The following is a 72089-nucleotide window of genomic DNA, read 5'->3' on the forward strand; positions in this document are numbered from 1 at the left end:
CACGAGCCTACTCATGTATCAACCTTACGGTATATCAAGGTTATATCAAGGGCGGCAGTGTAGCATAGTGGTTAAGGAGCAGGACTCCAGGACTTGGAGCACCGGTTCGATCCCCGCTGGGACACTGCTGCTGTACCCTTGGGCAAGGTACTTAACCCACAATTGCCTCAGTAAATATCCAGCTGTATAAATGGATAACATTGTAAAGAACTGTAACCTATGTAAGTCGCTTTGGATAAAAGCGTCTGCTAAATGAATAAATGTAAATGTAAATGTAAATCAAGAGGCCCAAACAACGCTAACGTTTCTAAAAATAATCGAACCTGTCCTAATACAGCAGTCTTATAGCGACATCTAGTGGACAATAAAATACACTGCCCTACATATACATTTCAATTACCCTCAATATTTAAAACAGTTTACCTTTTTTCCTCTGATTATCAACTAAGACACTTATCGTGTTTTTGTTTTGTTTTGTTGAATGTTTTGTCTAATTGTGTCTATATTGTATTATTGTCGTTGAGGACCCCCTCAAAAACGAGATGGTAAATCTCAAGGGGTTATTTCTAATAAAAAAATTTCCAAGTTTCAAAAGAAAAGGTGACTGATTTTTCTCTGTGCTGGCACATAAGCTCGACAGTACAATCACAGAAAGTGCCAGAATGCCAACCTCTGGTCTAATTTCATCTTCACTTTGCCCCTTAAATGTGTCCATCTGCTGATTTTACAACTGCATGTACTTGCCATCTGTTATTTTACCATTGTCTGTTTTATTTCTTATTGTGTTCTCTTTTTTCTCTGTGCCATCTGCTGTTGTAAATTCAGTTTTTTCACCAGAAAGAACTTTGACATGCATGAAAAGTGTTTCATAAATAAAGTTATTATTATTATTACATATCTGGGAGTGACAGCACTCTGGAATCACATAACCAGTTTCAGTCTGTGCTGAGGAATGGTCTATCATCATGCTAACAGGGTATGACTGCACAGCCCAGTGACCCAAAACAACCCCTGGAAAGTGCATCGGATGTCAGTTCAAAAGCATGGTCTCGAAATGGCTGCAAAAGCCTCAGCATTCGTGTCCACAATGCAGGAATTCCAGTCAAGTAAAAACAGCATGTGGAAGAAACTGTTGCACAAAAAACTTTATAGCCAGCCAGGAAAATTAAGATAAGATAACACTTTATAGCCAGCAGGAAAATTAAGATAACACTTTATTGATCCCCAGGCGGGGAAATTTTGGTATTAACAGCAGCAGAAAGACAGGCGAAGTACAGATAAACATACACCATAAATATAATATACTATAATGTATAATATAGTAGTAAACAATAAAAAAAAACAAACGAGCAAACAACTGTACATGTAGTGCAAAGAGATACGATAGTTACAGTGCTCTCAGTGCTGAGTATAGCCAGTGCTGTGTAACAGACCTGATAGATGATGAACTTCATAAAATGTGTGTCTAGTCTCAAACAAAATCTTTTGTTTTTGGATTTTTGGTTTCTTGGGTGTGCAGAAATAAACCTTTTAGACCAAATTTTGTCAAATAATTTTTTTTATCGATCAATAGCAGTCAATTTCCTGTTGAAGAAAAACTAGATCGGAAACTGGAAAAAAATTAACAGTCCTTTGAGTTCTTTTAGGCAGCACTGACTTTCCAATTGTCCTCTGAAACTGGACTTTGTGTCCCTGTTAACTCAACTTTTAATCGACAATTTAAAAATTAAAGTAATTTGTCATATAGAAATCGGTATTTCCCTTTATCCTCTTGGGAGAAGGGCGGGCAGGTTTTGGGCATACCACCTGTCCACCAAGTGGCGGTGGTCTGATGACGTCGAATGCATTTCTCTTGCACCTCGATGCGCTTTGGAAGAAACGAGCACTTTACGTAGTTTGGTAGGTCAGAGTCGGGTAGAATGTTCCGCTAAACTGAACAACATACAAGCAGAGTTAAAGTGCTCTCCTGGAAGCTCGTATGTCAGCTGTTTATATTAACCGGAAGGAGATGGTCTTGGTCGAACGAAGTAAGACGGGAAAAAGGAGAGAAAGAAAATAACTGTTTTCCATTACCGTCCACCTGTCGACGAAAAAGAGAGGATCGTTGGAGTACCGTGCAGAGTATTTACGCACGTATAAGCGTAAGAGTCCATTGTGGTCGCAACTCAAAGAGAAACGTCGATACCCAAAAGTTTTTCTTTTTCACGTCTCCCCAACTGTGACAAATTCTGACAATTTACCGCACCACCTGTCCCGAAAAATACCACCAAAGGTAAGTCAAAGAATGTGCAACTGCAGCGAAGTAGTTACAGTATCGAATACACAGTAAAGGCTGGTCGCTAAATGGGAGAAGGAATGATCGAATCGTTTGTTATGACTCTTAGTTTTTAGTAGTTATTAACAAATAAAAGAAGTTAATGTGGCATCCTGTTAGTGGTAATTGTGATAACGGCTTTAAAATGTTTAGTCTTTGTAAAACTGTTGTTCATAAATATATTTTCTCAGTAACAGTTACCCATAACCACAAAAGTCGTGTTATTTGTTATTTATTGTATTATATCCATAAATTTGTAATTAATTTGAATTATTTCTCCTCATTTGTGTTTGCTAGTTGCCCTATTTGACAGATGTGCTCAAAACAACTTGCTTTGCACTTTGGTTTATTTAACTTGTTTAACCCATCTTTGCCCACACCTGTGGTTATTTTACATTTTTATATCTTTTTGACTTTAACAGGTTTATAACATCAACAGGCCAAACAACATTTCAATTATTGGACAAGATTTTCAGTGAAGTTGAGCCTTAAGTTCTTTGTTATTTGAGAGATGACAGAGAAAAAACATGGTGAGTGATCCATGATCCATGTGCATTCTAGAGTGGGCTTTTTAAAATATCTTTCAGGTATCAGATAGATGAGTCAGATGTTAAAGATTAATAGAAGCAGTTGCAGCATACCTGATGTATCATGTATTACGTGTGTTCTCTTGTCTGAGGACAGGGATTTTTTGTGGAATATCTATGGACTGTTGTAGGAAGCTAATATATCCATGTGTACACTTATCTAGCATTCCTCAGATTCAGATGAAGTGGTTGGATGTACAATTAAAGGAACCTTTGCTGTTCAGAGAAAGCTAAGTCTTGTTTACCCCCAAATTACCCAATAGTATTAGCTTTATCAAATATAAATAATTTTTATTTATTTGCAATTAATTTGATCTGCTGATGGTTATAAATTGTGGGTAAATGGTAATCGTAGGGAGTACAATTCTGTTGAGCAGAAATAGTATTTCTGTGGGCTGTGACTAGGATCAGATTTTTAAACTGATGAGACCCATAAGGATCTGTAAAATTTAATAATAATTAAAATGCAGTTTTACAGTGGCTCTGGGGTTCATTCAGCCTGAGTAATAACATAACTAATTTCCCTTAGGAAGACAGAGATATGATTCTATGTTTGAAACATACTGCCCTGTGGATCATAGCTATACATACTTTATCTTGACATTGCAGTTTAAAGCAGGTTTTACTATTGGTTTTACCTTATGTTATCTCCTTTGCAAAATAAATTTTTGAGTTCTTCTAGACAACGTCTTGATTTCCATGTCAAATTGTGACTTTCTTTCAGGTTACAGTGTGTTTTGGTTTTCAAAATAGGGGTGTTCCAGTTAAGGGGTTCTGTTTTGGGGCTTTTTTTGGGTATTTCATAGACACAAGGGTAGAGGGCATCAGGTCAGGCTCAGGTCAACAATCCTGGTAAATAAATGTAGCTACACTGTAAAGCCAGCCAACTCCAACAAGTTAGTCTAACTGGGGAAAGGCTGCTGGTTATTCTAGGTGATAGTTAAACATGTAAGTTATTGTAATTAAGTTGCATTTTAAGGTATTATTGTGCACCAAAACATATCTTTTCACCCACCTGGGATGTGTGACTCTTTGGGAAGCTCAGGAGGCGGATCCTATTGGCAGAAGTTGACATTAGATATGTAGCCCCTTACAATGGGACAAACCTGCCATTGTTTCTTCTGAGCAATATTTTAATTCAAGATACTTTTTTCAAAGTAGACAGTTTGCTAACTCACTGACTGACAACATTTAACAGCTTAATATATGAACATTGCCAGCCAGCAAACATAGCCAGTGTGTTCCTGCCTATTAGATAGCAAGCCTGCTAGCAGGGGAAGGTTTGCTGTTTGCCTTTGGTCTAGCTGGTTAGTGAGACATGCAAGAATGGTTGGATGGCTGTGATGTGTGAATGTGTAGTGGAGTTTGATTATGAAGTGGTTTTGGGGTCACAGAAGGTGGGACAGTAGGCTGAAGCAGCAGTAAGTTTCTGGACAAGCAGCAGTAGCTGGCTGGCTAGTAACTAGTCATGATGGGGGCAATCAGAACAACAGCATCACTGGTTGTTTGCTGTAGACTGAAAACCTGCTTCCTTATACTGCACCTTGGCCCTATAAACCCAAATGCTGCCCTCACAGAGATCTAACATCCTTAATGTCATAATGTCAGAGGCTCTGGCTTGCTGCTTCACCTGCTGATTAGTATATTTACAGCATTTTATTTTATACTTTCACTGAAGCACTTGTGTATAGTAGTAGGGAGACAGTAGTATTGTAACAACACGACTTCAGTTGTGTTCAGTTATACTATATTTATATATACTATATTTGTATACGCACAGGCTAAGAGCATCCGCTGGGAGCATGCACATGGCTAAAATGTTTGTTAATTGAGGGCTAGAGTTTTAAAATAAAAAGAAGTTGAATTACTTAGGTAATGGGCTTATTTTTAAATGTTTGTTCTGACACAATGAAGAAATGAAAATGCCCAGCTTGCAATGTAAGTGGATTCTGGAGAGACTAGCAAAGTCTTGGTCACACCCTGAGTGTGGATTTTTGTGTCTGTTGATAGTTGTTAGTTGGTTATTTTAGCTTCAGTGACAAAGCTAAGATTTTGTTTATACAGTTGAAGACAAACCATTGGGTAATGTTACTTTTAGAGAAATCCATCTTTACAAAAAAGTGGGCTAGTGCAACCTAAGCCTGGAGTTTTCCCTGGCCTGTTTTCTTACATGTGTTTTAGTTCTCCAGTTCCAGCAGGTCGATGTATCCTCACTTTCAAGCCACTTGTTGAACAATTATCCCATTGCTGTGCTGCGGTCACCTCAGCTGCTCATTTCATTACTCCAAATTATGCAGAGAGGCATGAAGACAGCCAGTGATGTTCATGTCCATTGATACTGTCACATGTCAGTCAGTCTTCTTTAGCAGATAACACAGCCATAAATTAAAATCAAGACCATGTATACATGTTCAATGAAAAGTTATGCATTCCGAATGGCTCATTGTATCTTTTTCTGTTTGGACAGCCTTTAAAACCTTTGACAGTGGCAACAAGTTTGTCAGTTTTGGGCGGAATATTGGCATGTATATAATGTAAGCCCCACTATGTAAGCATTACAAGAAAAATTACCAGTAAAAGAATGAAAGAATTACCAGTAAAATGCATTCAACTTAAAGAGATGCCCAAGCAGTTTCAAAGCTACTGGAGGAATACTGATTTATTTGTTCAGGAAAGTTAAAAAATAATTCTTACAGAAAACAATAGCCCTGGCATGTTTCATATACAGAGAACTAATTAAATAAGCCCTGTATACACTGTCAGTAGGAATATGTACATAAAGAGTTATTGTAAATAACATAGAAATTTTGACTAAAATTATCTCTCATGTGTTTTCTTTCACCTGTGGCCCTCTATGACTGTACTTTTCAATCAGGGTCAGATCTTGTAATTTTATTTTAATAAGTGAGCATGATATATTTTTTATGTATTTATGAGTGTGAGGTAGTGATCATGGAATTGATAGTCAAGGTGATGGCTGTAAATTATTGTGTTCCTCCAAATGATCTCCTTAAAATTTGCAAGACTGTTTATAGTTTCATCCCCTGTAGAGCTACACTGCAGACCGATGAACATTGATGCATCTCATGTGTTTTTCTGTCACATGAGATGCTGTTGATCAGATTCATGATTTTTTTCAGTTTCATTATTATGCCACTAGTTTTTTTTTCCCCATAATTGGTGTAAAGAATGAAGATAGATTATGTATGGTTATTTCAAATATTTCAGGTAATAGCAACATTGTTTGATCGTTGCTATTTAACAGTGTCATTTCATGCTGAGATGCTCTCATGTGGTCAGCATTGTCATTCATTGTGTGAGAATATGTCACAGTTAACCAAGGCATGTATTGCTGATTAATCTGGCACAGGTCAGTCAATTAAACATAATGTAATTGGACTCACCTCTGCAGAGTGTAATGAGTACTCACCTCAGCAGAGTGTAATGAGTACTCACCACTGTAAAGTCACATGTCAAAATTTTCTAAGATGAGTGAACCCTGTTAATTTAAACTTACATTCCTAGATTTGTCACCATTGTATTTCAAGTTAACATGAAGTAATATTCTTCTAATAGCAGCAGTAGTTTGGTTTCTTCCCTGATCTAATGGTATGAGGAGACTGTCTGAACAGAATGATCATATATGAATTCTCTTTTGGGTGGGGGGTGGGGGACTGAGTGGGCCAAATTGGCCCTCGGACATGGCTTCTCAAGAAGCTAATTTGTCTTTCAGTGAATCTCAGGTTTGTCTCAGTGCAGCTCCAGTAAAACAATAGGACCGTTTGTTCTGCGGTAGCCGACTCCAGGAACACTGGTGCATGCAGGGGCACCACATGGCTTCTGGGAATTATCTGCTATTGAGCGAAAGGTGAGCTGGAAATGGCCAAAGGAAGACAGCAGCTGAAAAGGTCCGGCTCCATAAATATTCTGCCAGTTTCTCCCTCCCATGTTGTTACGCATAAGGGCCCTCAGGAGGAACAAAAACACATTAATCAGGGTTCCTGTTGGTGAGGGTGTGATTGTGGCTAGTATGTTTAGTAAAAATGTCTTTTCCTCAGATCAGCCGTTTTGACTCATTCCTCAGGAGAGCTTGCATTATGCTCTGGGATCAGTCCTTTTTCATCCTAAACTGATGTTCACACTCTAGCCCCTCATGTCTTAGCCTTTAATGTTGCTCTGTGCTCTTTAGGGTTGTACTATTGATGTTGCTCACCTATAATGTATGGAGAGTGTTCAGAGTGTGATCCAAACTGTTTTCAGTTTTTATGAATATACAAATTGTGTTTTTAAGAACTGACATGCCTTTGCAGTGAAGGAGGTATCAAAAGCTGAAAAGGACTCAGAATGTTTGGCCATACCTGTTTTTAGAATTACAGCTTTTCTGGCATATGATCTTGATATTATTGGTCATTCCTTTTGCTTGAAACAAGTCCAGCATGCTACATGAAGTATTATGCATGTTAATGGTTTTAGGCATGTCTGAAAAATAAAGAATCTGGAAATTCTTTATATTGCTTGTGTCACTGAAAAAGAACTTGTATTCTAAGCTTTTGTTCTATGTTCTGCTGAAAGGATACTCTGGTTCATTGGGTTAGGATTACTCTTTAATGTGGGTTTGTTGTGGAGGACACTTCATCAATATGAATAGGGAGTAAGGTAAGATGTATAAACTCCTGATTTGTGCTCAACAGCTTTTGGTCTAATGGAGAAAAAGTGATCCCTACCAGCACCCCTCCCCCCATGCTCCCTGTATTGTTCAGTTACCCCTTCCAGCCTGGTACTGACCCCAGAAAAGGGGCGGGGGGGTGTCTTTTTTCACTCTTCACATTTCCAGACAGGTGATTAGAGGCATAATAAGTCATTCCTGTTTCCTCTGCTGGTCGGCACCCACTGGCTGCTGGATGGCCCCGGCTTCCTCTGTGAATTCCAGTCGCCGTGTTGGCAGCCTGCATCAGAATGCTGCTTCTTTCTTTTGCAGTGTGAAATGAGATGTAGAGATGTTTTTATGATAATGATTAGACATGTTCGTTTTCATTTTTGGAGTTCGCTTTCTTGAGTAAAGTGATAAGGATAGCTTTAGAAATATATCTGTAAATTATTTGAAATCATACAAAACAAAGAGGAGGTCAGCTTTAATTTGTTTTAATAAAGGTAGATAATGTGCTGCTATTGCCAGTGAAAAGACCTATCCTGGCCCTTTAGACATACAGCTTGTTTGTTTGCACACGGTCACGGGTTAGGTGGCACGGTCTCTGTAACGGTCCCAGACAGCCGGCCTGTGTTTCCCAGCTCGGACGGGCTCCTGGGTTAATGTTCAAACTGAGTTCCACTGTGGAACAGCCGTTTCATTAAGTTCAACAAGCAGCTGGCATGGTATGTCTCCCACAGCTTGTGTGACTGAGGATGTCTGTGCAACTGTGGGTGTACACTTCTATATGTGTTCAGCTATGAGTACATACAGCTTTCAGTACCCATTAAAGAGTCCACACTATCATTGGTTTTGTCCTGTAAATGAATGAGTGAATTCATATTTCTACCTGCTATTGTAGTTCTGTCCTTCTGCAGATACAGGTTGCAGAGGTCTTTCTGTACAGTCAGTTAAGTGGCTTAGACAGTAAATGTGTTTATTTCAAGAGCAGTTTGAACCCTTGGCAGGGGTTTGAAAGCAGCCGTATCATTTGCAGACACTGACAGGGAGCCCTCACTGATGCTGGGTAGGTTGGCCAGGGTCCCCTTGTCGCTCCACTCTCAACACCCTGGGATTCAAGTGGATGTGTATTGGTTTCTCAGATATCATCAGGAGGATGTGCCTATCCTCCAGTGGTGTTTGCCCCGGTGTACCGTGGGACTTGTAGTATGAACAATAGTCATGGTGGGTATGCGTGTGTATGGAAGGATTGCACATGCTTTGCCCCACTCTTCACACTGTACACAACCCATTGCAGCTTACCATTTCATAGCTTAGGTTAACATCTGGGTAGAAATCCTATGACGTCAAGATTTAGAATTCACTGGCACATTCACTGTCAGTAAAGATCCGCCGATTTTGATCTGGTCAGGTTGATTTTAAGTGTTGATGAAATTGTGGGTGGGATGGGAGTTGAGAAATTAGTGTAACTTACGGTTGTTTTGTTCCTTCATCAATGTGTGATCTAAAATAGAAAAGATAGCTATTGCTCCTCCTTTTGCTTGGTTATTTTGAATTTTTAAATGGAAGAAAACTTGCTAAGGAAAAGGTGTTTATGAAACACAATGTTTTATATTTTGTCCAACATCTGCTGAGCCTGTTATAGAACAATATATTTACTCCCAACAGCGAGGATTTCTGAAGCTGCCTGCTTATCCATACCGCTCTGGTTATTCTTTGGGACAAAATGAGTTTGTGGAGGCTGAAGATGGCAGTGAAATCACCAAAGTTTGCTTTAGCTCTGTGGAAAATTGACAGACTTTGAACTATTGATCTGGCTCATTTGCTACCTACACAGTCCTGAGGGGACAGGGTCCTGCCATTGACTGTCTGATTTCACAGATCATTCTATCAGTGAATTAGTGCTTCCCCCCAACTGGTGTAAATGCTCCCATGAAAAGGTGACAGGAAGTCATGGTTGTTAGGGTCTGATGTGTACGTTGCTCTTTCCTATAGGAAATCCTGGGATGGTGTTCCTGACCCCCTGCCGACTGGCGGCCATCTTTCTGACTGTGCTGCTCCTCGGGGGGATTGGAGTGGCTGCCTGGGCTGTGGGTAAGTAGCCTAAACATAGATAGACAGTAATGTTAATATCCTTCCATGAATTTATGATGTCTGCAGGTGAATTGTTGGATAAAATCTATTGCAAATTTAGATTTTAATTAAGAAATTTAGATTACACATTTAGATGTGTAAACGGTGTTAATGTACTGTCTCCACACAACAATATCCAGAGCTTTGGTTAGACAGTGCTCCAAAGCTACATGATCTGAATGGTCTCACAGCAGGAAGAGGCAGGAGGGTGACACTGAGGGAATGCTGGGAGCCCATCAGAATCATCACGATCAGCATCCTCACTGCCCGCTGAAAATGCAGTGCAGTGCGTTTACTGTGACATCACAGTAAACAAATTCAGTGCAAAGCAAAGTTAATGACAGAGTTGATTAAGGATCATTTAAGTGGAATAATCACCTAGTTTGTTCGTACCGTGGAAAAGAGGGAGAGTTAGAAGCATCTCTGCTGAATTCTTAAAGCCCTGTGTGCAAGCACAAGTTTAAAGCTAGAAGTGGCCAAACTCGGAATGAGTTTGCAGTGGTAGGGTATGGAATCATTAAAATGGAACCGGCTGTTGGATAAACTTTTGTATTTATTTGGATGCAGTGCTTTGTTTCACATTTCACATTCAAGGTGTTGAAATGTTGTATTTTTCCCTTAGTAACATTTCTGAGCAAGGCAGAAGACACAGGATTATATGAGGGTAAGTGAATATGATGTTTTGTGTCTTGTTTACTTTGTACTCGTCGTTAGATAATTGTAGGCTCAAGTATATTGGCATATTGGAGGGCACTGAGAGATATCCCTCAGACATGTTGGTTCCCTCTGTACTCCCCCAGTCCAGGTTAAGTCTGCTAATCTCCTGCTCAGTGTGTTCGACCACACCCTAGGCAGGTGGAGGTATGTCTGTTCCTCCAGCTCCAACCAGATTCTGGCCAGCATCAGCTGCGAGGAGATGGGATTTGTCAGGTAAAACCCAAAGTAGCACCAGAATACAGCAGCAAAACACATACCGACACACAGCACTGACACACCGCACTGACCCCCAGCAATAATACACACACAGCACTGGCACACCGCAGCACTGACCCCCAGCAATAATACACACACAGCACTGACACACCGCAGCACTGACCCCCAGCAATAATACACACACAGCACTGATACACCGCAGCACTGACCCCCAGCAATAATACACACACAGCACTGGCACACCGCAGCACTGACCCCCAGCAATAATACACACACAGCACTGACACACCGCACTGACCCCCAGCAATAATACACACACAGCACTGGCACACCGCAGCACTGACCCCCAGCAATAATACACACACAGCACTGACACACCGCAGCACTGACCCCCAGCAATAATACACACACAGCACTGATACACCGCAGCACTGACCCCCAGCAATAATACACACACAGCACTGGCACACCGCAGCACTGACCCCCAGCAATAATACACACACAGCACTGGCACACCGCAGCACTGACCCCCAGCAATAATACACACACAGCACTGGCACACCGCAGCACTGACCCCCAGCAATAATACACACACAGCACTGACACGCCGCAGCACTGACCCCCAGCAATAATACACACACAGCACTGACACACCGCAGCACTGACCCCCAGCAATAATACACACACAGCACTGATACACCGCAGCAATGATCCTCAGTAATAATACACACACAGCACTGACACACTGCAGCAATGATCCTCAGTAATAATACACACACAGCACTGACACACCGCAACAATGACCCTCAGTAATAATACACACACAGCACTGACACACAGCACCAGTATAACACTGACACACAACACTCGCATATACCAGCACCAATGTATAGCACTAACACAAAACGTCAACATAGGACAGCACCGACATAGCACTGATACATAGCAGCGACACAGTAGCATGTGTTTGTTACGATAGTGTGTGGTTTTGTGAATTGTTCTTTGTTTTACCCTTTGTTAGTGCCTTATAATGGAGAAATTTCTCCATTGCAAGGCATTAACAAAGACTGTTGGATTGTCTGATGAGATCAGACAAATTATAGTATTGTAAATTGTAGTGAGTGGCGAACCGTGCCTATCAGAACTGGGCCTTCTGTACCTCACTAATGAATAATATGGGGTGTCCCTGGCCGTTTTTCTGCTTTAGGCAAAATATAATTTTACTGCTCCATCTTTGAAAATTGCATTGTTCTACTTACGCATATATACATACACACACACACACCATCGGACATCACAGAGGCAGTCACTTTATGTGTGATCTGATATAGGCAACATTGCCAATATGGTCGTATTTCCAAGTTCACTACTAGTTAGCAATTATTCAACAAGTGTATGGGAACAAAATACAACTAGTTCAACGAGATGCAAGACTGTAGCAAAAGCAGCAATAAAAATTCAGTTTCACTCACCAATGATGTTCGCTTGAAGACGAAATCCATCCTCCTGTCCTTTTGGATGAATTTCTCAATAACCCGGTCATAAAACTGATCGTTGCCTCAACCCTTTCACACGTACAATCACACTGATGTGATTTGCGGTTTAGTGTGTATGCTAAAAACGGTGTGATTAGACCACGACATCGGAAAAATTCTAGCTAATTTTATCTTTGAGGAAACAGTGATTTAACATTAAAAAATGTAGCAAATGCGGTGGTGAAAACTATGAGAGGCTTAATAATACTAAAGAAAACATAACAAACCATGTAACATAACATGCGCGCTACATAGCATAAAGTAAGTTACGTGCGAAAGGGTTAAGATGACCTGCTGTGTTTTGGTGTTTTTGTGTAGCCTTAGTTAAACAGCTAAGATTCACGCACCCTTGTCGGTCCCAAACAACAAGCACTCCCAGCAGTAGAGCCTCTTGTGTCGAACTGAGCCTGTAAGCCAAGTGTATCACTCCCAGTTGCTAGCCTGAAAATGGCGAACATAGCCTGCTTTTGCAGATTGATTGAGCTCAAGATGTTCGTGAACGGTCTTGAAAAGGGCACTGATAATAAATCCGCGACACTATCATCTCCACCTGCTGCGTCAATATCATCTCCACCTGTTGCCATTTTCAACGTGGGCTATCAATCGCTAGTTAGCACTAAGCTAGGTCTCGTGTCTGAGACTCTGAGTGAGTGAGCAGGTCTTCTAGAATACCCTGGAGCTGTGGGAAAATCTGAAAGAATATGTTCATTGGCTACAAATCCAAATATGATGGGTTGATCAAATAGTCCAAATGTACGCTCTCATTCCGTTTAATGGTCAGGGCATTCTATCAAGGATATAGAATACCCTGGATGGAGGATATTCTCCTCAGAGACTCCATAGAAAAATATCTGATTGGTTGCATTTTTTCCAACACAAAACCACTCAAATGCACAGTGCAAGGACAGAAAACACCAGAAACAAGTCAGCGTAACACTGCAATATTACAGATAAGCTACACGAGATGTTTTTTATTTATTTTATTTAAATTAATTCTATAAATTTTATTTATAGAATTAATCAGATATGTTTTTTATTTTTTCATTTGGGGATTCCAGGGCCTTCTCTGAATACCTTGAAGGCCCTGACAATTCGCCACTGATTGTAGTAAATCTCCATCTCTTGTGCAGGGCACTGAACTATTCTGTGTCCACAATTCCTGATGGCAGCAAGGACGCTGAGGATTTCTTCTGTGTGGATGCCAAGGAGTTAGTGTTTGGGAAGAAGATAAAGGAGTTCCTCTCTCCCTGGTAGGCTGTTTGACTGGAATTGTATGCAGTTTAATAAAAAGATGTGGTCTGGTAGAGGGGATGTCATTGATTGGAGCCTGCTGTCAATATTCGTCACAGTAGGCCGACTTCTAGAGACTGCACCTTGGCTCCCCCACCCAAGCATGAAGTCTCATTCCTTTTTTGTGTAGTTTTACAGCAGAGTAAATTGAAGTTTTACTGTAGGGCAAATTTTACGTTTTCTGTTAGGTGTGATGCGGTGCAAAAAGTAATATGGCTTCCATTGCACTTGTGCACTAGTTATCTTAGCACTGTTAGGGGCTGACATATGTTTCAATACTAACAGGAGTGCCATATTTTATGCCACTTTATTAGATGTGCTTGAACTCACTCCTAGGGAATCACTCTGGATAAGAGTGTTTTTGAAAATATAAAATGAAAGGTTTTCACAACTTATGGTGCATTGGAACCCTTGTTCTGTGCCTGTCTGGATTGCCTTTGGTTGTCCACTTTTCTCCACGTTAAACTTCATGTAGTAACAGGAGCAGTGGACCAGCATCCACTGGTTAGTGAAGATTTTTTTTCTCCTACTTTGCTCTACAGCTCATGTGAAAGTGGAGAGGTACTGAAAGTGCTCTGTCAAGGTGAGTTGAATAGAGATTATTTGCTCAGCCAATGGTTCAGTGCTTCCGCTTGTTCACCCCCCTCTCTCTCTTTGTCCCCTCCCATCTCTCCCTGTCCCCTCCCATCTCTCCCTGTCCCCTCCCATCTCTCTCCCTGTCTCCTCCCATCTCTCTCCCTGTCCCCTCCCATCTCTCTCCCTGTCCCCTCCCATCTCTCTCTGTCCCCTCCCATCTCTCCCTGTCCCCTCCCATCTCTCTCCCTGTCCCCTCCCATCTCCCTCTCTGTCCCCTCCCATCTCCCTCTCTGTCCCCTCCCATCTCCCTCTCTGTCCCCTCCCATCTCTCTCTGTCTCCTCCCATTTCTCTCCCTGTCCCCTCCCATCTCTCTCCCTGTCTCCTCCCATCTCTCTCCCTGTCCCCTCCCATCCCTCTCTGTCCCCTCCCATCTCTCTCTGTCTCCTCCCATCTCTCTGTCTCCTCCCATCTCTCTCTCTGTCTCCTCCCATCTCTCTCTGTCCCCTCCCATCTCTCCCTGTCCCTTCCCATCTCTCTCTGTCTCCTCCCATCTCTCTCTCTGTCCCCTCCCATCTCTCCCTGTCCCTTCCCATCTCTCTCTCTGTCTCCTCCCATCTCTCTCTGTCCCCTCCCATCTCTCCCTGTCCCTTCCCATCTCTCTCCCTGTCTCCTCCCATCTCTCTGTCTCCTCCCATCTCTCTGTCTCCTCTCATCTCTCTCTCTGTCCCTTCCCATCTCTCTCTGTCCCTTCCCATCTCTCTCTGTCTCCTCCCATCTCTCTGTCTCCTCCCATCTCTCTCTGTCTCCTCCCATCTCTCCCTGTCCCTTCCCATCTCTCTCTGTCTCCTCCCATCTCTCTGTCTCCTCTCATCTCTCTCTCTGTCCCTTCCCATCTCTCTCTGTCCCTTCCCATCTCTCTCTGTCTCCTCCCATCTCTCTGTCTCCTCCCATCTCTCTCTGTCTCCTCCCATCTCTCTCTGTCCCCTCCCATCTCTCCCTGTCCCTTCCCATCTCTCTCTGTCTCCTCTCATCTCTCTCTCTGTCCCTTCCCATCTCTCTCTGTCCCTTCCCATCTCTCTCTGTCTCCTCCCATCTCTCTGTCTCCTCCCATCTCTCTCTGTCCCCTCCCACCTCTCTCTGTCTCCTCCCATCTCTCTCTGTCCCCTCCCATCTCTCTCTCTGTCCCCTCCCATCTCTCTCTCTGTCCCCTCCCATCTCTCTCTCTGTCTCCTCCCATCTCTCTCTGTCCCCTCCCATCTCTCTCTGTCTCCTCCCATCTCTCTGTCTCCTCCCATCTCTCCCTGTCCCCTCCCATCTCTCTCTGTCTCCTCCCATCTCTCCCTGTCCCCTCCCATCTCTCTCTCTGTCTCCTCCCATCTCTCCCTGTCCCCTCCCATTTCTCTCTCTGTCCCCTCCCATTTCTCTCTCTGTCTCCTCCCATCTCTCCCTGTCCCCTCCCATCTCTCTCTGTCCCCTCCCATCTCTCTCTGTCCCCTCCCATCTCTCTCTGTCCCCTCCCATCTCTCTCTGTCTCCTCCCATCTCTCTCTGTCCCTTCCCATCTCTCTCCCTGTCCCCTCCCATCTTTCTCTGTCTCCTCCCATCTCTCCCTGTCCCTTCCCATCTCTCTCTGTCTCCTCCCATCTCTCTGTCTCCTCCCATCTCTCTCTCTGTCTCCTTCCATCTCTCTCTGTCCCTTCCCATCTCTCTCCCTGTCCCCTCCCATCTCTCTCTCTGTCTCCTCCCATCTCTCCCTGTCCCCTCCCATCTCTCTCTCTGTCCCTTCCCATCTCTCCCTGTCTCCTCCCATCTCTCCCTGTCCCCTCCCATCTCTCTCTCTGTCTCCTCCCATCTCTCCCTGTCCCCTCCCATCTCTCTCTCTGTCTCCTCCCATCTCTCTCTGTCCCTTCCCATCTCTCTCCCTGTCCCCTACCTGTCCTCCTCCCATCTCTCTCTGTCCCCTCAGTGTTTCTCCCTGTCACTCTGCTCCCTGTCATTCTCCCTCTCTCAGTGCAATAACCATTTCTTTGCTACTTTTCTTCCTTGGCTGTCCCTGCAGACTGTGGGCGTCGCAGTCTGACGGAGGACAGAATCGTGGGGGGCGAGGAGTCCAGGCTTGGTCGCTGGCCGTGGCAGGTCAGTCTGCAGTACGATGGAGCGCATCAGTGTGGCGGCTCCATCATCTCAGACCGCTGGATCGTCAGTGCTGCCCACTGCTTCCCTGAGTGAGTTTCCTCATAAAGAATCAGGAATGTTATTTCAAACCTTCAAACAAAGCAGAGGACTGATATGATTCTTGCAATGAAGAGAAATTGAATTTGCATTCTTAGGAATGCAGTTGTCTCATTATCAATACAGAAACTCACTCACTATACTGTATGAATGTCCTGCTCCAGGAGATACCATCATCTGAGTCGCTGGCGGGTGCTCCTGGGGTCCATTTACAGAACAGCCACTCACAAAAGCGTGCATGTGGCTGAAGTTAGGACTGTAGTCTTCCACAGCAGCTACCTGCCCTTTGTGGACCCCAACATCGATGACAACAGCCGTGACATTGCCATCCTGGCCCTCACCACCCCGCTGCAGTTCACAGGTGAGTCAGCCCTGCTGGGAGGTAGAAGTGCAAAAATCCTCACCGATGTGACTAGCAGCAACACTAATAGGGCAGCAGTGTGACATAGTGGTAAGAAGCAGGGCTCATAACCCGGAGGAGCAGGGCTCGTAACCCAAAGGAGCAGGGCTCGTAACCCGGAGGAGCAGGGCTCGTAACCCGGAGGAGCAGGGCTCGTAACCCGGAGGAGCAGGGCTCGTAACCCGGAGGTGCAGGGCCTGTAACCCAAAGGAGCAGGGCTCGTAACCCGGAGGAGCAGGGCTCGTAACCCGGAGGAGCAGGGCTCGTAACCCGGAGGAGCAGGGCTCGTAACCCGGAGGTGCAGGGCCTGTAACCCGGAGGAACAGGGCTCGTAGTATAAATGTAAAGCATGTAAAAATAGTAAGTGGTGTAAGTGGGTCTGGATAACAGTGTCTGTTAAACAAAAAATATAAACGTCAGTGCCATTTACTTCAGGTGTTGTTACAGCTGCTCTCCACACAGTGGCACTAATGCTGTAACAATACTAAAGCCGTAGATTACAACATCTTGGCTTTTTACAGGATGCTAGCTGCTAGCAGTTAATTTGAACACAAATTAAGATAACACAGATAACACAGTCCTAATAAAATACCACAGAAGAAATATATATCTCTAGATACTTCTGTAGAAAAGTGTTCACAGAGTAAGCCTGCCTAATTTCTTGAGGTAATGTGTTCCATATTTTCAGTACATAAAAACAGAAAGCCACCTTCCTACTTTTTTACTTTTGAACTTTGAACCTTAAAACCTTAAACATTAGAACCTAATCTGCAAATTCAGCTGGGGCATAAGCATCCCCAGATTCACACCTAAGTCTTGCAGCATCCTAGACAACTGTGCTGCTTACATTGTATTATACTATAGAGCTTTCCAGCTCAGAGCCTGATCCTAATTCTTAAACTCAATGGAATATTGAAACCTTCAAGACTAAAGTGTTTCCTGGCAAGTTTATGGTAAAAATAATGTGATTTGTGTTATGCAAGGGTTTGGGCCATTACCCCAAATAACAGAGAGGTGAGTGTATGCTGAGTGTGAGCATTATTAGCGTAACTATGGACTCTAACATTATCAACATATTTGCATTATTGCTGTTTATCTTATTCATTATTGTTGTATGAACTTTTCATAATTTGAGAAAGTGGGAAATTGAGCTCTGTGTAAATGTCAGGCGGCTAAAAAGTTACTGTAAATTTCTTGAGCTTTGATGGTGCTCTCTCTGTTTCCATTCCTGCTATCGCTGCAGTCAAATGCTGTCAAATAATTCAAAAACCTTTTAAAAGTGAATGTAAATGATAGGTAACTGCACCTGAATTGTGAGGATTCGGGAGCTAGAACGGAAGAGCAGTGACCCCTTCAGTCTCTGCATGAGGCGCATTCTCTCTTCCTGTCAAGCAGACTACATCCAGCCCGTGTGCCTGCCCACCTACGGCCAGCGGCTGGTGGAGGGGAAGATGGGCACAGTGACGGGGTGGGGGAACACCGAATACTACGGTGAGCAGGCTCACATGTGAATACATGCAGTAAATGGAAACAATGAAGATCATGTAGTGAATTATTAAAGAGAGGACAGAAGTAATGTTGATCTACAGTCTAACAAAGGAACCATAATGTTAACGCACCTGCCTCAGGCCAGCCTCCCGATGTGCTGCAAGAAGCAAATGTTCCCATCATCAGTGATGCTGTCTGCAATGCCCCTGAATACTACGACAACCAGATCACCACCAGCATGTTCTGTGCAGGGTATGAGAAAGGAGGCATTGATGCGTGCCAGGTAAATCACATCACCCTGATACTGCTCTAGTTTCATTGCTCAAAGAACAGTCTTCCTCCATGGCTGATGCGGACTGTTTCTCCTGTGTCTCACGGCTGTGTGTGTCTGCATGTCTCAGGGGGACAGCGGGGGTCCATTTGTGTCGGAGGACACGCTGTCGAAGGCCCGGCGCTACCGGCTGCTGGGTGTGGTCAGCTGGGGCACTGGCTGTGCCATGGCCCGGAAGCCGGGGGTGTACACCAAGGTGTCCCGCTTCCTGCCCTGGATCAGCGCCGCCATGCGGGTGAGCAGGACCACACCCCAACACTGTCTCACCGCACGTCTGTCCTGCTCCAGTTACAGCTACAGAGAAAACAGAAAATCAGACTCAGCATAAAGTTACAGTTTGTGAGCGCCAAATGTAAATGTTTTGTTTGGATACCAGATATGGAAAATAATACCTGAAACTTCTGAAAGTGAAATAAGGGCCTCATGGTCACTGCTGAATCTCCATTTTCTCAGTAGCAAAATTTAGTTTCACGGTCAAATACGAATGTTGGTGGAAGGACACCAAACCACCCTGCAGCTTTCAGGAGCTGATTTTGAAAAACCCAGTGGCCACTATAGATGGACGTAGTAATCTACAACACTACCTCTCTGATCTCCTCTCTCTCTGTCCTCCACAGTCCTTTGAGAATGTTCCAGGTGTACACAAAATGTCCCGCACATGAAGACCTGACGGCCCCTTTGCTGCCACAGGGATGTGACAGAAAGGCCTCTTTGCTTTCATCCCCCGGAGCCGAGACATCCTGCATCTCCCCTGTGAGGCTCAATGCACTTAGAGGGATCTGCCAGGGGAAACATGCACATTATACCACAATGATTTTTTACACAAAAAGAAACATTTAGGTTTCTGTTAACTGCCAACCTGTTCTGATGTACATGTCTCACTGCCAATAGCATTTTTTTTAATCAACAGAACTTCTTAAATATTTTATTCTGTGTTCTTTTTAAGGATGTAGCAGTTGCAGATTGGGGAATGAATATGTCCTATTTTATTGTTAGTGGTTTCTGAAATGAGACCCCAGCTGTGTGCTGGTTTGGTCCTTTTCAGAGTTTAGGCCTTGCTCTCACTCACACTGATTTTATGTGGAACGTAAAACTGTACAGTAACAAACTCTATAGAAAGGAAACAGAATTTCCTATGATATTTGGTGCATAATCAAACAGTTATTTGTAATTTGGGGCAGAATTTGGACTAGCAGGCTTCAGTCTGGCAACATGGAAAGGCAGAACTGGTACAAAGAATGAGATGGTAAGGAAAGACTTGCTGAAAGTCCATGGTGTCTTAATTCCTTATGGTATTTTAAATAGATGTATTCTGCATTAAATCTAATCATCTATAAGATGACAGTGTTATTAACATGATATGCACCTGTGCATTAATATTGAATTATTTCATGTAAAGTTTTGAAAATACAAAAACAGCTTCTACAGATCTTTGAGGAAGTAGCAAAAGAGAGACACTCATCTAACAGTCAGTCTAACCACAAAGCACTTTAGTGACAGCTTCCAATAATAAAAATAAAAAAGGGTGGTATGTTTGTATTAGTGAACAGTAAACTTATAATGCTGTGTAACAGAAAGCAAGGTTTTCGTCAGCCTCACAGCCTGGGTTGTGTCAGCAGACAGTGATGTGTCTCTGCCATGGGGCCAACAGCTCACCAGCTGCACTTGGCTCAGCTTCTGCAAGTGTGCAAACAGACTAGTGTACAATCATGATTCCAAATTTGGTAAAGAAGGGGAAGAAACATAATGGAGAACGGAAAATGAATATTCATATTATTGTTTAAATTCAAGGACAAAATGCATTGTGGCCACACTGACTGTAGGACTTAGGCCTCATAGAGTTTCCAGCAGGACATTGATGGGATGTACAGCAAAAATGAGTGCAAATCAAAATAACATTTTATTAACACTGTGCTACACTTGGCTTCATGAGCCATAATACAGCACCACCCTGTAAACACAAAGCTCTGCCCCAGAAAGGCAGCAGGTATGGATGTGCTGACCTCTCTCTGACCACATCTGGAGTCTGTAGCATCTCAAACTGTATGTAGCTGTGGTTGGATCAAAAACCCAGATGAGCACAAAATACATTCATTTCTGTATAATTGTCAGTAGGTTTTTTGTTTGTCTCTTTCTCATGAATATACTATGAATTGATCTGTTGCACAATGGTTTCCCTAATGGTAAGATAAGAAAATACTCTGAATTTGTTTCTGCTAGACCAGTGATTTTTCAGACTTTTTTCACGCAACCCATATTTTTAAAATGACAATCCATTTTCTCTAAGTGCAATAGGCCTAGTGTTGTTATCATTAGTAGGCTATTATCAAACAAAGTCACCGGCCGGTGACATACCATATTCAGAGCAAATTCAGCATGGCAGTTCACAAAATCCATGGTTTGTGTGTGCCCACTGTCAGGCAAGCATATCAGCAGTTTATGTGTGTTTGTGGGAAAAGGAAGGAGGCGGGTCACTTTGCAACTTTCATAGTTTGGGCTGGGATCGGCTTTGTGCTCTTACCCAGAATATTGTCACGTTTCTCAAGCACTGGGTCATGATCCAAACTGGACTGTGAATTTCACTACTGGATTGCACATGAAAACCCCCTCTGTTAATGGTCATGAAGTAGCATTAAGTGACAATTTTAATCAAGCAGTCGAACAGCAGTGACATCTACTGTTGCATTGCAGGACTCATTTTTGACATTGAGTTTTAAAGGTAGCACCATAGTATATCTTTGTTAGCTCAGCTGGGTAAAATAGCTAGCCATGTATTATAACTGGAAAATTAGGAAATTAGTCCTAACATCAATTTCATCTCTGCCGCACTGTATTTACAACATGTAAAACTAGCTGTCTAAAACAATAACTAGCTAGCAAAAATCACCTCCATTGCTAATATTTGCTACATGCCAGTAAATTAGTCAGATAGCGAGCTAACACTCTGCCTTACCTTAAAAACCTAAAAAACCTTAATGTTGAACAGAACAGGTTACTCACTGTGTGCTGTAAATAACTGCTTCCTGTGGCTACAATCTGAGACCCACCTGTGGGTCCTGACCCAGACACTGAAAAACAACTAACTAGACAAAGGTCAGCTGTCATTTTTTATTTTCCTTTTTTTTTTTACAGTAGGAGTGTGTCCAACCTTTGGGTTCTTCTCTTTGGCTAATAACACTTTATAAGTTATAAAAAAAACACCAGTATCTACTCATCTCCAGACAACTGGAGGCATGCGGATTTCTCTCCTCAAGTTCAAATATCTTCTTTACAAAACAAATCAGGAGTCAGAAGGTGGCAATTGCCTATAATATTAACAAGGAAATTCTGTACATTCTGTACAGGCTATTTCATGTAGCTGTTAACCTACATGAGTGGAAAGCACAAAATAATTGTGTATAAGCTGAACTATTTTCCCTGTCAGAGATGTTATTTGACTGTAAATAACCTCATAAATATGCACACTTGTTTCAGAAGTATTAACGGCTGAGCCAAATTGAATGTAAGGTATACAGCTAGCTAGCTAGCTAGAAAGAAAACCAGGTTCGCAAGTCAAATGACTAGTTTTCCTCGTCACAGTGTGTGCCCACGCAGTCAGCCAGTCAGTTCCCTTCCACCTGGGGAAACCGCAAGCTGTAGGCACTCTTACCAGGTCACTCTCTCCCTACTGCTGTGAGCTCAGCTGAAATGCCCCAATTCAGCTTTCAAGCTACCCATATAAAGCAACCAGCACAGTACTTTGTTTCAAATGAAATAGAGTTGATTCAGTACGATATATAGAAAATTAAAATCAAATGTGTAGCTGGGAAGGAATTTTTGATTAATGATGAGGCTGTGGTGCAGTCACATGGTCATGGTGGAATGGTGTGTCACTGAGGTGTGTGTGCATAGATATGCAGTACAGAGATATGTAGTCACAGTGTTCATGAATTGATTGTCAATAATTCTGTCCAGTTAAAATGGAATTATGAGTGAATCACATATTTAAGTGGTTTCTCAGAATCAAATGTTCATGTTTTTTTCCAGCTATGGATTTTTCCCAAAATAGTCTAATGATAGTTGTAGTCATATCAATATTTATATTTTCTGACTAAGTGGCACATCCCAAGTAACAAGACTGGTATCAAATACATGTTATGAAAAGAGAATCACAATACCTAATGTCTCTAGTCTCAGCTAAAAATGTTCCTGAGGGTTTTACCTTTTTAATGGGATTAACGAATTGAATTACACATCCACGTCACCTGCTCTTGAATAGAAAGGTAAATATTCCTCTCCTGCGCCAAAGCCCATGGCATCTATGCCAGTTATTTGCCTACTATAGAATTCTAGAACATCAAAAAAAAAAAATTATTTACAAAAGTACTAGTGTTCCACTGCATTCCAATGGTGAAGGTCAAGATGCTCTGCTAAAAAAGACCTGAGGCCTGCTTTAGTCATGTTGTTTCTTTCAGTTGTTTTATGACAGCTATATGGTGTTCTAAATTCTCAACCAGCTGTGGATATTGTAAAAAAAAGAACAAACTAGTCTTGACATGGTCAGCTTGGCTTAATTTCTTTACTAGCTCATATTAGTATATCAGCGTAAGTTCCATAATTCCTTTAGTATGATAGTTTAAGATGTTTTTAATTTTACAAGAGGAAAGCTCTTCAAATAATTTAAATATGTAAAACATTTTATTTTTGATTTATTATTTTTGACCTTTTTGACAAAACAGGAGACATCTGTGGCATAAATAAGGCACAAATACTTTCAATGAAGAATGCAATCTACAAACATTACAGATCAGGGGTTGCCAAACTGTGGCCTGTCAGCCAGCTGTGGCCCCCACAGCCCAGGCGCTAAAGCAGACATTCAGTTACACCTCTCACTGTGCCTTTAAGGTCCCTTTATAAACAATTACTGCTGCCTAGCAACCAAATATCAGCTGCCATCCTGGCTTCAGTCAGGGACTAGCTAGCTAATGGACTTCCATTTTATATTCTTATTTACCTAGCTAGTCTTTGGTGTTGATTTTCTGACTGGATCAGTTTAACATGGGCATATGGCAGGAGAGCAGAATCTGGTTGAAATTGAGATCTATGTTGTTGCAAATTTTTAAATATGTGCTCAGAAATATGTGATAATGTTAAGTAGTGAAAGTAGTCAGTTTCAGGTCAGTGTGAAAAACAGAGATCTGTCATTTTTACTGTCATTTCATATTTTTTTATTTGCTCTTTGGGCATGCCAGTAGTCATGATTAGTGTCAGTATGTTGGGAAAGCAGATATATTTTTTTCTGTTTTCAATGGGAGAAGAGGCTGTGATGTGATGTGAAGGCATTTTTTCCCATGGGGGTTATGTGTATTATTCAAATCCAGTATTCAGGTTCAGCATTACTTTCCTTTCTGCGAATATTTTAGCTGCTTAAATTGTGAATTCAGTACATGTGAACTTCCATACAGTAACGGTGAAGGTTGTGGGTGATGTGGTTAAGCAGCACTTACAAATGACTAGAAGAAGGGAAGAAGGGATCGCATCTGGCCGCAGGCCGAGGTTGTTGACCCCCTTGTGGACGTCATACAGAGGGTCAAGGGAGAGATGGGGTGCAGGAGGGATGTTGTGAACAGCTGATGCAGAAACAAGGTGGTAAGTGTGATTTTTATAAATGTGGATGGGATTTATTTTGTATAGATTTGGTAAATTGCACAGAGATTGTCTGAAAATTCTCTTCCCAAATCCTTGTTTGGAACTTCATTTATTTAAGTAATGTCAGCTCCAGGTTTAAGAGTGTCCTTTTTTCTGTCTGAATGGGAGTACATGTGACATTAAGAATGTATAGTAAATAAAATGTATGGATTTTGATCATGAATGCTATTTTCCCCAATTTAGATCACTATCACCAAAACTTTGAGAAGCCTTGATATAGATGAATCAGTATTTCTGACTTATTACATGAAGGCTGTACTAAAGGCCTTTATGCTTATGCATATTAAGTATGTGGAAGAGGATTTCTTGGCTCACTTATTTTATGGCCTGATTAAGTCTGTCATGATTTTGTCCTCCTGCTTCTTCTCGTGCAATACCAAAGAAGACAAAGAAGACATAGAATTATCCAATGAGTTCGGATTGGTTTTAAACCGATTTTGAGAAATACAAAGGAACTGCAGTTGTAGTGGGACTGATATATGACACCGCATGGAGCACACTGTAGAGCCGACCTGGCTGGGGCATCAGCTAACCAAGGTAGACAATTATGGGATGCATTAATTGAGTGAGAGGTTGTCTGTTACCATGACTGCATGTTAGAAGTCAGCAAGCAATGTGTCTCAAGTTGCCTCTGCTCTAGCTGGTGGAAGAGGCGAGGAGCTGTGCTCATGTAGAGTCGTTCCCTTTGCTTTAAAATGACAACATGTACATGTGCAACATGGCTGCTTTATCAAGTACAATGGAACTGTCTTATATGTCCGCATGTATATCTTATGCTGGATTTCAGCACGACTTGTTTGCTCTGTGTCAGACATCCACGGTTTGTCTAGAAATGATTTTGGACACGACTTTTAAGCTGCTTGCACTTCGCACAATTTTGTTTCATTTAGTCTTGTCTCAGTGATGAACTTAAACTTTTGTGAATGTTTGTATATTTTCTGTCCTCACAAAATGATTATTAAATACTTAGGACTGGCACATGCATCATAATTATTAATAATGAGTTATAATCTTTATTCTGTTCAGTTGAAAAAATGTGTGAGAAAATTGAGTATTTTCCTGCAATAAAGATTTCATTTTAACAATTGTTTATCCAAGTCACCATTTTTCTTAACTTCAGGTCTGATGTCTTTTGTCATGGAAGTGTGAAACTTCAAAATACATCAAACAGTAAATATTAAAATTTAATTTTGAATTTGGTTCAGATCACAGTTTTAGTTTATAATCCATCATTTGGTCATGTTAAGCCCAGGGCTGGCCTATCTGTGGTCCTGTAGCCCTGATGCGTGGGTGTGTGCATCTGACACACCTTTCAAACCAAAGTCTGAAAGTCTGGCATTTTCTCTTTGTATGTCCATAGCAAAGTCACAACGCAAAGCCATTTCGAGCTGATTCTGTGGGGAAGCCCATGAGTACTAATTCTCTGCCTTAGTAAGATATACATTACTAAGCAATAATAATACACATTATTTATATTGTGCCTTTCATGCATAGTTTTGCAGCCCAAAGTGCACACAGGGGAGGAAAAAATACAAATAAACAAATGATAAAACACAGTAATAAGAAACAGTAAATTAATAAAAAAATCACAGGAACATGCAGAATAAAGGCATTGGTAAAATAAAGACATAAGTAAAAAACAGGATTAACATTTCAGTCATTTAAACACTAATAAAAAATGTGTTTAAATTTATTATTATTGTCATCAATGGATGGTGTCTCTCTAATGGGTAAGAAATTCCACAGGTTAGGTGCATAAAACCAAAAGTAATGAACCTTCAGAATATCAGGAAGGCCAGCATCTGCAGATCTGGGAGAACATTGGGACTGGTATTTTATAAAATGAGATATTCTGGTGCTACCTTTTAAAATAAGAAAAAGAATCTTGAAATCATTTCTAAAACTAACAGACATGTAATGACCTGAACACTGGCATGGTGTCCGCTCTGTTTTGGCTCTGGTTAAATCATGTGCTGCTGTGTTCTGAGCAAGTTGCAGCTATTCAATGCTTTTTTAGGGAGATCAGAAAAGAGGACATCGCAGTACCATAAAGCAATGCATTAGTCTTTCTGCATTTCACTGTTTAGGAAATGGGTGCACTTTGGCAATGATGATAAAAGTAACTTCTGATACATGAAAGCTCAAATCAGCAAGTAGAGTAACCAAGATCCTCAACTTCAGCTTTGGTTTTAAAACCAGTGGCCCTAAAATTTTTTCCCTCTGGGCTGCAATAACTAAGAGCTCTGTCTCATCTTGAAAAGTTGGAAAAAGGGACAGTCAAAGTTTTATTTTAATGAAAATATATTTGCAGTTTATTCATACATATATTTTACATCATTTTGTTTTTTTTGGGGGGGGCAGGACTTGTGATTTCCTTCAGGGATAAATAAAACTCAAGGGCTGCTTTGGAAGTGAAATAACCTCCAACACAAATCACAACTCCAGAACAGCCAGGAAGGCCAGAGTGCAGCAGAGATGCTGGGAAAAGTGAAAGGGAAGCTGTCATAGGCTCACCCCTGCCTCAGGCCAGCTGAACCTGTTCAAGCCAGACGTCTCTCTTCCATCTTCCTTGCAAATCAGAGCCTTGGTGGTATTTTGTTCCTCCCTCCCAGGTCAAAGACAGCGTTTCTTCCCTGCTGTGCCAAGAAAGACATCTGTTACATGAACATTTTCTTTATGGATGGTGTCTTTAAAAATGTATTCTCGCCCAGCAGATAAATCATTACAGCACGCTGTCTGGGGAGGGACCCACACAATGTTCTCTTGTGAGCTGGTTGGAGTTTGGTTCTTCTTGTCTGTGGTGCTGCAGCAATGCTCTGGTTCAACAGGTAAGGGACCTCATATCTTTGGATGTATAAAAAATATAACCAATGAACATACAGCTTCATATCCAACATATCAGCAAGCCATACCTAATGTGGTGGAAGGGTGTCTCCAGCCATCTGAAAACCCTGGAATATGTTGATATGTTCACTAGTTCATTCTGGAAAAGGACAATCTTTTTTCACATTTTTACATTTCAAAAAACAGAAGAAGGATTTGTAAATAAACATTATAAGGGTTTGGTGTTTGATTGTACCATCAATGTAGACTCTTTTTACATAGATTATTTTAAATGCTTATTGAATATTTACCTTTTTGTTAACACTATACATTTAATTCAAACTTCAAATTCATATATTTAAATGAATCAGTGTGATATAATACATAATCTGTATGTTAAATGGCATTTGTGATGTAAATTGCAGATCTCTCTTGACAGATATATATATAGATCTTATACCTGGCAGTTGTACATAAATTTCCTGTGGCCACTACACCAAAGTTTACTTGAGGAAGGCTGTAGACAGGGAGACTAATGTATGTCTCTAAAAGATGAAGATTGTGTAAAACTGAAATCGGGCCATCCAGATTGGTGTAGTTTTTCTCCATAAATGCAATATACAATAAAGACTGGATCTGTCATTTCTGACGTATAAGATATCTCACTCAGTCACACAATTACTCTTCATAGCTGGAATATTGAAAATATTGGTCTTAATTTATGAAAAAGAAAGAGTTTACAACTGAATAATAAATACATTCAGGACCTAATATTTATTCTCTGCAGAAGCAGAACAAGCACAGGACTCACATTTGACTGATTTTGACTATAATGAACCGAGTTGGACACAAACAGTCAAAGATCCAGTTTGCAATTTCTTAATCAAATGAAGTGAAAAGAGCTCTACAGACAATCACTGCTGAGTTGTATTCCTCCTAGCTATCACTTCTCATCCCTCTTTTCCTCCTTCCCCCCTCTCGTGCACATGCCCCAGCCCTGTCCTACAGCAGGGCCCCTCAGAATGTGAGCCTGGTCTCTGGCCAGCCTGCCAGCCTGCTGTGTGGCATCTCCCCGCCCAGCACAGAGCTGCAGCTCAACTTCACCATCCACAGCAGATACGGCAACAGTACCCTCCAATGCCCTGGAGAGACCCTACATCAGGTCCTTCAGGTAGGACACAGTATGTATGTAAGTGAGGGCTTGTATTTACTCTACAGTAAAGCGAGACTAACTCTATTACCTAGGGTGTAGGCTAACAGGTTCAGAGGCATGTCACCTCCTGGTGTCCTATTTCCAAATAATTGTGGTAAGCAGCAGTTACCTATCATTGCTTAATTGCTGTTTAATTACACTCCTCACAATGCTGACCTTTGTGCCAGCAGGCAGAAGCTGAAACATACACAGGACTGCACACTTAGCAGAATAGCTGTGTACCTAGGTAGACAATGAACACCTTCCATTGGGTGCATATGAATACATCGGGACTCCACCAGATCACTGTGAAATATCCAGATGTGTTAAAGCGCTGCTTAACCCTGCCTTGCTGCTCCCTCACAGGTGCTGAAGGGGCACTGTGAGGTGAATGGAGAGGAGCTGCGTGCTGTCTGGACTTTCCCCTCCATCACTAATGCTGACCACGGCACGTCTGTAGTGTGCCAGTGTGCAGGGCTGTCTCTGGCATACGGATACCTCAGCGTACGTGGTATGGGCCTGTCCACGGATACATGCTAATGTTAACACTAATTCTAATGTTAATGCGAATACCAATGCTAACTCTGACAGTAATGCTTCTATGGAGTGCAGTGGATTTGGGTTAGGGTTAGTGTTAGGGGTTAGGGTGAGGGTAGGTGTACCCATAAAAGTTTTAAGAGTTTTTTTTAATTAATTTTTAAGTCTTTCGCCAGGAAAAAAAAAACTTCGTGTATGATAATTTTCTCTAAAAACGATCATTTAGAGGACCTGCTACAATAATTTTAACACTTTCCCCCGGCAACATTGCAACCAACTGTAGCTGCCTTCTCCACCAGAAACGACAGCATTACCAGCGTTACCTCTGCACGTTATTTAGCTCAATGATGTCACTAGCTAGCTAACGTGTGACAGTTTGCTAAAAAATGCTACCTATGAAAATAACATCACCGCTGACAGATGTTTTACAAATAACGCTACGTTTCTTCTGATTGCGGCCGTAACGGCAGCTTTTCTCGGGTGGGGATCCTTCTTCCCTGCGGCGGTTTCTATTCTCATGTGGACTCTGATCGGTGCAATGCTGCCAAAGGGCGATCATCACGACTCCAGACGAAGTGCGAACCCTCCCTGGTAATCACAGGCAATAGCGGGCCACCAGTTTAAAACAGATTAACCGCCCTTTCCTAGCAGCAGCCAAAGCCTGGGTCCCCAGAATTTAAACTAACTGCAAGCACACGACATTCTTCGCAGTAAACATATGATACCAGATCATACCACAGCAATTATGAAAGATACTGACATATTGGAATGGCTCTATTAAATCCGAACCGACACGCATTATAATACACAACTACGACTATCTCAATAAATACAGCATCTACAGTTGACGGGTTGGTGCGCATTGCGCGCATACGTTAGCAAGCTGGTGCAGTTTTCATGTACATTCCATTCCCATGGAAGCAGGAAGTACCTGTAGCTGAAGGAATGTGAGGTAAATACGCCAGAAAGGCGAGCGACTGAGGGAAATACATTTCAGCAGTGTTATAAAACAATGTGCACGAAATGCTGTTGTCTCTGTGTTTTTTGCGCTCTACTTAATAGCATGTGGTTACAGCGTGTACGTTAGGTAGGTAGGTTGTCACATTTTTTACTTACATCTGAATCCCTCAAAAACTGTACCCTTAAGAGATTCCCTTTCAATGTATAACGGAAGCCTTAAGTCTTGGGTAAGCAAGGAGTGACCTTACTGTCCTTAGTCTTATTCTGTCCAAAAGGTGTGGATCGTTAAATACATCTTGTGCACTTGTGACAACCATCCCCGTCATGGGGTTGGTAGTCACAACCTATGGCGTTGGTTGTCCCAATGTTATTTTAATGGGGAAAGATAAAAAATGGAGTCAATCTTAAAAATTAATTTTAAAAGTTTAATTTCATTGAAATCCAACATGTAACACATTTCCTGTATCAGGGGAACTTAAACAGTATAAATCATTCTGATGAATGCATTTTATCCTTATATGCAACATAAAGAACAATACAAAGAACAATAATATTTCATTTAATTATATGACAATAATAAGAACAATAATATTTAATTTAATTATGTTTAATATTTAATGTAAAACTCCTAATCATTAACTAATCATTAACTTCTACTACCTATGTCCCTATGTCAGTCACTCTCACATTCAGATTCACAGTTCTGACAAATACACACTGGCTGTCCAGGTGTGCAGTCCTTGTGTGCCCACTGCTTGCACAGGATGCATGGCCGCCATGTCCCCTTGGGGCGGCTATTTCAGAGGGGCTCCACATGTAACAACCAACCCCAAAGAGAATGTGACAAGCAACCCCCACTGGAGTTTTTGGCTAACAGCAAAGCTAACAACCACATTTTGTAGCGTAGCTAAGAAAAAAATATCTGCATAGTAGCTCTGCCTTCACACTTTTTAATGGTAATAACTGTTTTATTATAAACCCAATGTTTAAGAAATTAGAAGACACATACTGAAGACCTGGATATTTTGATATGAAAAACACTATGAAAAAAGGTCCTCTCACCTCAATGTCAAATGTCTTGCTGCTTAGATGTCTTAGTAGGTGACCTTTGACCCAAATTCTGAACATTTTAATTTCAAAATTTTTTAACAGCGCCCTGTACAGACTGAGATCTAATGACTGTGACAAACAACCCATGTGACAACCAACCCCATTTTCCCCTACGAATCTTAAGTGTTACATTAGCTACTAGCTAGCCTCATACTGCAATAGGTTGCAGTGTAAATGGTGGGAGAACGAGTTGTGTGTGATATACGGGAATGGTTCCTGCTTGTTCTATTGTTAACACTATTATATGGTGAGAACAGCTCTAGTCAGAACTGGCCTCTGTAATTTCAGGGAACCAGTGGTCTTCAAACATAAGGGGGTGATACTCACATCTGTGTGTCTCTTGATTTTCCTGTCACAGTTTTTTTATCAGAGAAATCATGTATTTCTCCTTTATCTTCCTCCTGTTCATGAGCAGAGAGCAGCAGCTACTTCAGCACTCTCATCAGCTGTGTGTTTGGCGGATTCTTCGGGATCCTCCTTGTCTTCATCTTGGCATACCTGGGACTCATGCGTTCTGAGAGGTTTCAGAGGTGTTTGAGTAAGTGCACCTGTGACAAGCTCTTCTCAAACACTGTTAAACCTCTGCTAAAAGTCCCGTTTAAATTGTAATTTTCTGTATTGATTTACAGAGGGAAGAACACCTCAGGAGGACATATCTACAATTATAGAAGAGTCAAAGTAACCTACTGTAGATGTTTGTGATGGAGCTAATGTCAAAGCCTATTGGTAAAGTACCCATTTGCTGAAGCACTTTGTTTTTTGTTAGTAAAACGTCACCAAGCATGCACAAGAGTCTCTTGGAACACAAATTTATTTATTTGCCACTTATCCTTATGGTGTTCAACAGAGATTATCGAGAGTAACTTACAATATAAGAAATATTTACAATAAAACATTAAAGATCATATAGAATAAGAAATGTAGCACATGTTAAACAGAAATATAATTTACACAAATATAATTTAACACTTTAGATAAAGAATGAGGTGATGAACAGTGTCTGTACAAACAGAATTATACTGGGTGCACATGCAGAACACACATGCAGAGTTACAATCTGTCCAGAAGATGGCGTCACTTGTCACTTAATATCATGACATTTACATTTTATATTTTTATTTTATATTTTGTACAAATCTATATGTGTACACACACACATACACACACACACACACACATATATATATATAATCTAATAATAAAAGATTATAATTATGATGCCACACACCTTTCATGTTTTCCATTTTAAACTATGGAACTTTTATCTCTTCATTTCTTAATTTCAGATCTGATAGCTGTTAGTTTTATTAAAACTGTCTGTGATATCTGTATTTTCCTCCCATCATTGTTTGGGTGGAGAAGAGTGGAGCTCCTCAGGCCCCACAGGTGATTTGTTTAGTGACAAATATCTTTCACTGATGTCACTGCAGGCTTTGCATTTGTCTAAATGTGTGTGTGTGTGTGTCTGCATGTATTTGCCAGCTCTTATTTGCATTGAGTAAACCTTAACATAACACCTTCTTTGAATACAGCAAATCAGCTAGAATTTAATTATTAAAGCACAGTACAATAGTGCCATATTCCCTGCACTGTTTTTTCTTCTATCAAAAAAATGTGGCTATGGTATTATATGAAATTAACAATATATTCATGATTAAAAGAACATGAAGGACACATCCCAAATCATTGGAGAGTAAATGTACTGCAAAGACAGACATATTTGTGTTTACAAAGTTAGTGTTTGTTTGTGGTTCAGCCCCTGTAGATTGAAGCCCTGTCTGACCCTAACCCTAACCATCTGATAATCTCCCTGTCAACCAAGCCCGGAGCTTGTAGAGTCTGATCTTGAGAATGTTACTATCAATAAAGTTTGCAAACCTTTATAACAAAATGATACGTTTGTTTGTGTAAGAGAGGTCGGGAGTGTCCTTGCTGAGGTAGAGCACATGAACTTTATATTATCTTGTATATTATTATGATATTAGCTCAGGGAAGGTCAAATTCCCTCTGTGGCATTTGAGGGTATAAATAGACCCTTTATCAACACTTTAAGCAAAGGCACATAATGAGAGACACTTCAGCCCTGCTCCCCTTACTACTACAGACAGGACAGTCAACACCCGGCCCTGAGGCTACCAGCACTCAGGATGGAATACTACTGAGTGTTGGATTAACACCCCACCATGGCTTTCCCATCTCTCTCTCTCTGTCTATGTGTATTATATATTATATATACACAATCATTGTAATTATATAATAATCATTCATAATTTATGCTTACATATATTTAATGAACATAATATTCTCATACAAATGTGAAGAGCAGTTCACTCCCTTGTCATGATGTTTCTCCTCTTGTTTTAAAAAGTTGTTTCTTACAACAATAAAATACAATAAAGCAGGGTAGCTTTCGGACAGTGTGACAAACATAATCAGTCAAGCCATGACAGTCATCAGGCAGGATCTACGGCAACCACAGCTGTCAGTCAGGTAGTGAAACCTGTTTCTACTGCAAAGTATTCAGCTAATGAACAGTACACAACTGCACATACAGTATTATAGAACATGTAATCTTAAACTACAGATGTTATTTTACTTTTTGGATAATCTTCAAAAGTTCAGCCTACCCTTTCAAGAAAGTTTAAGCAAGACGATGTGTGAGTATGTTCTGTTTGTTCTATATCTGAGCAAACAATCACACCACAGCACCTACTGCCGTTTGCTGTAGGGGAAAAGGAATGTGTGACCAACTCCTTTGTAATGTCTTTTGATTTCCCTGGCTTGCTTGGCCTGGACAGTTCTGCTGATTACAATGTGCCATGAAGCTGGCAAATAAGACACAATAGGCAATCATTAGGAAGGCATCAGCTGCCCTACCCTGGCTTCATATGCCAGATTAAATTTCAGCCCAGCATTGTCCTGTTGTATTCATCCCCTCCCCCAGTGAAAAGCACACTGAGCCTGGCCGTCCACAGCAGCCAGCGGGCAGCTATTTCACCATCACTCCCGATGAAGGTTCCACTGGTGTAACTCCCCTGTAGCTCGTCCAAAGGTTTAACACACACAGACAGAGGGTGATAACAAAGTTAATTAGCAAATGCACCTTCTCATCACCATACACCACTGTTTGCTATTGAATTTTGTGCTACTTCCATGAAATGAGAAAAATTCATGAAATGAAAAAAAAATCCCTCAATCTTAGAACTTAGAATTACAAATGAGTGGAACAGCATTCTCTACTTTTATTGGAAATAAGTTATTTTCATACATTCTTAGCCATTAATGTACTAGCAGTCAGTTCTTTTGGGCAGTGCATTATAATCACAAGGTCCTCGGATCTCTCAGGTCATTTAATGATGGTGCAGAATCCTTTTAACACAAGTCCTGGTTATAACATAGTTGCAGAGGAGCTTCAACTTCTGTTCATCTCACACCTTACACCCACACTATCTAATAATGACCACCAAGGCCTCTGGCTGGTTAACGTGTGTCCATGCAATATCTATGTTCTGAATGGCCGTGTACCGCATGCCTGAAGCCATCCCATAATGAACAGCAATGGCTGCTTGATTTGAGGCCTCCCTGAGGCTTGCAGATTACTTCACCTTCATGCAGAGTTTGACCTATAAACAGAGTCACACATGCCACTGTTTAGGGCAAAACAGTGAATTTCAACACGCATTGTATGCTGAACATACAGGATTTTTATCAACTCAAAGTGTTGTCATTGAAAACAAAAGGAGGAGCCATTTTTCATGGTAAAAGCAAAAACCCTCTTCTGAAAGCAGAGTGAAAGCCTGAAGAGAGAAGCAGAGCTCCCAGGACTCCTTCCAGAGCAGCACCCCTGTGTTCAGGTGAGTTACCTGTGTGCGCGCCCAGCTGTGATCTTCATCATTACACTATCGAAATGTGGGATAAAGGCTTTAACTGTGTGGTGGAATTAATGTGACTGACATTACAATTCCATACAGCAGTAACTGTGCCAATTAGAATACCGAAACAAACCTGAAATATCTAGGTGGGAACTGGCAGTATCAGCTCATTGATTCAGTTCTCTGAACATGTGTACCACTCCTGCTGCTGCAAAAATGAATGAGGAAATTTTATCCAGCATTCAGCCTTGTGAGCCCTATCAAAGACACAGTGCTTACTTTCATTTCATTTCAAACTCAGGTTGTGGTTATGGTCATCATTTGTGAAGTCAGCACTCACTGACAATGACCACTGCATTACCTATAGGCTTGGTTAGCTGTGCAATTTGTTACCAGATGAATCACTTAGATAGAAGAGAATCGTTGATCAATTTGTTACTCTTATTTACTCTTTAGTACTCAATTTCCTAACTCTTAAATTAATTGTTAGACAATAAATAAATGAAAAACAAGGGAAATCAGATTCATTGTAACCTTAATGGTGTCCTATTGATAAAGATGTAGGTAACATTGTTTTACAGTGATGAATCTGTGCATGTCATCTGTAGACTCAGGTATAATTATGAGAAGTGAGGTGGATATAGTGCATGGCATGGCCTCTGGCAGCAAGGACTGCATGAAAAATGACTAAGAAACAGATACTCCTTTGGAATATGTGGAAAATCAAATGGAATATGTGGAAAATCAAATAGAATATGTGGAAAAATGTGTTTTCATGAATCATTGCCAGCCAGAATGGCAGCACACAGCACAGCGTAGATTAACACTTGAGTAAAGCAACTTATACCATTGTAATTTAAAGTCCTGCCTGTGGATCTTCCTGGGATGGAACCGTGGGGTCTGTGCATTAAAAAAACAAACCGGTTTGGCACAGGAGGGGAGCAGCAGGGCCTGTTTTTCCAAAACAGCCTTATTCTACCTTAGTGTGAGATCAAGGGCAAGCCAAGGGTGTCCTGAAGCCTGCAGAGCCCTTCCCGCTACACTGTTTGCTGTCAAAACAGCATCTGCGTTCCCCTACCGTCAGACAACATCAGCCCGCCGGGGGCTCGGCCCTCACTAACCTCTCCAACACAAACCATGCTATTATGAAAGTGATCTGACATGGCTGCCTGCCTTCAGCTGTACTTCAGCTTCACTCAAAGCAGAACACGTACATGTCCTTGAAAATGTCTTTATGGGCAACAATGTGGTCTTGTGGTATGGCTCATTGTAACCCAAAGGTTTCAGGTTCAAATCCCAGGTAGAAATTCTCAGCAGCACTCCTGATGTACCCTGGCAGTGCGCTGAACCCGGACTGCCTCAGTAAATATGCAGCTGTACAAATGAATGGCATAGAAACACTGTAAGCAGTGTGAGTTACCCTGGATAAGTGTGTCTGCTAAGCGAATGCAATATGTACAAAATAATATGCTTGTCAGTTTGACTTCAATGTTGTTTACATTACTTACAGCAGTGTGGCATAGGAAGAACTGGTCTCCAAATCAGACAAATGCAGGTTTCCCAGTGGAGCATTCCATTGTTACCCTGAATCTGCTCATTTAACATGCAGCTGCATACACGGATAATTTATTAAATGTAAATGATACCAATCGCCAAACCTATAAAGTAAATAGTGATAATATGAAAAAATGTGAACGTGTGTTACTTTTTCGAATAACATCATTGTCTTCTGAAGTAATCATGCCTTCCATCTCTGCAATCTGTCAGTCAGGTTGTGAAGAAGATGGGTCAGTTTGCCACACTGGTTCTTCTGGCAGGTAAAGATAAAGTGCTCCTTGTGTTCTTAAATGAATGTGTCTGTCATGGTCACAATGCAATTCAGACCAGTCGAACAGAAGCAGCAGTATGGTGTATGGTAAAAAGTAGGGAAAAGGGTTCAATTCCCAGTTGAAGATCTAATGTGTGTATTGAACAAAGGGTAACATATAAAACTGTAAGCTTTCAAAAATCTCTCTGAAAAAGAGTACCAAGGACACACTCAGCATAATGTGTGTTGCAGTGTAGGTACTGGGTTCATAGCCAAGAAAGGCACTGTTGTAGCTCTTTTGTGATGTCCTTCAGCTAAAGCCCAGCTCTGACAATGAGCTGAGAGGTAGCACATACACAATGCAATGGAACATGTCTTCCAGCAGCAGTATTGCACAATCACCAGTATTTATTTTGTGTCTGGTCCCATGAACATTCTAATCTACGCATTTCCTCTGTAGCTGAATCTAACACAGACACAAAACTCTGTCTCACAGAGTCCTAACCCTAATCCTAGCCCTAACCCGAACACAGACACAGAATCTAACTCGAACACAGAATCTGAATCTAACACAGACATAGAATCTAAGTCTAACACAGACATAGAATCTAAATCTAACACAGACACAGAATGTAAATTTAACACAGACATAGAATCTGAATCTAACACAGACATAGAATCTAAGTCTAACACAGACATAGAATCTAAGTCTAACACAGACATAGAATCTAAATCTAACACAGACACACAACCATGTGCCCTGCCTCAGTTCCCCTCCATTTCCTGGTGTTCAGGTAGAGACCCTGTGCTGTGAATTTCTGTCATCTGGGCTCTCACATTTTTAATATCTGACCTTCATCCCCAAAGCCCTCACTTTGTCTCGTCACAAAATTCAGGACTATAATTTTATGAGTTACAAAAATATGCCTATTAATGCCTTATTATGAGATTAAGATTCTTTTGTATCAAGCAGGTTTTCAACCAGCTTATAAAGATTTTTCCTTTTCTTTCTTACTCCTAGTTTTCTGCACATTCTTCACTGAAGCTGATGCAAGTAAGGCAGACCCTCGGCACGCCTCTGTGTCCCTGATTAATGTGTAACCTTTTAAAAATGTTGCTGCCAGCATTCCTGATTATTGCAGTTTAGAACAGAGAATACAATACAAAAAGAGCTTTGTGTGCTTGTGGCTGACTTTCTCTTCTCTGTTTCCTCTCTCCTCCCCCATCTGAAGACCCGTTTGTTTACAGTGAGTACTCAGCTTGAACGGGTATCTCCTACTTAGACATAGCAACACGTTATCAGGAAGTGAAATTTCTTGCTCCGACAGTACTGAAATGTCTGTGCTTCATAATGATGCATTGTCTTTTAAAAATACATCTGTTGTAACTGTCATACAGTGATTTTATTAAATATTTTCAGATTGTTGTCATTCTAGATATAATTATAGTATTGTTAGAGAATCACTTCATTTTTTGGTAACACCAAGTTTGACATCTACTTTGTTTTCTTCAGATTATGAAAGACTACGAATTGGGGGCTTGGTTTTTGCATGTATGCTTGTAGCTGGTGGAGTCTGCCTCCTTTTTTGTAAGTACGAAATATGATTTATTATTTGCAGAATAATTTATAATTTTTAATTATTTAATAATTATTTAATAAAAATTAATTATTATTAGAATATTTTGTTAAATATAATTATTTAATAAAAATATTTAAATATGCTGTAATCATCTCAGTTCAAAGAGTAAAATTATTATCTCTGTTCTTTGCTTTTTCCTCCCACAATGCTTCTTGTCTGTGTTTGTTTGTTACTTTGTCTATTTGCTATACAAATGATTATAACATCTCATGCTTCTCTCCGTAGGGAACAAATGTCGAAGAGGGAACAAGTGGGTATTTCTTCTTTGCTCTGTTGCCTCATAAAATGTCCACTATAATATACGCAATAACACAATATTAATAATATACATTAATATACCACATTCAAATTCTTACATTTATTCTTTCTCACACACATACATAATGTTTCCTCTCTTCTACTTTCTCCTCAATTCAGAAAAGATGATGATATTTAAAGTGATATCTGAGAATATGGATCACACAAGAGGCCAATGGCTGCTGCAATGACGACAACGACGGTGACGATGATGATGATGAGGGGTGGGGGACGGGGCAGGGACTGCTTTATTGTACTAAAAGTCCACATGAATGCTAAGTCCTTGATCATGTGATTTTCTAAAAGGGACAGACAAGCTGATGCAATTGTACTGAAGCAGAACAGTCTGATATCCAATAAATGGAGAAATCCAAGAAAAAGTGACATAATTTATTCATTTATCATCTGAATGTTGAAAGCTGAATCAGAGCACTGAGCAACTAATGAGGAAACCATCCCTGCTGCAGCGTTACCCTTTGCTGGACATTTATTTATTTCTGATTCCCAGTTTGTCAGACATTGAGTCACTGCTGTGGCAGAGACTGGCAAGGTTCCCTTATCAGTCAGAAACTGATCTGTATTTGATTTCACTGATTTCATGAAGACAAAAGGTCCCTACATGATGATAGTTCAACTAAGAGTTAAACTCATCAGTAAAGGTTAACTCCATTTCATTGAATTTCTCACCTCACACAGTAGACGACAAGAACTTACTGCAAATCTGTCCATAAAATGGTTTAAGTATTTTAAAATTAGGTGCTTAAATGGGTAAAAGGCGTTAATAATGTCATTAAATGACACATAGTGGTGCTTTCTCGTTGTTTGAAAGTATCAGCATTCTTCTTCCAGGACAGGGAAGCTCACTCGCACCGGTCCTCTCCCCGAGCGCCCGCCAAAGCCTGATTGCGAACGTGAGCCACGTGGAGCCACCCTGTAAAGTGCATCTAAATAAACATGCCTGTTGTTGAGGGGGTTTCATTCCAATAGCTATCAACCTGCGAACTACACGTCTTTTAATAAATCGATTTCATTCACTATATGTTGCCATGCACGCTTAAACTACACAGACATGTATCCTTTGTTCCTTTGTTAAAGAAGCCACTTCTTAAGTGTACCATTTGCTCTAACAGTCGTTCCTGTATCGGGAAAGTTAAGAGTATCGCAAAACAGTGCAAACTTCGGAACCAAATGCATTTTCAGTATCAGCAGCGTAGAAGACAAGGAATTTCCCTCCTCTCAGCCTCAGCTCACATTGTCTAGCCCACTTCATACTCAACCCTTTCAAAACTGAACCAACCTGTTGAGCGTCAGAGAAAAGGGTGTCGGCATCTGCCTAAGTCAATAGAAGCGCTTGGTCTTATGTATCGCTAGGGTGAGTCTTCCTGATTTTTCCACAAACGCCCTCCTGCTTCACTCCGCGCCTGTTAGAGGTAAGTTGCCCGATTTCTGTCGACGGTTATTTATTTTGGAGGGTTTTTTATTTTTACGTGATTGGCTGTTTAAACTGCTTCATCATGTCTGTTAACGTAGCATCATTTTTTGATGAAATCAAACTCGAATATTATTTTGCGCTTGATTATTACAGCTGCCATAAAAATGAAACGGGAGCTCAGGCGTTACGCTTGAGCAGACTTGGGTAAATCATTAAACTATATTGCCACGCAATACAGCCATTACCAACGCTGTTACTAATAAAGATACTACATTTGGAGTTCATTTAAGTCCTCTACGTGGCTCCGCGGGGCCATAGCGGTAGCAAATATGAATTAGCGATACTAATGACGTTATATTCCTTTTTCAAAGATACTGCACAGATGCTGGGTGTTTATGGATAATGTAGCCTGCTATATCTGTGCCTACGTTCCCTTCTCTCTCAACTGTATTGAAACTGATACTCCGTTTACGCCGTGTTTGAAGACTTTCGGTCTTTCTTGGAAATTGTACTGTTTGTTTAAAAAGTGTGCAATGGCTAATGTTTTCTTAAAGATATTTATTGAGATTCGAATTCACGAATGACCTGAAACAAGTTCGAAGTCAAAAGAGTTGCTGCGGAGGTCTTCCCAACGGCGTGGCGAGGCGGCGCTTTTTAACAGCGTTTTTCTGTGCTTTGCGTTAGCGACATGATAATAATGGTGAGCAGCTGGTGGAAGAACGTAAACGTCTCGTTGTGTCATGCTGTAGTTGCGATCGTTTATTTGTTTATTTAATTTTTTGGCTCAACGTTGTATTGTCATTTTTGCCAAAGAAATTAGGAGATGTGGGGGCCAATTACAACACGGCCAATACTCCAATAACCAACTAAAAGGGCTCGCCAACATGCTGTCCAGTGTTTAACAATATTTAATAAGCAATATTTTTAATAGATGTACTTGTTGCTTGTGGTGCCTATCTCTGAAAGATCATGTAAAATAATAACTGTAGGAATATATGTTTTTTTTCATTCAGAATCACTTCATAATTAATGGCCAGTAGCTGCTGTGTATCTAATGGATATAGATCTACAGGTGTAGTGCTGCTGCTACCTTTTCTCTGCAGGTGTAAAACAACATTAAGAAATGTATAATGGTGCCGTCACCTGGCAATGTGAGGCAAGCCCTTGTGTAAAATTGAAAAAGTGGCATAACAGAGAAGAGAACAGGGCGAGGGCCCGGTCATGCAGCCCCAGGGCCCCGACCACACAACCTAGTTTGTTTGTTGCTATTGGTGACTGAGAACAACAGGAACAGGCCTTTGACTTAATGGGAGTCTTTGAGGACCAGAGCGGCTCCACCCTTTAAGGGTTTTGAACCCTCAGGCTGGATACCAGTCTGCATTTATGCTCACTTGCAATAAGCACTTCCCCTCAAAATGGTGGCGGGACAGGTGGTAGAGAGTATCCCAATCCAGACACAGAACCTTAACTTGCTTTTGTGGATGTGTGTGACTTTTACGAGATTCAGTTGCAGCAGTCCTGTAAAACTCCCTATTTTTTAACCAAATTTACTTTATGAATCAGTCTCTCACACACAGTCACCACACAACCATCACGTTGGACCAACCTTCATTTTAACAAGAAGAGAAATGATAAACAGATTCCAAAGATCAAGCTAATCTGAGTCACCGTAATGTTATTCTGGTTATCAGGTGGCATTTGTTAAGAGATAGAGGAACAAAATTTATACACAAATTATTAGTTTTTTTGCATTTACACTACAATATATAATTAGCCTTCCTCAATTATGAACAGTGTGATGTAATTATTATTATATGGTGAAAACTGAAAGATGAATAAAAGATGGAGTCTTGCTTTCAAGTAATGTTTTGCTTCTTCAAAATTTTTGAGCTGTTTTTCAAATCTAAATTTACTTTCTAATGATTGATTTAATATTACTCTTTGCAGTTATTTAATTTCCAAAGAGCACTTGTCAGTGTTGGAAAAGAGCAGTGAAGTTAGTGTGTGTTCATGTAGGGTTCCGTGTGTTTGAATCTCTCTTCCACGACACTGGGATGACGACAGTGATGTGTGTCCCAGATGTGGTCCCAAATAAAACCCTTCATCTAAAGTATGTACTTCTGAGACCGCAGAACTCGCTCCCTTGCTCTGGGATGGCCATCCCAAGCCTTCAGTGTAGTTCGACCTTAATGCTACATCTGAGCACAATAGTGTGAGACATGGAGAAAAGTGGCATGTCTTCTTTAAATGGCGCGATTCCTCACAGAGGGAGGAAGGGTGAGTCACTGCAATACTATTCCCCCGCCTTCAGACAGCGGAAAAAAGGCCAATGCTATGCTCAGAGCAGCCCGTCTCGCACACATCTGTAACAGGCAGCAACCATGTAAAAACAAAGCACATGGAAAAGGGCCTTCAGTTCTTCTCTTTCATCTCTGAAAGACATCTGAATCAAAATGTATGAGTACATCAGCTTATTCAGTGAATAAATCTCATACATCTTATGTGGACTTGGGCTGCTGGCTTTCATTTGGTAGGTCTGTTCAGCATTTAAATGTTTCCCCCCTCTTATCATTTAAACATTTATAGTTGACTTAGTGCTCCGGTGTCCTTGTCAGTGGTTGAAAGGTGAATACCATGTGGGCCCTTACTTTGTTCAGCTTTGACTGTAGTTTAAATGTCTATAGAAAAAAGTGAAGGAAAGCCTTTGTACAGAACTGCCATTGGTCAGTTTGATAGAGGCTCCTCCAATCAGCAGTATTTAATTTATTCAGTTTGACTGAGACTGTTCCAAATCAGTAGCCTTTAACGCAACATTCAAGCAGCAGCTCCTAGGCCACAGAGCACGGCTGAGCATTGTGTTCTGAAGTATGTCTGTCTGTGTTCCTATTATACTTCAAAGGGCATCATCTATTCCTGGTGGCCACAGTTCTTTCCTAATTTAGCTGTGGTCTGAATTCCTGCGTTGACACGCCACTTCCTTTGTGTAGCAACAGTCCTGAGTGTGTGGGTTTGGGAGGGAACGTCAGGGTCTTAGCGCAAGTTCACTAGCTGATCCGGCCCTAACAAGCCTGCAGCTGGTGAGGAAGCTGTAGCACAGACAGAGAAACGGCATGCTGAAGATCCAGACCCAGCTGCATCTCAGCCGCATGGACCTGCAGAAACCAGCCAGTTCCACAGTGCTGAACGCTACCACACACAGTTCCACAGTGCTGAACACTACCACACACAGTTCCACAGTGCTGAACACTACCACACACAGTTCCACAGTGCTGAACACTACCACACACAGTTCCACAGTGCTGAACACTACCACACACAGTTCCAAAGTGCTGAACACTACCACACACACAGTTCCACAGTGCTGAACATTACCACACACAGTTCCACTGTACTGAGCACTACCACACACACAGTTCCACAGTGCTGAACACTACCACAGACAGTTCCACAGTGCTGAACACTACCACACACAGTTCCACAGTGCTGAACACTACCACACACAGTTCCACAGTGCTGAACACTACCACAGACAGTTCCACTGTACTGAGCACCACCACACACACAGTTCCACAGTGCTGAACACTACCACAGACAGTTCCACAGTGCTGAACACTACCACACACAGTTCCACAGTGCTGAACACTACCACACACAGTTCCACAGTGCTGAACACTACCACAGACAGTTCCACAGTGCTGAACACTACCACACACAGTTCCACTGTACTGAGCACTACCACACACAGTTCCACTGTACTGAGCACTACCACACACACAGTTCCACAGTGCTGAACATTACCACACACAGTTCCACTGTACTGAGCACTACCACACACACAGTTCCACAGTGCTGAACGCTACCACACACAGTTCCAAAGTGCTGAACACTACCACACACAGTTCCGCAGTGCTGAATATTACCACACACAGTTCCACTGTACTGAGCACCACCACACACACAGTTCCACAGTGCTGAACATTACCACACATGCAGTTCCACAGTGCTGAACATTATCACACACACAGAGGCAAATATGCTCTGTGTAATATGACATGCCTTCAGAAGGAAAACATCACCTATTGTATTGCCTGGGTGATAGACCATCAGCCACTCTGGAGCCCCCAAACCCCCCCCCCCCCCCCCCCACCCCACAGTGTGATTTCGACGCTCTGATCCCAATGATCAGGATTCATTTCGTCATTTCTGCGCTCAGGCAGAGCTGACTTTATCATGTGTCACTGCTGAGATACATTTCCTGTTGCAGAAGCTTCAGACTCACATCCTCAGAGCTTTGTTTGTATATGCAGCTGACAGACAGCTCTCTGACTGGGACTGAACTGTCAGCCTAGTGGCAGTGAAAGGTCAGATCTGATAGATGGGTTACTATTGCTGTGATCACAATTGAAAATGGGCTGTTCACACAATGAAATACATAAATACATAATATTTTCCTCTTGACTGAGAGTTACAGCATCAGGAAGCAGATGTGTGTGTGTGTTACATGCTGTTTGCTGTGGCAGGGAGGACATGGCTGCTTTGGTCACAGTGATTAAAGAAGTTGCCTCCAAAAACAAGGGATTTACAAAATCTCCAGATTTTCCACCCCTTCCAACAAAAGTGCACTGAGCGTGTTATGATCAAAGAGGGAAAGAATGAGTTTTGGAGTGGAAATTAATTCTGTCCCAGTGTATTTGTTATCCCCAGCGGAGTTGTTTGCACTCCCCTCTGGAGGGTCATGTGATTGCAGAGTGCGTATGGAGCTGCGTAGGCTGCACTCTCAGACCCGTGGAAAATTACCAGACTCACCTTCTGTTGCTGTTATGTTGCAACACGTTTCCAATGGGTCTCCTTTGCATAATAATATGTAAGAATCAGTGTGCGGACAATATGACAGGTCAGAGGGGGCCTGTATTTGCCAGCACTGTGAACCAGAACATGTTTAACATTAACACTACAGACAGACAGAACATGTTTAACATTAACACTACAGACTTTTTACAGGAATTTCATGTCCATTTGGGGTTGTGGTAGAGTATTTCTTACTGGCATATTAGTACTTTCTACTGCAAAGACACTTTCATGTGGTATCTGCTGTGACAGTTCTCATTCCCAGGAATGAGGTGCCTGAGCTGCTTCAAGGGCTAAACCTGCACACTGCTTGACTAGTGGTGCATTTGTTATAAACAGAGTGTTGCAGTTAAATTATCTTAAATCACTTAAATTTGTTCAACATTACCTCAGGGTTCCTTTGCTGCATGTCTCATTGCTCAGGTCCATATCGACTCTAACGTAAGCTCCATGGAGTGGCTAAAAATGCACTGTTGACACTGGAGGGCGGTGCACCCCAGAGCATTTATGAAGAGCTACCATTAGCTGCCAATATTAGTATGTGTAATGAAATCAGATGGAGAGTGGGACAGGGGAAATTTAATTTGGCTGTGTTTACATGCAAGCTGAACTGAGATGCTGGCAATCACTCAGAAGGCATTTTATATTTAGCATAAGCGTATGCTATGGCAAGGGCAGGGCCTACATCCCTCTGAGCTGGTTTGAATGCCCTCTTCATGAACATTTTTTGTGGATGTTGAATTTCTGTGCTGTTTTCTCCAGCGAGACTCAGTCTGAAGATGGCCAAGATCACCGCACTGCTGCTCATCACATGTAAGTTTGTAACTGTTTCGCACATGTACTATGGCAAATTCAAACATACATAAATAACTATAATTGCATCCTTTTTCCCATTCTTTTGGTAGTTGTGTGTGTTTTGTGTATATGTACAGTAGTAGGTAAACTATACTCTGGTAGTACAGCAGAGGACTGTATGGTATTTTGGTCACTCCACATTACGATAGCAATGAGTTTTTACCATAGTTTGAGTGTGAGACTCTCTCTCTCTCTCTTTCTTCTGCAGTTCTGTCTGTCGTTTATGCAGAGGAGAAACACAGTATGTACTTCATCACATTCTTTGCTAAAAAGTAACTGAAATTCGTAGCAGTTCATTAAACAGAACACATGGTTATTATCTGGGATTATAATATATTGGCAAACTATGAAGTGATTCTTATAAACGAGAGTCCATTTCATTAATAGAGGAAAAAAGTTCAGTGTCTGTGTGTTTTAAAGCATGTGAGTGCCATTTAAAAGCTAACCAATAACCTGCTCCTGTTTCCCCAGTTGAAGATGATGCTTTTACTTTTGGTGAGTTCCTTTGTTATTCAGCTTTTCTTCTTTATTAATGTACCCAATGTATGTGCCCATCATTCTCTCTCTCTCTCTCTCTCTGTCTTAAACTTCCATTGGTCTTTCTGTCTTTCTCTCTCACACATCCATTTCTCTTCCTCTCTCCCATACTTTCTGTCTGTCTCTCTCTCCCCCTCTCCCTCATACTTCTTTCTCTCTCTCTCTGCAGATTATCACAGACTGCGTGTGGGGGGTCTCATTCTGGCTGCAGTCTTGTGTCTCATTGGTATCACTATTCTTCTGAGTGAGTAAAAGTACATTAACAACCTTACACACACACACACATGCGCGCACATGTGTACACAAACACACGCACGCACGCATGCACCCACACACACACACAAGCACTCTTACACACTTAGACACTTAAACACAGGTAGACACACACCCACACGCACCTGTATGCACATGAGCGTGGGCATGGTTAACATTTCATTATTTGGTAGAGGTTCCTGTACAGTGTAAGTACAGACTGCACCAGCTAAAGTGCTCTGAAAAAGCTATACAGATGGATGGCTGGTGACATGTAGATCAATACTATTCTACACCTGAGTATGAGTGACACTTCTCTTCTTATAGGTGGACACTGTAGATGCAAGTTCAACCAGGACAAAAGGTGAGAAATATGGCATGAAAGACTGTTTTGTAGTTATGGCTGCAGGTGAGTCACAAGTAAAATTCATTCATTCACTTCATTCACTCATACAAAGCCGTGCACATGAGGCACTGGTAGAAAATGTTCAGGTTTTGTACTCTGTATTTTCTTAATTCCCATTATTGCTTGGATTATGAGGAGGGGTCATTTCTGGGTTAAAGGCATGCAGGGGTGATGGAAATGTTCCTCTAAACTTCCAAGCCTGTTTATGAGGCCATTAAAATGGCTCTCATGTTAAAGGAGGGGGCAGATTATCCCACAGCTTAGAGAGCTGGGAAAGTGTAACCCCTGGCAGCAAAGCACACTGACCCTGCCTCAGATCTTACTCTCTTAATTTAAATCTTGACAGGAAGCTGAAATGCTGGGGATTCTGGAAGTTGTAGTAAAAATGCTAAGGAAGGTCTTTTGCTTTGATTTTTGCTCATTCCTGAACTGTGCTGCCCCCTGCAGGCGGAGGGCAGGAAGCAGTGCTGCCACCCAACAGATGCTCAATGATACAGGTCTGTCCAAGTTTTACTCAACAGAAATGCAACAAACTCCATTCTGAATGCTCTGTATGATTTGTTTAAAACTGCCCTCATAGTCATGATTGTTATTGATACATCTACATCTTATCTCTTCCCAGTAATTGAAATAGCCCGTACAGACATTTGCTTTGAGCTTCATTGCTTGAATGTTTCGGACATTTCTTAGTGATCCGGAAATGCCTGTCTCTCCCAGCCACAGTCCAAGTTGTGTCTTTCTTGTCTCATATCCAGCTACATGTAAACAGGGCCATGATGAACTGCCATTTCCACACAAATCTAGCTGTAGCTGATGCTGCAATCTGGTCACTCCAGGTACAGCTGGTTACCTAGTACTCAGTGTGGCCAGTGTGTGGTTTGGCTTGAGCAGACTGTTTATGAAAACAACTAATGAGGAGGTATCTTGGCACAATATAAACAAATCATGTGACATCCTGCAGGTATACATGAAAACTGAATATGTCCAGTCAAATAGAGACATAGCCAGAGACAGTAGCTAACTGAAACTGCAACAAAACGTAAAGCAACACAGTTCATTTCAGCAGGACCTATGTCTGCTGGAGCTGTTCACCCACAGGTCAGTGTGGCTGATTGAAATGTCCCGCTATCAACGGGGCATGAGCTCCCTGCTTCTGCTCAGCACGGTTCTTCAGGTGTCCTGAGAGCTTCCACTGACCAGCAGTGTCCAGGATGGCCTGTGAGCGTCTGTATCATCGTGTCTGTCTCATTAAAATTATGAATCATAACTGCACATAAGGCCGCATGTATTCCACGACAGTGTCAGCATCCATGTGAGGATTAGGAATTAAGAGACCAAAACCTAACTCAGATTCAATCAGTGCAGAGACTAGCGCCTTCTACAGCTGCAGAGACAGTTTGATAACAAAAAGAGCTGCTGTATTTCTTTCATCATGAAATATTTACAAAGTGATCAAATTACAGTAATTTGGCCTGATATTTTTTTCCGAAGTGTGGAGGTGTGAGGGTGGTGTGATGTCTGCTTTCGTTTTCAGTGCGAGCCAGTGAATGCTAGAGTGAAGCGGGGGAGTGAATGGGAGCCGAATCCTGCTGCTGACGAAAGAGAGGATGGAGCGCAGGCACAATGGGATCTTTTCAGCATTACAGGAAATAAAGGTTTAGAGGAGGGTGGCGGTTTGTTCTCTAGAGTTAGTGACACCTGTGGCGGTCTACCTGTGTACCTGCACTGCCGGGTGCTGATCCTCGCCAGCGCTCACCCCTTAAAGCTGCAATCTTTATATTATACTGATTTCCCAGAACAATGCTGTGTTATCTGACTGCTTTTTGAGCTTTTTGGTTTAAAAATGCATTTGCAAAAGAGCTCAGATATTGTACTCTTCCATTTGGTCAGATTCCTGTGTGTATACATGCTGGCCCTATACTGTCTGCTGATATAAAGAAACACCCTAAAGCAATGTCAGAATGTTTCCAATGGCTGTATAATTATCAAAAGTAAAATGTTTGCAAGTGTGTTACATCAAGAATTATGAAAAAATGTTTTTGGCCATGGGTGCACGTCTTTTCTTTTTTCTATGTATACAAGCAAAAGCTATTTGAACATATGACAGTAAGGTGTTTAAAATCAGCAGCATTAATGTTATGTCTTCATGTCATTTGTTTTACAAGCTTTGTCAGCATACAGTGAGGCATATATAAAACGGTGTCACAATAAAGATACTTTTAGAGGTTGTTTATATATGAGAATGTTCCCTACCTACAGTTAATGAACAAATCAAACATGAAAAGCATAGATTACTTCCAATTAAACTATTCGAACAACCAATTACCTAAGGCTGCAGTCTTTATTGTTCCAAATGTAGTGAAAATATTGAAGAAATATTTGGTAAGCATGTAGAGCTTTCTATCCTCATAGCTGTAGCAATAAACACATATTGCTGCTGCTTGTGATTCATTGATTGCTTAGTTGGAAATATTCTAGTCTGGGCTGAGTTTTTCATGAGTAATTTGTAATCATGTTGGTTAAGTTTGTAAAAGGAGGCTTGTTTTTCTCATCCTCCTGTAGTTCTGTCGCAGAAACGATGGCACTGACACGATGAAACCCGACATGAATGTGGCCTCATTATTCCTCAGACATTTGGATTTGGATTTACAGGTCACAAGGTCAGAGGTCAGCTTCACAAAAGGTCTTAATGGTTTTCAGATTTTCAGGCTAGGCCGTCAGTTAAAAAGTCAATGATAAAGATCATATAGCTCCTCTTAAATTTTATAGTTATACCTTCTTCTTTTTCTTATACCCTCAGGGTTAATTTACAGTTCTCCTGCAGCTAATATCTGTGTCTGTGATCTACACAATATATGCCAAGCTGGATATTTTTAAACACAGACCCAACTTCCATTTCTGTGTGTCACATGCCTTCCACACCAGCCCCCATGGGGAGTTCATTCCACCGCTGAGGGACCAGTACAGACAGGCATGTCTGAAAGGAGCGACCCTGTTGGGATGGGACAGTCAATTGCCCCATGGATGCAGAGTGTAGTGATTTGGTTGGTACAAATGATTTGAAGACCCCATTATAGGAGTGTGGGGGCTGTCCCATTCACTGTCCTGTATGCCAGCACCATGGTTGTGCAACTTGGTGTGTTGGTGTTGGAGCTGTATTCTGGATTAGATGTAGGGGTTTGATTGCACAGGCAGGAAGTCAACCAAAGAGGGAGTTACAGTAGTCCAGATGTGAGAGAGCTAGAGCCTGAACTAGGAGCTGAGTTGAATATATAGTGAGGTAGGGGCAGATCCTTCAGATGTTGTACAAAAAACAGAATCTGAACGCCTACATGAAAAATGACATTTTCTTTCCTTTAATTTCTGATTTCACTCAATTTTACAAGTGGAAAGGTATGGAAAAGCCACTCTGCTCATTCCATCAGCTATTAGTGTCACAAACTTATATCACCCAGGATTATGAAGGCCAAAGTGTATTAACAACTCTCAACTAACTTTAATGACTACTTTTCCAAGTCCAGCAAATGGCTTAACTCAGATCTACAGGTGAAGACAAACAAGTGTGCAATGCCTGAGAATGATCAGAACAGGATGCGATTAGTTCGCTGCACAAGGTAAACAGAGCTACTGGTCTCCAGAGTATTAGTAATAGAGTAACACTTCTGTCCTCAAATGGGTCAGAGTAATACACTGCTATCTTAGCCTATCCATTACTGTAGTAATGTCATGTAGTGTAATAATGTCTATTCTCATGGGGATCCTGCTTATGAACGGACAGGAGAAAAGACACCTGGAGAAGAAAACAAGGTGTCAGTCATACAGAAGAGCGTTGAAGAATTGAGCATTTCATAAAAACAAAAATATGATATCCAATACCAAAAACATTCATACCTTCCTCATCTGCCTATGAGTTACTAAGTTGCCAGCAGTGAGAAGCCTGCTGTTGTGTTGGCTCTCCTGTTGTGCACTGAGGGACTTGTGTAAAATAGTTGTAGGCTGAGAGCGAGGAGTGTATGGGAAGATTGCATATGCCATGGTTTCTGGGCAAGAAAAGATCTTCCTGACTATAATTTAAAAAACCAAACAACTGTCAGCTTCAAAAGAGAAGTTGCATTATTGGGTGATTTCATTTGTGTAATTTTCCTCTGACCTGAATGCTCTTTCAAATTCAAAGAAAACTGAAGTGTCAGTACTAGGTCTAACCACCAAACCTGGAAATACAAGAAACATTGATATCATTCACAGTAGATGCAACTGATAGAGTGAAAATCAGTGGCCACTTCTCTAGTCTTACACAAACAGCTATTATTCCTATTCATGCAAGACTTGCCCTTTTCTAAATGATTTCATTGGGAATATGTTGTTTGATGCATGTATTGTATACTTAGTAAAGATCTTGGCTCGAAGGTTCACTTGAAAAAGCAATGATTTAGCACAAGAGTCGAGGGTTATATGACCACTGCATACCAAAAAAAAAACATTGAAACAAAACATTTCTAAAACTAAAATGTTTATTTTCAAGTGACAGACCACTGCTTATTGAATTCCAAGGTCTCATCTTGATAGATGACTCTGACTGTGTAGCAATACGAGCGAAAAGATAGTCAGGAAGAAAATGCAGAACAAATATCCTTGCAGGGTATGATAATACGGGAGTAGTGAATTCATAAATAAAGACTCAATAGCATTAAAGCATTTCCCTCTTCTGTGCCTGATACTTGTTAGCTTGTATTTTGCAATAATTTACAGGTGATTTTTAAAGCTGAAACTGCTTAGTTTAAAGAATACATATTTGTTACCATTTTTAAAATTCACACACTATGCCAGCAACAAGTGGGACCCAACCTGTGGCTGCCCGCATCATGTTCAAGGCCTTACAGGGCGACCAACAAAACTGCACCTAAGTACCTGAACTCACTGCTGCAACCCTATGTTCCCTCCCAACTGCTACGCTCTGCCACCGAACGGCATCTGGTGGTCCCGTCATATTGCGGTGTTACATCACTATCCAGGACTTTCTCGTTGGTAGAATGAACTTCCACACCTCATCCGTTCTGCTGAGTCCCTCTCTGTCTTCAAGAGACATCTGAAGACACAGCTCTTCCGCTCACACCTGAGCACCTGAAACACCTCCCCCCATCTCCTATTAAACTATATTAAAAAAATGTAATGGTTTGGCTGTAATAGTCTAATGTATTAATTTGGTCTAATGGTTTGGCTGTAATAGTTCAATGTTTTGGTGTGGTGTAATGGTTTGGTTGTAATGGTTTAAAGATAAAGGTTTGGTTGTAATGGTTTGGTTACAATGGCGTAACGCAGCATTTCCCAAACCTCTCCTGGAGGACCCCTTGTCCTGCATGTTTTAGATCTCTCCCTGTTCCAACACAACTGATTTAAATTATTAGTTTGTTATTAAGCAGCTTCAGGAGTTCATAACGAGTTGATCATTTGAATCAGCTGTGTTGGAGCAGAGAGAGATGTAAAACATGCAGGACAAGGGGTCCTCCAGGAGAGGTTTGGGATATGTTGGCTTAATGCACTCGCTAGCTTTGCTTGCTAGTTGGTACCTTGCCTGGCCAACCTTTGGAACTTTGTCATGCAGCGCTTCTAATATTGTTGACTCTGTATGGTTTTTCGCTTGTGTTGTATTGTACCTCATTTGTAAGTCAGTTTGGATAAAAGCATCTGCCAAATGAATAGATGTAAATGTAATGTAAATGTATAAGCTGGGTTCATCAATGGAAAAGGAATTTCAGACAACAGAAGCCAATGATCAATAACATAGCATATGGGAATAAACTTCCTGGCAGCTATAGGAACTCAATTTAAAATAACCAGTGAATGGAGCTGAATCCAATGAACAATATACAAAGATTTTTGAAATGTGAAAAATACAAAATAAAACTTACATACTTATTTATTATGCAGAATGCACAGGCTACACCTGATTCATGCACACTATCCCAAGAGAGTCATTTATTTTTCTGTTCCACATAAATTCCACAATTGTGACGGGATCCATATTTTTACAGTACACTTCAGATGCTGTATGTGTCCTTGCTAAGGACCCTGCTCCCACCTGGTTGGCTGGAGATGTCAGAAGGTCCTGCTTTGTCTCTGTGGGATAATATACCACTCTTCCACCTCACCCAGCCCCATTTCAGGATGTCTCTCACACTTGTGCTGGCTCCCAGGTTTGACCTGTTTCCATGTAGCTCAGGGAGGATGATCTAATGATGATGTCATTAATGCAGTTATAAACATGACCACAAGATGGCAGAATAAGGGAAGTTTCGCGCTCTGGACTCAGCCCATCCCCCCAGTCTTCCCTGCATACGGCCCCCAGGCATTGATGGGCAGGGAGGGAGGGGCAGAGTGAATTGCAGGGAGGGGGTGGGAGAAAAACGAGAGAGAGGGAGCAAAGTTAACTGCAGTGCCACAGATCCTCAGAGAAAACAAGACAGAACAGAAGAAACAGAAAGAAAAAAGAAAGAAAGAAAGAAAGAAAGAAAGAAAACAAAAGACTGAAAGGAAAGGGAAGGAGACAGAGAACACTGTGTCTCTCAGAGAGGACCAAACAGGACCATGGACCCCAACAAGACACCAAGTGCTCCTCCTCCAGGCTGGAACCCCGAGGATAAATCAAACATGGCTTATCCGCCTCCCCCTCCTTACCAGGACTACCCCCAGTACCCCAACACAGGTGGGTGTTCTCCAGGACAACCCGCTGCTGCAGGATACCCCCCGGCACCGCAGTTTGGAGGGGCCCCGGGTGGCCCATACCCCCCTGCTGGCCAGCAGTACCCCCCCGGGCCGTACCCCCAGGGGCCCCAGCCCATGGTCACAGTGCAGCCTACACTGTATGTGACCCAGGGGCCGCTGGCCCACCCGCTGCCAGACTACCTGGGCTACTCCATCTTCACCATGCTGTGCTGCTGCCTGCCCCTGGGCATCGCAGCCCTCGTCTACTCCATCTCGGTGAGTCAAGATTTTACTTTAATATCAGTACTGGTTCTCTGTTATTTCTGTCAATATCCTCCAGAAAGATTTGCCAGAAGCTATGTAAATTAAGCCTCTTGGACTGAAAACTGAAAATGTGAGGGGCACTCAAACTGATCCTGGATCAGAGCGTGTAATTGAAGTTAGAGAAGGGGAGAGTTGTGTGAAGACAGCAGAAGTGAAGATGAAGGTGATGTTTCAAAGACGGGGAAGAGCTTGAATGAATCCAAGAAAGTGTAAGAAAGTGTGTTTAAGGAAATTAAAACGGACGAACTTGACTAAGTCCAGATCAATACGTAAGTGTGAAGCACAGAGTGAATAGTCATTTTATTAGAGCAGAGTAGTTATGGGAAAGGGAAGTTTAGAATAGAGTTTATGGGAAAAGGGAAGTTTATGGTGTACGGTTACAGTCGGGGGGGGGGGGGGGGGGGGGCGAGGGGGTTCACATGTCACAAACAGAGCAACAGAGAAAGAGAGGGAGGAGGAAACTGGGAGGGGCGGTGTGGCTCCAGCTGTTATTCCTCTTCAGCAATGCCGTGAAAGCCTTTGAGGAGACTCTCTCTCAAAGGGGAGAGCGCTCTCTGCTGAGAAAGCTGCATGCTGGAATGTGTACACATCCTGGTCTCTGAGCTGACTCCCACCTCCAACACATACTTGAGCTAACTCAGTAAGCTGCACCTTTGGTATCTGGTTTAAAGAAAAATTTTCAATTTTTTCCCATATTTAATGTCATGAGGTTTTAGAAGATAGCTTGGGGAAGAATGGAAACCATATAGGAATGATCTAATTCCTGCTCATTCACTCATTCACCTGCTTTTGAAAATCATGTATTTAAATAGGTATGTCATGACTGAAATTAACAGATGCAGTTATGTCTTCAGATAGAGTGATCTATTTGTGATACTTTTATACAATTTTCACATCCAGAGTCTGGTAGGCAAACCATCACACTATTTATTTCCAGGATGAGCACACTGGAGGGCAGGGCGCAGGGCCTCACTGGCTGTGGGAGCAGGTTCGTCCTGCTCATGAGTTAATGTGGTTCTGTTGATCCCAAACAGGATAAACATGTTTCAGGACAGGCGGAGGTAACTCTGATAAGCTGACTTCCTTTGCCCAGAGTTACAGATGAGTGATGTAAGATTGCCAGGGGAGGAGGTCCTTGCTGATGCCTGGAATGTCTGTCATTTCCAGGCATGTTTGTGCAACAGTCCATAGGTGAAAATGCTCACTGCAAATGACCCTGACACTGAAGGCCAATGAAAGAGACTGGAGTGTGTGTATGTGCGTGTGCGTGTGTGTGTGTGTGTGTGTGTGTGTGTGTGTGAGTGTGTGTTTGTGTGTGTGCGTGCGTGTGTGTGTGTGTGTGTGTGTGTGTGTGTGTGTGTTTGTGTGTGTGCGTGCGTGTGTGTGTGTGTGTGTGTGTGTGTGTGTGTGTGTGTGTGTGTGTGCGTGCGCGTGCATGTGCGTGTGTGTATGTGCGTGTGCGTGTGTGTATGTGTGTGTGTGTGTGTGCGTGTGTGTGTGTGTGTGTGCGTGCGTGTGCACGTGCGTGTGTGTAAGTGGGAGGTGGGGTTTGTGTGCAAGCAGACAAAACTGGTTTGCCAAAAATCTTTTATCTAATGTACCAGATGAAGCAACAAAGATTTTAGTTTTCATCACCTTATGTAATTTTTGACCTGGATCAAAAATAGTTTAACATTTTAATAGAAAAACTGTGTGTATTTTCTGGTTACTTTGCTGTCATTCTAAATGGCAAATGCTGGACCTGGTATACTGTCGATCTAACCTGCTGGCTAGTCCATGTAGATATTAAAATATCATCCATTTTTTTAGTTACACTTCAAGGGCAGAAAATAACTACTTCATTACTTGTACCACTACTTATTTATTTAAGAAACATGTTTTATTAGAGCAGAAAATTAGATATAGGTAGATAGGTATTTACAAATGAGCTGTTACACAGCTGATTCATTCTGGCTTGTTACCTCCACATATCCAAACTCTGCCACTTGCTCTCACTTTACTGTTGCACCTCTCCAGGTGTTTAAGGCTTCTCTTTGGAGAAGAGCATAACAGCAAACACAGTTTCAAAGAACAATTCAATAAATCTAATTTCTCATTTACCAATGTACTGACTCAGAAAATATGAATATTGTTATAACTTCACAATTTTCCAATCATGACCTATTGGTGAAATCTGCAATCTGAAAAAATGCTTGGATATTTCAAAAACCATGGAAAACTGCTTAATCCAGTGAGCCATTTATAATTCTATTTTAAATGGATAAAATTACTGTCAGTCATTAGGAATGAGTGACATCACATCTCACGTACACTCTTCTTTCCTGTTTTGGTCCTTGGATTTGGCATGTGCTTAGTGGAGGAGGAACACAGGGAAAAATTACAGGCAGCTCTGAATGTGGCATATAGAGTTTGGATAGGGAGATAGGGAGGGATGGGTCTGCAAGGATGCCAGTACACAGTGTTTGACTAAGGCCTACAGCAATCATAGTGCTAGGTCCTCTGGGACCTGCAAGAATGTATTCCTTGAGGCACCTGTTAGCTGTTGGTTTCTAAAGCTTAGTTAGACTATCGCTCATGTGCCAAAATGTAAAGGTTGTGATTGATGTGGGTATATCAGTGGAGTCTGATGAAGGAATTGCAGGTGACCATGGGCTGGGGGTGTAGACCGCCCATTTGGAAAGGAAAGGGGGGGCATGGGCCAGATGAGGGCTCCATGAAAGGCTGAGGCAGAAGGAAGTGATAAGTGCAAATTCTATATTTGCAGACGGGACCAGTTTGTCTGGGTTTGGTTAGTTGCGTAGAGATTGTCTGAAAATTCTCCTTCTGCATCTTTGTTTGGGACTTCAGTTAATGTCAGGTGCTGCTGATGACTGTAATTATTGTAATTAATATGAGGTAAGGTGCTGTTAAAAATCAGAGCAGACAATGTCAAATAAGAGGTCCATTTATACAATGAACTGAATCAGCCAGGCTGAATGAAGCCTTAACTTACTATAAGACTCTTTGAGCTGCACTATGATAAAGATCTGTTAATATGTTATCTGACATGAAATACCACAATTGTACAATTCCTAAGTAAAATATTGTTGTCACTTTTTTGTAATACGGTAAATTTAAAGCACTGTGGATACACTTCCTCTAAAGCTGCTGTGGTGCCATCATGTTGTAATGAGAATTACATGTTTGGAGGAAAAAAGAACTGCTGTCCTTAGCATAACCTCAGGATTTCAACATACTCAAATGTGAAAATTCTGTCAACCACATGAAGTATTATGTAACGGTAATCCTTTTACACAATATCATTTTTAATGTTCCATGTATTTAGTACTGTGACAATGAACAGTGACTTGCACACAGACTCTTTACTTACAAACATCCTGTTTTCCTATAACTAAAAGTGGCTTAGTGCTGTACTGCTTCCTTTATACAGGATAAAGGAATAGCTCTGAAATTCAACCACATTTCTTACCGGTGGAATCTGCCTCCTCTTGGTTGACATTTGAAATGGCTAGGCTAGGCAGGCATTCACGATTTCTCATGTCTTAACAAGCTCTAGTTCTGCCTAATGTCCTCCATCTGCCTAATGTCCTCCTTCCCACACCTTTTGTAATGTAATGTAAAGTGCTCAGTCTTCCTCACAACTTTCACTGATATACACACACCAATGCAGACACTCTAATATATAAACACTAATACACACTCTGATTAACACACTAATATAGACTACCCATGATGTAATCTGTTTATGTTTGATTTTTTTCTTTCTTGTTTGTTTGTTTAGTTTTGTTGTACATATCTCTACTACATGAGGCAGTGTAGTGAGGCAGTGTAGTGTGGGTGGGTGAGGCAGTGTAGTGTGGGTGGGTGAGGCAGTGTAGTGAGGCAGTGTAGTGTGGGTGGGTGAGGCAGTGTAGTGTGGGTGGGTGAGGCAGTGTAGTGAGGCAGTGTAGTGTGGGTGGGTGAGGCAGTGTAGTGTGGGTGGGTGAGGCAGTGTAGTGAGGCAGTGTAGTGTGGGTAACTAGTGGCAGATGGTAATGCTGAGAGTATCACACTGGAGCTGCTGAGGAGAAGTGAGAGGAGGGGGCCCCGTAGGAGGGGGGAACAGGAATGGAATCTGGCCTTTACATTTATAGAGAGCACAGCTAATCTCATTACATAAGACAGCCACAGCAGAGAATATGTGCATTCCTGCGAGTGTGTGAGCCTGTGGGAGGGAAGAGTGGGAGTTTTACGGAAACAAGCATTTTGATGAGTTGCCTCAGGGGAAGTCTCTTGGTTTACTTTATTTCACATTCAGCATCATTTCCAGTCACTACAAATGGCCCCCCTTTCCTGGCTGAAAGCACAGAAGAGTGCTTTGTTCCAGCCACGGCCATTAGCATAAACAAGGCAGCTACGCACACATGCGCACTGTCTGCTGACAACACAGAGTTGCTGGGAAACATTCATTTTACAAGCCCTGCCCACAGCCCCCATGCAGAGTGAAGAATGTGGGGAGATTCAACAGGAAGAACGTCACATGTGCCCCCTGACACTGCTGGAGAGGACAGAGCCTGCTGCTAATGCTTAGTTTATTATTGTTTCACCACTGATAATGCTCTCAGTCAACTTCAGTTGAGGCTGCATGAGTGTCAGTGTCCATATGTACTGTATATGTATGAATATGTATATGACGGATATTATTACCAAACCATTAAGCTATGGTTAATGTTTCTACTGCTGAGGGGAATGGAAGGGCCCCTGGGCTCTGCTTGTGTTGCAGACGGGTGTTCCAAGTGTGAGAGCCAACAGCAGATCTGTGTTTTCACTGTTCAGCGAGTGAGTGTGGTGAGCTGAGATTCTTTAATCTTTCTGACCCTGTCCTTGTCTAACTCTCCAACCTGTTCCCCAACAGTCTTACCTGCTATTCACACCATTTTGTTGATGGAGTTCTGGATTTTGATGGACAGCTGGTTGTACCTGAAAGCAGAGAGTGAGAGTCTCTGAATGAAGGCTGTGAAACAGCAAACATCATTGTTTTGTCCATGTTGCACTTCCTTTATCTCTGTGAAACTTTCCTGTGTATCTGCTGGGTGTTGGGTGTCAGTTTAGGGTTTATATTATGGCTAGAGTTAGAGTTAGTAGTTAGTGGTTAGGGTTAGGGTTAGTCTCTGCTGAACTTTCCTGTTTATCTGCTGGGTGTTGGCTGTGGATGTCAGTGCAGAATCTTGTGCCCAGTATTTGTATTTCTGCACTGTTCCTGTCTGACTCGTGTTTATGTAAGTGGGTCCTGTCTGCCCTCTAACTTTCCTCAAGTTAATCATGCACATTTTACACTGCATTTCTTTCCTGCCGTCCCTCCCCTGGCATGGTGAAGGATGTCTGTATCTTCAAATTGAAATGCCTCTTTCATTTACAAGCGTGACTTAAATTTAGTAGCATTTGAATGTGACAAGATTACGTCAGCTGTATGGAACTACAACACAATGTGATCTCTCCTAGATAAAACAATGCACTTACAATTGCTTCTTGGTTGGCTAATCTGAGCTATTGTTAAAAGTCACAGAAGGTTGAAGGAATTTATAGACCCCCATTACGAAACATAATCTGTAAAATTTATTCAATATGAATTTGATCTGTATCTTTTGATCCTGCCACTTTATGGTGTTTTTTTTTTTTTTTTTTTTGGTCATGTGCGTCATGTGCGTCTGACGAGCAGCTGACACACAGTTACTTTGGTTAGAAAGATCTGAGTTTTCTGTTCCTCATGCTGGTGTAATCTGCCACTGATACTGAAGGAACTGCACAGTAGATTAGTAACCTACGTTTTGACAGCACACACACGGGCATTGCCCAGCAGAATATTGCTTTTGTCCGTGTGCCAGGAATACTGTGTGTGTGGTAGTTTATCGTGCTGCGCACTTGATCTCGGGTTATCGTGCTGCGCACTCGTTCTCTCTGGCACACGGCACTGCCTCTGCGTGCTCAATGTGCTGTGGTGCATTATGGAGGATACTGTGGCACATTTTGGGGTGAAATGTTGGCTTTTAAGAGAGATCCCTGACTGCCTGCTCTCTCAGGCTTTGAAGTGTTATTCAGAATGAGCTGTGGGACAGTACAGGGGCCAGACATTCAGCTAAGGTTTTTTGTATCTGGTTTTAGCTTCTCTTTGAAGAAAGTTGTTCCAACCTATTTCACGTAAACAAAGTCTCCCCCTTGAACAACCGAATGAAACTTAGATTATACAACCTTTCATTGGCTGTCAATGCGGACCTGAGCACTCCTGGCTCTGCTTCTCAGCCATGTGTTGATCTCCACTGATCAGCGGTCTCAGTTTACTTAGCTGTCAGCTAAGTGTCCATTATTTGACTGTACTGATTGTGGAGATCCAGTCTGACAGTACTTACTACTTCTGATTTGTGTAGAAATGGACACGTAGACCTTGTTTTAGCAAGATCCTTTCAGTAGTGGAGAGGCCAGCCCTAACATTACCGTGTCTTCGCTTTCCAGACTCGAGATGCCAACAACCGGGGCCACCAGCAGATGGCGGAGCATAACTCACGGCTGGCGCGCAATCTGAACCACGCAGGACTGGGCATCGGCATCACTATCCTCATTCTGTGGATCGTCTTCGCATTCTTCATCCACTGAGCACTCCAGGACCCATTTCAAAAATCATCCCTTATGATCATCTCATATTGCAACACTGAAATTTAATGAACCTTTTATAAAACATGTTCATTCTGAAGGCTTTTTCCCCTTCTTCCCAGGTCCTTTATTTGCTGTAACACGTCACATGGGTAGATTTTAGTGCCTATAAAAGAACTTATCTGACAAAAGCCCAACTCTAAATGTACCTGAACTGTGTAAATCACAAAGATTGCATGATTCATGTCCAGAAGATGGACATACCTGTCAAGCCAGTTAGCCAGCTGATGCAACATTAGATTGGTATGATTCATTTCCATTTTAGCTACAAAATCATCCACAAGTTTCTATGTCATAAACCCAAAGATTTTATAATTCTTATACAAGTACCTTTACAGTGTCTTTTAAAATCCTTTTTCATTATGTGAATTAGCAGTATGCTTACTGAAACTGGTCAAGTAAGGCTAACTTACAGTGTTTTCCATGCATTAAATATTTTTCCAGTAATTCCACCTTGCTTTTGCATTACCCAATATTCATACCCATAACTCTGCATAACAGCTTTGACAGACTATAAGCAAATATGGCAAACTGGATATGTGATCTCTGTGATCTCTGTCTTTCTGGAAGGAGGTGTTATGATTTTAAGATTTATGTCACCTGTAAATATGTCTATTTCAGTTAGAAATGTGAGGGGGCCATATGCATGCGTAGTATAGGAAAGAAAATTTAAAATACATTTAGAGCAGAATAAACATTTATTGGTTCATACTTAATTCATGCTTATCACAGACATAATTTGTAGCTACACATTTTGATAAGACAGATATATAAATACCGTATATGGTAAATACATATTTTATTCATATATTTTTTTAATATTATTACACATCACTGACTCCTAATTACTTCGTTATATCCTTTTAGTCGGACTACAGTTGGCTGTGAATTGTGGGTGTGCCCAAAAAGAATTAAACAGAAATTAAAAACAAGGATATGTTAAACAAATATGTATTAAAAATAAAGTACTGGAAGGAAGAAAGCAGTGTGTCTTTTATGTAATAATACATTGTATTTCATGAATTATATTTATAGAAAACAAAACAAAAAGACAAAGACATTGTTGGTTGCAGTAAGGAAATATTCACACGTAAAACATGTAACCATTTCAATGGAAACTGTAACTATTTTGATAAATGTCAAATTGATATATAATACACAGTGCTGTTTCATTAAGTTACAGATATTTAAATACAATGTATTTAAATAAATGTAAACCCAATAGTGTTATCCAACTCCCACAAAGTAAGAGATGGCATATTCTCCTTAGGGCTTCAGAAACAGCCATTCTACCACTGCTGCAATGAATGCATTCATGAATTAGAATCATTGCTGCAATGAATGCATGCATGAATTACAATCACTGCTGAAAGATCTGGTGAGGCATTCTGTTTAAATGCAACAACTGAATACCAATTGATTTGTTTTTTTAAGAAAGTAATGTAATATTGTATGTAATATTACTATATGTAGGATCAGAATGTAATATTTCCTAAATTTGTTAAAGTCAAGCAGCTTTTGAAGTTAATGAAAGCAGTGCTCTGCGCTGTCTTGCAGTTTCACCTCAAATGTCAGGCTGGAAAGCATCTTGATGTTGTGGGCATTCGAAAGTACACCACTAGCTGCCTGGAAGTGACTCCACTTGAGCTCTCAGGCCACTCCCCTCATAGGGGCTGCCACACCAATGATCATGTTCCCACAGAACATGGACAGTCTCTCGCCCACAGCCTGCACAGTGATCTCTTCTCTTGCAGATGCTTTTGCAGCTATCTGTAGACCATGAAACATCCACATGGCTACCACACTGTCGTCCACTCTTGACTGTGGTTCATTCACCTTCAGGCCTTCAAAGGCATCCTCTTTAAAGCTGACTGAAGCACTATGTGTCAATGCAACTAAGCTGCAGTCAGCCAAGTAGAAATGGAAATAAACCCTACCCTCTGATATGGTTGAATATCAGCATCTTTTCTCTTATTTTTTCTCTGTTGTCTCATCTGCTAACCTTCCTATTTTCAAAGTAAATTTTAAGCAGCTTCCAATGTCCTTCTGAAGTTACTTTCTACCTTCTCCCTATTAAACAAGTATTGGTTACAGTCGTCCTGCTCTCCAGACCAGCTCACTTCAAGTCTCCTCTGGCTAACCTCCCTGCAGGTGCCACCAGACCCTCCAGCTAATTCAGAATGCAGGTGTTTGACTGATTGACAACCAACCAATGGCTACCTGTTGCTACCCTCCGCTCCTGCCAGAGCACTTCGCTCTGCCACCTCTGAACACCTAGTAGTCCCTCCTGGAAGGGTCACTCACCACATGTAAGCCCCTACTCAAGCCTTGCCTCTGAGTGGCGGAATGAGCTCCTGACTACTGTCAGGACAACAGGATCATTGTCCATTTTCCAGCACAGACTAAACACCATCTACTCAGATTGCACCTGGACCCAGGTGCTCTGAACTCTGTCCCCGTCCCCCTCCAAAGCTGGTAAAAAGGATTGCAATCTATGCGCAGAAGACAAAAGCCTGATGTCACATCACATTGTTGGCAAAAATTAGTGGCAGTAATAGACTGTGTGCCCTATCACCAGGCATACTGGGTACTGCTGATTCCGTATCTGTGCAGCTAATTGCCTAACCCTACTGAATGCACTCATTGTAAGTTGCTTGTTAGTTAATACTTGAAATTACAGTGCTATGTTTAAGAGTTTCACTGTAGAGTTTCATAGAGTTGCATTGGAAAATCTGATCTCCCATTAGATTTGAGACATCACATGCAGCCTTTAAATGCATTCCACTAGTAGAAATTTGACTTCAAGAGGAGACAGTATACTGTACAACAACCAAACAACACATCCACACGCGAACTGCATAATCAGGGACCTGTTTGTAATTTAATTCATATTCAAGATAAGTAACTTAATGTTTTACAGGCCTCAACATGCTTTTCAAAATCTTGTTTCCCTGTTGTTTATGTTCATTTTCATAAGCTATCTTTAGCCATCTTATCAAGTTGTCATTTCAAAGTAAGCATAGTGTTTAGTTTGACTTTCAGTAAAATTACAGAGGATAGATTAATTTAACACCATTTTTACCTGCCACACCTCACAACACAACCCCACTTTACAGCTAAATAACAACCCATCATACTTCACATCATGCAGCACTGGATAAATGACACTATCTGGGAGCTGTATTTCTGATGCTTTAGCCTTTAGCCAGACCTTTAGCCAGCAGGTAGATCCGGCTCTCAGCAGGAAACAGCGAGAGCTGTCTGAGAGCTTTTTGCAATATGAAACTTCAAGGACCAGAAGTGTGAACCAGAGGAGAATCCTACTTCATTGGTGTAATCTGTTTGAAATAACAATTCATCAAATCTACTATAAATACAGTAAACAATTATTATTATTATTATTAGCGATATTTGGTATTGTATTGTTTTATGTTGTGTGTGTGATAAGTCTCAATGGTGAATGCAAGTGGCAATACAGACCTACAAATTGGTTGCATAAGCAGATATCGCTGATATTGTTAGCTAAGTTAGTGTTAAGTTACGTATTACAGTCCTCTCCTCAAACTGCTGTCAATGAACAGCCTATACATTATCCACCATATGTAGGCCTACAAACACTAAATAACATGAACAGAATGATAAATATTTAAAATTGAATAAATGTTAATCAACAGGGAAATGACTTTACAGCTACACCTCTTCTCGCCCAGACACACCACAGATTGCCCGGAGCAGCTATTTTCAGCACCAGTTTCGGTTGTGGTGCGTGGTTCAATCTTAAAAATGGGTCAGGGTGTTCAGGCTAACCAGAGAAGCAACAGCGCAGCAGGAAAGCAGGGGGATATCACAGAATCTAACGCAGGTACGGCCCATCTGCAGAGGAGCAAATGATTTGCATGTGAAATGTGCTGTTTGTGATGCTGCTGTGGGTTGGGATGATGTAAATCCATCCTCTAATCTGATTAATCTTAAAAATGAAATGGACATGAGCTTGGACTGGTGTCTTTAGTAATACTTTCAGAGAATATCACATGTGGCATGATAAAAGTATGTAATGTTTCGTACCCTTTTCTGTCGTTTATATACAGGTTAACCAGTCTTACTGTATGTACGTAGTATAGTTACATCTTTTAATCTATGAAAAATATATAGTGTAGGTTTATTATGTATGGGTAAAAATGAGATTAATAGTGTTCCCCTGTATTAAAACCGAGCACAACACTAACATACAGCAGTGGTTTACTCATGCGCAGGGAGTTCTTGTGAACACATCCTTCCAGTATTAAACTGTGGAGGTGCTGCTCTGTGCTGTGAAAGGGGGGGTGTTCCTTCCTGATCTGGGCGGCAATGCATGCAACTGATAGAGGGCTTTACAAGAAAGAGGGGGAGGTTACTGAGGTAACACACACACACACACACACACACACACACACACACACACTCACACACACACACACTTACACACACTCACTCACACACACACACACACACACACACACACACACACACACACACACACACACACACACACACACTCACTCTCACACACACACTCACACACACACACTTACACACACTCACTCACACACACACACACACACACACACACACACACACACACACACACACAGGTCTGTGGTGAGAGACATTTCGTTATAAATATCTATTCCCTTTGAATTACTCTGTTCTATTCTTTCCATCCTGAAGAACAGTGAGAAAGTAGTCGGCAGCCTGGATGAGTAATATTTGGAGTTTCCATGCAGTGGCTCTTTTTTGATGTTGACCCTTTGTGCATAGGCAGGAATGAATGTATCACACACAGTCTTACTCATATGATTTTTCCCTCCTTATTTCTCTGCCTCCCTTGTCAGTTTGCCCACCCCCACCCCAGGTCCCCAGGGCCTGAGCTCAAAGAGGACAAAGGCATGGGTGTGTTTTTTGAACGGTCTGTCCCAGACACGCTTTATTGCTGCCTCAGTTAGGAGGCTTAACCCTTCCCACACTGCACACTGCCTGAGATATGGTCATATAGTATTGTTCTACAGTAGTTTCATGTAATTACATCAATAAAAAAGCTACAAAGGCTTTTTGTTCAAAATAAAATTTTACTACTTACCTCTAAACCCAAATTTCTCATTGCCATTATTATACAGGTTTCAGTAACTTCAGTTGCCATGACAGTCCCTCAGTCCCCCTTACCCTTTGGGCTGTATGACATACTACATACATTTGTAACCAGGTGCAACCTTATTTTATCGTAGTTGTCCATAAGATGTATTGTCATTATTTACGGTGTACTGTGAACATTATCTTCAATGTAAATGATTTTTTATCATAACCTGTACAGGAAAATGTAATAGTTTGCAATAACCCCAACTCTTCACAAGTGTGCTCACATGTTCACATGAGAAGTGGCAGGAGAAAAATGTTATGTTGCCAGCAACATTTTATTCAGTTTCTTTCCACCACAGAGAGCAGTACATTATTGAAAATAAAATCAACTTTACCATTATGTCACAAAAACGAAAAATGAAAGTCTGTTCATTATGTACACTTTAAGTTAACATACTGAGCACACGGTCAATATACCAACAATATGTGCTGTGTGAGACACATTAAGAAAACATCCAAACCTGACACTAATGTATTAAGGTGTCTCCTGAAGAGGCTTTAATGCATTATTTTGATGTCTTTTTTATCATCTTAGCCTGTATCATTTGTTTATATCTTCAAAAACCTCTGCTATGTCCTCAGCCTTCCTCTCGTACCTACAACAGCGCTTATTAGAATATGACATGTGGTATTATGTCTCCTACTATCAGATTGCGACACTAGTATCAGTTCTGCTCTTAGCCTAACCTTCTTGATTCAATTTCTAAGTCACTCTTACAGTTTTTTACAATCATTTTCACACATGTCTCAATACCATGTCCACTTTTTCAAAACACTTAACACATTCACCATATCAGTAGACTATGTGAACCAAACTGTGTATACTTTTGCATTGCTTTGATACAAAATGCATTCAATCGCCACTTCTTCCGAAATTCATGAATACCTCTCTCAGTCAATGTTCACCACCAGCAAAAATCTGTACAACTACAGCAAATTTTGCAGACATTAAGATACTCTGTTCAAAACAGTTAACTTTCAGTTCAAAACCTAACAAATTTAGATCACTGTAGATAGAAATATGCTGCATTTTGACAGACGAATGAAACGATACACTTGAAATAAGACAGATTATTCTGATTTTAGCAGAAAGTTTATTCAGTTTTTTATTTGCAACCTTGTTACCATCTATACAAAAGTGATCATATTTGCATTGAAACGTGCATGTATATAGGCAAAATATATAGATGTAGTTGTCACCGAAGAGATTTTTCCACTATTACTGCTGTATATGTAAGTCATGTGCTATCAGTGAGAGAAAGTGACCCAAGAATGCAACTACAGTAAATTTACTACACTCAATAGTGGTATCTACAGTATTGTGACAGGCAAAACAACAGATCAAAAAGTTTCTTCTTGGTGTCATGATAGCTGCTTGGCTTCAAATATTTATGGGGCGTGGAGGATTGTAGGATGTAGATTTTTTCTAAAGGTTCAAGGCAAGGGAGAATGTTGCAGTAAATGTGAAATTCATAAAGATTTGACCCAAAATACAGAGGATACCATGGATCAGCATTAGGGCTACAGCAGACTTGTAGTGGTAGTATCATGTGTTGTTGTTTTACTTACTGTACTAGAAGTAAAAAGTATCTGCAGACTTCTTGTTGTACTACAGTATACCTCAGAAATTGTAGCATAGAGCTGTCATGAGGCATATTGCAGCATTTCAGATTTATTTGTTTGGTATTACAATATGTACTGTAAACTTTACTTTTTTGGCAATGCAGCACTAATCTATGCAAAAACAGAAGATACGGCAACACATAATGTATGCATTTTGCAATGCTTCAGGTTGTTTCTGTTTTTTAGTCCATTGTATTTTGAGTGACAAAGTAGTCTTGCTGGGAGAGAGCATTTGCTATAGTGCGTTTTGCATGAAAGATTAACTGATGTGCTCATAAGCATTATTGTTAAGCACACTGTGTTAAGAGTTATGAATGGGCATGGTATTGACCTAAGTGTGAAAACGGTTGTAAAAAACTGTAGTGAGAGTATCTGCCACATGATGAAATGTAAAAGTTTCTGGAAATCCCACCTCCCCCTGGCACCCGCTCCCCCACGGTGTGACTGCTGCTGTCCACTGCCCCCCTCTGGACGCCTCGTGCACTGCGGGCTTGCACCACAATCACTGTGAGAATTGTGAGAAGAACTGTTTAATGAGGCATTGTGCAGCAGAACCATGCTAAGTGTTTAAGGTTCATCTAAATTTGTGAAATATATGTGGCCCTATGCTGAACATTTCAATCAAACATTTACATTTATTTCATTAAATTGTTAAATTATGGGGGCCTAGTCGGTAAAAGCACTCGTTCCGAGTGTAGACTGAACGGTACGGCCCGGGTTCGATCCTGACCGTGTCACCAGCCGACAGTGACCGGGAGCTCACAGGCGCATAGGGGTGGGTACGTCAGCAGGGGCTTCGGTCCCATTAGCAACAGCGACCCCTGCTAGTCAATCAGGCGCCTGTGGTCCACGTGCCAAAGTTGCATATGAAATGTCTTCCTCCTACTCATCTCTGTGCTAGCTCATCTCTGTGGTAGCTTAGCTTGTGGACCGCAGTGCAAAAAGCAGCAGCAGCTGACATCATGTGTCTCAGAGGAGGGCACATGCTTGTCCACACTCTATCGGATTGACAGTGGGGGTTGTGCAATGGGACTGAACATTGATGACAAATTGGGCATTCCAAAAATTCAGGGAATCAGCCATTCCAAATTGGGGACAAAATGGAAAAATGAAAAAAAAAATTGTTAAATTACTATAATGTAATACATATGATATAAGCTTAATGTAAAATATAAGATATTGGCGTATGTTCTATATGCAGGCACTCTGGCCCATATTGTTTCTGTCTCCTTGTTGACATAACTGTAGTGCCAGGCACTGCACTCCACCCACAGTAATGAGCCTATTCCCTCTGCCAAAAACTGAGCGCACGGACCTCCACATCTAATATTCTGTCTCCCTCTAGTGGAAAAAGTCTGTAATTAGTCATCCTCGCAGGCATTTACAGTGTTCCTGAAATATCTATCACAATGCAGATAGAAAACTGAACATTTACTCATTTGAAAATTATGCCCAGAAACAAACAAAGCTGTATAATTTATTCAGATGACAAACTTCCTTCATTGCTTGAGTTGTTGACACCTCTCTGACAGCAGGGAACCTTTCTTTGATTACGGACAGAGTTCTGTATGAATTATATTTATATTTAGTATTTATGGACAGTACACTTGCTGCATATTGTAAAAGAATAGAAAATGGGAAAGTAGCATTTTCCCTGTGAGAGTAATACCTGCAGTGGCTTTGAAGTTTCCCTCCTCTTGTCTGGCAATCAGTAACTGTTCCTGCCTGCAGGACGTGTTTGGTTTAGTTTTAAGCGATAACACACTGTTTGCTCATTTTAGCTCCCCGTGGGTGGACTGGAGGGGTCACCATAACCTTGGACAGGTTTCATTATTTATTTATTTATTTATTTAAAGTTGAAAATCAAAGTCATCTTTAGCATCAGTGGAAATGGCAGTCTGCTCACTGGAAAATATGATGACCACTTTTCACACATGGTCATAACCCCCTCTGCCGCTATCTGTGAGGACAAAGGGAAACTGTGTGGCTCCTCTCTGTGGTGAGAAGTGTCTTCTCTCTTTCATCCACCTGATATGATATAGAAATGGAAGAATTGATGCTTTCAACTGGAGTTTGAAAGGAAGAGATCTTAACCCACTCACTCTTTGCTATCCATCAAATTCCTGAGGGTCTGTCCCCTCCCTGCATACCTGGAGTTATCCAGCAGACTTCTCCACAGCTACACAGAAGCATCACTCCTCCTGCCATGGGCGTAAATTACGGGGGGGGTGGGTGGGTTGTAACCCCCCCAATAATCAAAACCGGCCAATACAACCCCCCCAAATAATCATATTCATGGAGAACTCAACCCCCCCAATGTTCAACCCAAAGTTACACCCTTGCCTCCTGCCTCCTACCACCTCACTCACTTCATAAAACTCAACTTTGATCATCAAGATAAAAGCCTTTTTGATCATTTGTGGAATGGATACAGGCTTCTTTGTTCATTTGTGTGGTAAATAAAAAGACTGTAGAAAAGATTATAAAAAGCAAAAAAGTAAAAACTAATAAAAAAGTTAGGTTTGTGACTACTAAAGGAAAAATTTGCTCTCAATGACTAAGAATAAATGAAACTTTGTGTTACAGTGTCATTTGCAGTTATGGGTAAAACACGTCAGGAAGCACTGCCCCTCCCTCTGCTACTGTACCCCATCAGCTGTGAGGAGCACTGCACCTCCTTCTGTTACTGTACCCCATCAGCTGTGAGGAGCACTGCACCTCCCTCTGTTACTGTACCCCATCAGCTGTGAGGAGCACTGCACCTCCCTCTGTTACTGTACCCCATCAGCTGTGAGGAGCACTGCACCTCCTTCTGTTACTGTACCCCATCAGCTGTGAGGAGCACTGCCCCTCCCTCTGTTACTGTACCCCATCAGCTGTGAGGAGCACTGCACCTCCTTCTGTTACTGTACCCCATCAGCTGTGAGGAGCACTGCACCTCCCTCTGTTACTGTACCCCATCAGCTGTGAGGAGCACTGCACCTCCTTCTGTTACTGTACCCCAGTTTGCCAGCTTTGAGGAAGAAAAATTGAGCAAACACTACGGGACAGGATACACACGAGTGACAAAATTCTTAGAAAATGAAAAAAAATCATAGGAAATTCACAACCCACATCAAGGTAGCAAGCAATGAAACTGGCCCATCTGAAATTCTTTCATGGTTTTTTGACCATCTTCTATATGAACTGAAGCCTTATACAAGCTCAGATCACTGACTTTTTCTATTGTTTTTTTTTCAGGGCTTAGTAGACTGGTTCATGTCCCTGAGCCGAGAGGGGACAGCAAGCTGGGGTAGTGGGAGACATGTACTGCAGCTTTGACCACAATCCCAGGGCACAGTCAGGAGATATTTCCAGCTATGAGCAAGCTAACTAATAAAAGTATGAGGAGTTTCACGTACTTCACCAAAAGTACAGCACCACAAGCAAGTGTGCAGCTGAAGTTAATTCACAATGTAAAGTGAAGTGCAATGAAATGATTTATTCACCTTTCAGTCTGTCTTTTATGAACGTTCACATGACACACATTTGACAGCTCACATAGCCACATCACTGGAATAATCTTCATAATGACATTTTAGCTCTTTGCAAACTTGTTTCCTCTGAGGAGGAAGATACAGCTGGGGTTCAGGGCTGTTTTGAGAGGCTTTCCTCTTAGCAAACAGATAGCTGTGATTACAGCTGCTGTCTCATCTAAATTTACATTTAGTCATTTAGCAGATACAGACTGACTTCAGAGTACCTTACAAAGAGCTAGTACAAAGTGCATTTAACAAAATAGCATGAAATGTTGTACAAAACAAAGACACAGCCAAGCAGAACCTCGCACTGCCTGCTGGCTAACACCAGCATGTAAAACAGATGCGGGCCATGGCCAGCAGCCAGTGGAGGGAGATCAGGATGGCTGAAACAAACATGAAGCAGCATTCTGCATGACCTGCAGGGGTTTGATCACATGCAGGGAAGGCAATGAGCAGGGAGCAGTCAGACAGGAGAGGGCCATGGGTTAGAGCAGGAGCTGGGTAAAGTAGGTGGTGAGGAAGGATTGGATGTGCAGGCTCTACTGACTGCCACTGTGTGGTTAGTGTACATCATTCCACTGTCATGTGTCACTTTGAGGCTCTCAGCTGCCTGGGAGGCTGACACTGTGCTGCCTTCCAGGTAATGATCAGATCCTGGGAAGGAGAAGGTTTAGCTGGAATATGCAGAAGCCCAGTCACAGTAGGTGATTAGCCATCACCCCTGAGGGACTCCACTAGTGATGTACTGTGTCAAAGGCTGCAGGTCAGGGAGGATCAGGCGGCAGGTCTGGAAGCAGCTCTTCAGTGTGAAAGGCAGTTATGACAGACAGGAGCAGACTCTGGAGAGTGGCCAGCCTTCTCTGCAGCCTTCTCTTTTTATCTGCAAACTGACATCCACCCATTTTTATTCATGTGATTCTTGTTATTAACAACTTTATTTTTTTGTTTGGGGCCTGTATACCTTAAAATGGCATGTCCACCACAAAATACAATATTGAATTATTCAAAAAAAAAAAAAAAAAAAAGCCATTCTCTCAATTAGTTGAAGGCTTCTTAATTATCTCTGCAAATGACCTTTTGTTGTCATCTACTGTGAGGTCTGTAGACAGATTGTAAAGGCTCTAGACAAGCAGGAGTCAGTTTAAATTTCTGCATTTACAGAATTTCCTCTGTAGGTCTGTGTTTAATAGTGCTTTCTTACATTTTACACTCATTAAATGGACTTAACTTTCACAAGCGCCTCCCAGTTTTAGTATGTTTATCCTGGTAATACATACGCATGAAAATGTGGATTTGGTTAATGAAAATGGTGCTCAGTGACAGAGCTGCAGATACAG

The 72089-nt window shown here is 41.6% G+C and overlaps 3 protein-coding genes across 4 annotated transcripts; all 3 read left to right on the top strand.

The window, feature by feature from the left end:
* The first annotated feature begins 1886 nt into the window (after positions 1-1886).
* hpn (hepsin) lies at positions 1887-25144 on the top strand. 2 transcript variants are annotated; one of them, XM_036538725.1, is made up of 13 exons: positions 1887-2272; positions 2737-2844; positions 9545-9643; positions 10305-10346; positions 10483-10612; positions 13281-13400; positions 13983-14023; positions 16076-16241; positions 16413-16609; positions 18044-18139; positions 18277-18419; positions 18538-18702; positions 19085-25144. In XM_036538725.1, exons 2-13 carry the CDS (start codon positions 2826-2828, stop codon positions 19127-19129), a joined length of 1263 nt encoding a protein of 420 aa, XP_036394618.1. In that variant the 5' UTR covers positions 1887-2272; positions 2737-2825; the 3' UTR covers positions 19130-25144. The 2 variants fall into 2 exon arrangements, with proteins under 2 accessions (XP_036394618.1, XP_036394619.1); XM_036538726.1 differs by lacking the exon at positions 2737-2844.
* Positions 25145-39660: 14516 nt separating this feature from the next.
* LOC118785230 (FXYD domain-containing ion transport regulator 3-like) lies at positions 39661-49045 on the top strand. Its single transcript, XM_036539828.1, has 8 exons — positions 39661-39823; positions 45436-45486; positions 45737-45769; positions 46000-46023; positions 46235-46309; positions 46645-46681; positions 47171-47220; positions 48258-49045. Exons 2-8 carry the CDS (start codon positions 45453-45455, stop codon positions 48275-48277), a joined length of 273 nt encoding a protein of 90 aa, XP_036395721.1. The 5' UTR covers positions 39661-39823; positions 45436-45452; the 3' UTR covers positions 48278-49045.
* A 4073-nt stretch (positions 49046-53118) lies between these two features.
* LOC118784945 (proline rich transmembrane protein 1B-like) lies at positions 53119-61407 on the top strand. Its single transcript, XM_036539440.1, has 2 exons — positions 53119-53701; positions 60239-61407. Exons 1-2 carry the CDS (start codon positions 53309-53311, stop codon positions 60377-60379), a joined length of 534 nt encoding a protein of 177 aa, XP_036395333.1. The 5' UTR covers positions 53119-53308; the 3' UTR covers positions 60380-61407.
* The last annotated feature ends 10682 nt before the right edge of the window (positions 61408-72089 follow it).

This window comes from Megalops cyprinoides, chromosome 10, assembly GCF_013368585.1.
Source record: "Megalops cyprinoides isolate fMegCyp1 chromosome 10, fMegCyp1.pri, whole genome shotgun sequence".
Taxonomy (NCBI): Eukaryota; Metazoa; Chordata; class Actinopteri; order Elopiformes; family Megalopidae; genus Megalops; species Megalops cyprinoides.

Bases quoted from the DNA above. Each gene is read 5' to 3' on its own strand.
- hpn (XM_036538725.1), top strand. The intron at 13,401-13,982 runs GTAGGCTGTTTG...TTTGCTCTACAG, and splicing joins AAGGAGTTCCTCTCTCCCTG to CTCATGTGAAAGTGGAGAGG. The intron at 16,242-16,412 runs GTGAGTTTCCTC...GTCCTGCTCCAG, and splicing joins GCTGCCCACTGCTTCCCTGA to GAGATACCATCATCTGAGTC.
- LOC118784945 (XM_036539440.1), top strand. From the start codon at position 53,309: ATGGACCCCAACAAGACACCAAGTGCTCCTCCTCCAGGCTGGAACCCC. The intron at 53,702-60,238 runs GTGAGTCAAGAT...TTCGCTTTCCAG, and splicing joins CCCTCGTCTACTCCATCTCG to ACTCGAGATGCCAACAACCG.
- LOC118785230 (XM_036539828.1), top strand. From the start codon at position 45,453: ATGGCCAAGATCACCGCACTGCTGCTCATCACAT. The intron at 46,682-47,170 runs GTGAGAAATATG...TGCCCCCTGCAG, and splicing joins AAGTTCAACCAGGACAAAAG to GCGGAGGGCAGGAAGCAGTG. The intron at 47,221-48,257 runs GTCTGTCCAAGT...TTTCGTTTTCAG, and splicing joins ACAGATGCTCAATGATACAG to TGCGAGCCAGTGAATGCTAG.